Raw genomic sequence first — 72089 nt, 5'->3', positions numbered from 1 at the left:
TATGTGACATGAATTTTGGAATTGCTTTTTCTATTTCTATGATGAATTGATTTGGAATTTGGAGGGGAATTGTATTGAATCAGTAGATTACTTTTGGCAAGTTAGCCACATTTATTATGTTAATCATACCGATCCATGAGCATAGTAGGTCTTTCCATCTTCTGAAGTCATCTTTGATTTCTTTCTTAAGAGACTTGAAGTTCTTATCATACCAATCTTTCACTTGCTTGGTTAGAGTTACACAAATATATTTAACATTATTTGCGCTTATTCTTTGCCTAATTTCTTTCTCAGCCTATTTATCCTCTGAGTAGAGGAAGGCTACTGATTTGTTTGAGCTAATTTACTTTTCAAGGAGAAGACATGAAAACACTTTATTATTAGTTCTGAGCTAATGATCATTAACTGAGCAGAAGGCCATTGGATTCTTTCACTGTAATAGGTACTATCCAAAAAAGAATAAATGGGAAAAATAAGAGTGAAGTACAGACCACTGGAATGAAGAAAGCTACTGGTAGCATGAACCTTCTTGTTAGTAATCTATCCCTCATGCCTAAGAACATCACTGAACCATCATTTAGTTGCACTACTGTTACCCAAGGCAAATGCTGGTCATGTATTATAAGTGAACAATCATGAAGACAAAAGGTCATTTCCAAGGAATTTATATTAATCTAATGTATGTTGTCAACAATCTGTAAGCCCGTACCTAATTCCTTAGTCTGTAGGGAGCCATACTGGATTTGGGCCTAGCTGCTTTTTGACTGCATGGTTCAAAGTAGCTAGGTGACTCTGGGCTGTTTGGCCACAGATGTTCACCCCTAAGATGACTGTCATAAGTCTTAAGATTGTTGGACAGAGGCCTCTCCCATGAATTTACGGCACAGGAAGATAACATTCAAGGGATGCCTCAGCTCAAGCAGATACCACTTATCTCCTGAGTCAACACCTGGTGTCTACCACCTGACTTCATCGTCTACCACCTGACCTCTTTGCCTCCAGCTATCACTGCCTATATCCTCATCTCCCCCTCCTCTGTGTTTCACAAAGGACACTCCCCCTACCTGAAAGGCTTAAAACCTGTAACATTCACCCCAATAAACGAGACCTTGACAACAGAACTTTTGCTTGGTCTCCTCTTCATCCGCATTTGGCCCACAGATACAAAGCCTCTTTGGGACCCTGAATAACTGGGTCCCCGCTGGCAGGGACAGTAGTCCATCATTTAGATTAGGAACTTTGCATGCAGTGGCACACTGTTTTTGGAAGTATAAAGAACAACACCACAGTCTTCAGGAAAGTGGTCATATAGACAAAATGTGACAAGATGAACTACAGAGAAAACTGGCTTTCCTGAGGAAGCATTAGCAATGTAGTTTTCTGCTGTGAGAATAAGTCTACCTTTTGCCCCACCACCTATAGTGTAGACTCTGAGGACCACTGTATCAAAGGCAGTTCTAGAGATGATAAGCAATGTCTAAGATCCAAAAACTACTGTAATTGAATTTTGTACTAAAACTACCTGTTGAGCTAATTTTATATTCAGCCACATTGCTGAAGTTGTTTATCAGCTGATGTAGTTCTCTGGTAGAATGTTTGGGGTCACTTAAGTATACTATCTTATCATCCACAAATAGTGATACCTTGAATTCTGCCTTTCCAGTTTGTATCACTTTGATCTCATTTTCTTGTCTAACTTCTTTGGCTAGACCTTTGAGTACTATACTGAATAAACATGGAGAATGTGGGCAGCATTGTCTTGTCACTGAATCTAATAGAAGAGAAGTGGAAAAGAATCTCAAATACATTGACAAAGGAGAAAGTTTCCTGAACAGAACACCAATGGCTTAGGTTCTAATATTCAAATTCCTTAATCATCAGAAAACTGCAAATCAAAACAATTCTGAGATTTTACATCATGCCAGTCACAATGGCTATGATCAAAATGGCAGGGAACAGGAGATGCTAGCAAGGATGTGGAGAAAGAATAGCACTCCTCCATTGCTGTGTGGGATTGCAAGCTGGTTCAAAACTCTAGAAATCAGTCTAAGGATTCTTCAGAAAATTGAAATTAGTTGCACCTGAGAACCTAGCTATACCACTTCTGTGCATATCCCCAAAAGATGCTCTAATATATAACAAGAATACATGCTCCTCTACATTTATATCAGTATTATTTATAATTGCCAGAAAGAAGAAATAACCCAGATGTCCCACAAAAGAGGAATGGTTATAGAAAATGCGGTATATTTATACAATGGTGTAATACTCGAATATTAAAAAAAAATGACTTCACGAAATTCTTAGGCAAATGGGTGGAAATAGAAAATAATATCCTGAGTGAGGTACTCCAGTCACAAAAGAATTCACATAATATGTATTCTATGATAAATGAATATTAGTCAAAAGCTCAGAATACAATACAATTCATAGACCACATGAAGCTCAAGATCAAGGATGACCAAAGTCTTAGATGGTTCAGTCCTACTTAGAAGGAGGAACGAAATAATTATAGTAGGTAGGAGCAGGGAAGGAAATAAGAGGGAAAGAAGAAGGGAAAAACATGGCTGGGAAAGGGAAGACCAGGAAGAAGTGCAGAAGACCAGGTCATTGAAAGTAGGTGTATAGCATTGATGGGTGGGGAAATGGCTAGAAAGTCCCAAATGCCAGAGAAAAAGGAGGTTCCCAGGACCCAACAGGATGAAAATAGCAGAAATAACCAACAAATGGGAGATAGAACCTGTAAAGACCATATCTAGTGGATAGATATGACCTCTGATTTAGGGATATGGCTACACACTTACCTCAAAAATTTTAACCAAGAATTGTTCCTGTCTAAAGAAAATGTGGGGCCAAAGATTGGAACAGAAACTGAAGAACAGGTCATCCAGAGACCACCCCACCTAGCAAACCATCCCATCTGCATACACGTGTCCAGACACTATTGCTGATGCCAAGAAGGTTTTACTGACAGGGGCCTGGTATAGCTGTCTCCTGAAAGGCTATGCCAATGCCTGACTTACAGAGATGCATATACTTGAAGCCAACCATCAGATTGAGCACTGGGACAACAATGGGAGAGTTAGGGGAAGGAATGAAGGAGCTGAAGGTAATTGAAACTCCATTGGAAGAACAATATCAACAAACTGGACCCCCAGAGCTCCCAAGGACTAAACAAACAACCAAAGTGTATGCATGGAGGGAACCATGACTCAAGCTTCATATTTAGCAGACCATTGCCTTATCTGGCATCAATGCAAGGGGAAGATCTTGTTCCTAATGAATCTCAAATTTGCCAGAGTAGGCAAATACTTAAATGATGACTCACGAGTGGGAGGATAGGTGTGGGAGCACCCTCATAGAGACAGAAGGGAGGAGGATGTGATGGAAATTTTGCAAAGGGGAAATGGGAAAGAGTGGACAACATTTGAAATGTAAATAAGTAAAGTAACCAAGAAAATAAATAAATAAAAGTGTTGGTAATTAGCCAAATTAACCAAAAGGAAGAGAAGGCACAAATAAAATAAATGAACAAGAGGGAGAAATTATAATAGACCCTAAGAAAGTTCAGAGAATCTGAGACCTATGTCTATATACTCTTAAGGTTTCCTCAAATTAGAAAATATAAAAGTGAATGGGTAAATTTCCAGATGAACCAGACCACTCTAAATTAAACCATACATATACAAGTTAAAAAATCTCCCAGTACCATCATGGTTATTAAATCAGTAATAAAGTCTGCCATCAAAATAAAAGATTATAGAACTAGAAAAGTAAGCATAATTTGACTAGACTGTCAACGAAGAGGTCATATTAGTTTTACTCAAATTTTTCCATAAAATAGAAAAGGAAGGAGTGCTTCTCCACTCTTTTTATCAAACTACGATTATGCTGGGGGAGTGTGAAAGCAAACAAAATAAATAAAAATAGAAAAGCAAATTATATGCATACATGTACATATATACATAGAGTTCTTGGACTTTATAACATTTCCTCACAGTACCAAATGCAAGAATAACACAAAAACTGGATATCTATCTGATATATCAATGACAACTGTGTTTTAAAAGGTACCAGAAAAAGAACTGCATTCATAGTAGTTACTGAAACAAAACATATATTTCTCCAAGGAGATGAGAGTCATTCTCAACAAAATGATTAAGAGACTAAAGAAAGTCATTGAGAAGGACACTGGAAGATAGGCAGACAATATTTCTCTGTGTTTTTAGATGCCTCCACACTGATTTCAAAATAGCTAAATAGCTAAGCTTACTGCCAAGAATGGACTAATTTTTTCCTTTCCAGAAATCCTTATCTGTAATATTTGCAATCCTGATGATAGCTGTTCTGAATGGTGTGATATAGAATCTCAAAATAGGTTTAGTTTTTGTTTGTGTAATGAACAAGAGTTTTAAAAACCTTTAATATATGTTTATTATTATTTTTCTATTTTCTGTTTATCACTTCCATTGTAAATTAACAATTTGATTGTTTCTGTTTATACTTTTTAATGTTTATATGTATTCTTGATATTAACTCACTATGTGAAGTACAGCTGGCAAAATTTTCTTCAAGGACATAGTGTGTATTTTTACTCTGCTGGCAGATTGTCTGTGTGTGTGTGTGTGTGTGTGTGTGTGTGTGTGTGTGTGTGTTTCTGTGCATGTGTGTGTATGTGTGTATGTTTTAATTAATTAATTGCATGTAATATTTTTTGAGGAGTTATAAAATTTTCCGGTTTTTTTTGTCTGTTTGTGTGTTTGGTTTTTTGTTTTGCTTTGTTTTGTTTTGTTTTGTTTTGTTGCAGTGGATACTGTTGACTGTCACAATCTATGCTGCTTGTTGAATTTGCAATGTAAAGAGTAAAAGTTATGAGATTGATAGGTCTACCCTTTCGATGTTTACTATTCCAATTGTGCCATTTATTAATGAGAAATTTCTTCTTTCTGTGCTTTGACTGGCCAGACAGATAAAAAGTATTATTGTGTTAAGATTATTATACACAATTTGTATTTATAATAAGGAATATATGTAAAAAAAAGGCCAAACTCTAACATAGGACAGCTTATAATAAATGTCAAATGTTTGCTTGATTTGAGCCTTTGGTTGACCGTGAACTGACAAAATAAAAATATTACAGTTGCCATTTTTATAATACTCTAAATTTTCTTTAAAAATTTACAACTAGCATATAACCCAACTATTTCATCACTGATCATATACCCAGAGGACAATATGCCCTATAGTAAATTTATTTACGACCCAGAAGTGTGGACCATCCTAAGACCACAGAACAGACTGTCACTTCTGCCCACATTTGCCCCCATCCCTGCCCCAAGAGGAAACTGCGTAGTGCCTCTGGACACAGGAATATAGGAGCAGACAGCAGCAGGTATGTGTGGTTCTGGTCTGTTCCTGGAACTGAACTGAACTGGTCTAACAGCTCCCTGCTCCCAAATCACATGGAGGAGAAAGCTGGACCCTCAGAAATGTGGACAGTCCTGAGAAATCTGAGGAGACTATAATCTGCCCACAATCCCAATCCAAGGACAAATTGCCTAGTGCTATCTGGGCCTCCTGGGCTCAGGGACATGGGATTAGTCAGGGGCAGGATGCTTTCTTTCTTTCTTTCTTTCTTTCTTTCTTTCTTTCTTTCTTTTTTTTTCTGATATTTGTGATTTTCGTCATTCTTTTCTTTTTAATCTTTATTACATTTCGATTGTTATTCCCCTTCCTGGTTTCTGGGCCAACATCCCATTAACCACTTCCCCTCCCCTTCTATTTCGGTTTCCCCTCCACATCCTTCCCCCCCCCCATTACCACCCTCCCCCCAACAATCACGTTCACTAGGTGTTCAGTCTTGGCAGGACCAAGGGCTTCCCCTTCCACTGGTGCTCTTACTAGGCTATTCATTATTACCTATGAGGTTGGAGCCCAGGGTCAGTCCATGTATAGTCTTTGGGTAGTGGCTTAGTCCCTGGAAGCTCTGGTTACTTGGCATTGTTGTTCATATAGGGTTTCAAGCCCCTCAAAGCTCTTCCAGTCCTTTCTCTGACTCCTTCAACTGGGGTCCCGTTCTCAGTTCAGTGGTTTGCTGCTGGCATTCGCCTCTGTATTTGCTGTATTCTGGCTTTGTCTCTCAGGAGAGATCTACATCCGGTTCCTGTCGGCATGCACCTTTTTGCTTCATCTATCTTATCTAGTTTGGTGGCTGTATATGTATGGGCTACATGTGGGGCAGGCTCTGAATGGGTGTTCCTTCTGCCTCTGTTCTATACTTTGCCTCCCTACTCCCTGCCAAAGGTATTCTTGTTCCCCTTTTAAAGAAGGAGTGAAGAATTCACATTTTGGTCATCCATCTTGAGTTTCGATTCCTGCCACACCTAGAGCTGAAAGAAAGTCAGCAGGAATGCCTACAATACTTGAGAGCAGAGCACTCTGTTACAAGAAATGGCTGAAAGAAAACAGGAAAACAGGAGTGCTGACACTAAGGCCTACAGGAGGATCAAGCCACTGTCAGAAAGTGAAAGACAAGCTAACACCAAGACAACCTGATAATGAGAGGCAAGCACAGGAAACTAAGCAAAAGAAACTAAGACTGCTTGGTATCATCAGAGCCCAGTTCTCCCAATGAAGCAAATACTGGATATCCAAACACACCAGAAAAACAAGAATTAGATTTGAAATCTCAATTTATGATGATGATGGAGGACTTTAAAAGGATATAAATAACTCCCTTAAAGAAATGCAAACCAACACAAGGAAACAAAGTGAAGCTCTTAAAAAGGAAACACTAAAATCCGTTAAAGAATTACAGGAAAATACAAGCAAACAGACAAAGGAATTGAAAAATGCCATCCAGGATTTATTTAAAAATGGAAACAGGAAAAGTAAAGAAAGTACAAAGGGAGACAATAGTGGAGATAGGAAACCTAGGAAATTGATCAGGAGACATAGACACAAGCATCACCAACAGAATACAAGAGATAGAAGAGAAAACCTCAGGGGCAGAAGATACCAGAGGAAACATCAACAGAACCATCAAAGGAAATGTAAAACACAAAAAGCTCCTAGCCCAAATCATCCAGGAAATCTGGGACACAATGAAAAGATCAAACCTAAGGATAATAGTTATAGAAGAGAGGAAAGGTTCCCAACTTAAAGGGCCAGTAAATATCTTCAACAAAATTACACAGGAAAACTTGCCTAGCCTAAAGAAAGAAGTGCCCATAAACATACAAGAAGCCAAGAGAACTCCAAAGAGATTGGACCAGAAGAGAAATTCCTCCAGATACATAATAGTCAAAACACCAAATCCGCAAAACAAAGAAAGAATATTAAAAGCAGTAAGGGAAAAGAATTAAGTAACATAATAGCGGCAGAACTATAAGAATTACACCAGACTTCTTACCAGAGACTATGAAAACCAGAATATCCTGGGAAGATGTCATACAGATGCTAGGAGACACAAATGCCAGCCCAGGCCACTATACCCAGCAAAATACTCAATTAATGTCGATGAAGAAAACATATTCCATGATGAAATCAAATTTAAACAATATCTTTCTCCAAGTCCAGCCCTACAAAGGATAATAGATAGAAAACTCCAAAACAAGGAGGCAAACTATATCCTAGAAAAAGCAAGAAAATAGTCTCCTAGCAACGAAACCAAATGAAGAGAGACAAAAATAATTTCACTTCAAAATATGAAACAGGGAGCAACAATCACTATTCCTTAATATCTCTCAATATTAATGGAATCACTTCACCAATGAAAAGACATGGACTAACAGATTAGATACATAAAGAGGACCCAGAATTTTGCTCCATATAGCAAACATACCTCAGCAACAAAGACAATTACTACCTCAGAGTAAATGGCTGAAAACCAGTTTTCCAAACAAATCATCTGAAGAAACAAGATGGGGTAGCCATTCTAATATTGGATAAAATCATCTTTTAACCAAAAATTATCACAAAAGATAAGGAACTTAAGATAAGGAACACTACATATTCATCAAAATAAAAATCCACCAACATGAACTCTCAATCATAAATATCTATGCTCCAAATTCAAGGGAACTTACATTCATAAAAGAAACCTTACTAAAGCTCAAATCACACACTGTACCTCCCACAATAATAGTTAGAGATTTTAATACACCATTGTCATCAATTTACAGATAATAGAAAAATAAATTTAACAGAGATATAGGGAAACTAAAAGAAGTTAGGGACCAAATGGATTTAACAGATATTTAGAGAACTTTCCTTCCTAAAAAAAAAAAAAAAAAAAAAAGGATACACATACTTCTTACCACCTCATGGTACCTTCCTCAAAACTAATCATATAGTGAGCTGTAAAACAGGCTTCAATAGCTACAGAAAGATAGAAATAATCCCATTCATTCTATCTGATGGCCACAAAATAATGCTGTTCTTCAATAACAACAGTAATAACATAATGCCCATGTATATATGGAAATTGAACAACACAATAGTCAATGATAATTTGGTCAAGGAAGAAATAAAGAAAGAAATAAAATACTTCTTAGAATTTAAAGAAAATGAAGATACAACATACCCCAAATTATGGAACACTATAAAAGCAGTGCTAAGAGGAAAACTCATAGTTCTGAGCACCTGCAAAAAGAAACAGTAGAGAGCATAATCAGTAACCTAACAAAGTACCTAAAAGTTCTAGAACAAAAGTAAACAAATACACCCAAGAGGAGTAGAAGGCAGGAAATAATAAATCTCAGGGCTGAAATCAACCAAGTAGAAATAAAAAGGAATGTACAAAGAATCAAGAAAACCAGGAGCTGGTTCATTGAGAAAATCAACCAGATATATTACTGCTTATCAAGACTAACCAGAGGGCACAGAAAATGTATACAAATTAACAAAATCAGAAATTAAAAGGGACATGACAACAGAATCTGAGGAAATAAAAAAATCATCATATCCTACTGTAAAACCTATATGTAACAAAACTGGAAAGTCTGGAGGAAATATACAATTTTCTAGGCAAATACCAGGTAGCAGAGTTAAATCAGCAACAGACAAACCATCTAAACAACCCAATAACTCCTACATAAATAGAAGAAGTTATTAAATGTCTTCCAACCAAAAAGAGCTCAAAACCAGATGGGTTTAGAGCAGAGTTCTGTCAGACCATCATAGAAGAACTCATAATAATACTTTCCAGACTATTCCACATAATAGAAACATAAGGAGATCTACCAAATGTCTTTGATGAAGTACCCAATTACTCTTTTATCTATACCACACAAAGAAACAAAGAAAGAGGTCTTCAGACAAATTTCCCTATGAATGTAGATGCAAAATTACTGAATAAATTTCTTGCAAACTAAATCCAAGACAATATCAAAACCATCATCCACAATTATCAAGTAGGCTTCATCCCAGGGGTGCAGGGATGGTTCAATATATGGAAATCAATCAATGTAATTCACTATGTAAACAAACTCAAAGATTAAAAAAGAAACACATGATCATCCTATTAGATGCTGAGAAATCATTTGACAAAATTCAACGCCGCTTAATGATAAAAGTCCTGGAAAGCTCAGGAATACAAGGCCCATATGTAAAAAAAATAAAAACAATATTTAGCAAACCAGTAGCTAACAGCAAACTAAATGGAGAGCAAATTGAAGCAATCCTACTAAAATCAGGTACTAGTCGAGACTGCCTACTCTCTCCGTACTTATTAAATATAGTAATCACAGTCCTAGCCAGAGCAATCAGACGATCAAAGGAGGTCAAAGGGATACAAATTGGAAAGGAAAAAGTGTAAATATCACTATTTGCAGATGATATGATAGTGTACATAAGTGACCCCAAAAGTACCACCAGAGAACTACTAAATCTGATAAACAACTTCAGCAAAGTCGCTAGATATAAAAGTAACTCAAACAAATCAGTAGCCTTCCTCTATGCAAAATATAAACAGGGCGAGAAGGAAATTAGGGAAATGACATCATTTACAATAGTCGCAAATAATATAAAACATCTTGGTGTGACTTTAACCAAGCATTTGAAAGATCTTTGCGAGAACTTCAAGTCTATGAAGAAAGAAATTGAGGAAGATCGCAGAAAATGGGAAGATCTTCCATGGTTACAGATTGGTAGGATTAATATAGTAAAGATGGCCATTTGTCAAAAGCAATCTAAAGATTCAATGCAATCCCCATCAAAATTTCTACTCAATTATTTATAGAGATAGAAAGAGAAATTTGCAAATTCATTTGGAAGCACAAAAAACCCAGGGTAGCAAAAACTATACTCAACAATAGAAGAACTTCTGGGGGAATGCCATCCCTGACTTCAAGCTGTATTACAGAGCAATAATCATAAAAACTGTATGGTACTGGTACAGAGCCAGGCAGATAGATCAGTGGAACAGAATTGAAGTCCCAGAAATGAACCTACACACCTATGGTCCCTTATCTTTGACAAAGGAGCTAAGATCATCTAATGGAAGAAAGACAGGATGTTCAACATATGGTGCTGTTTCAACTGTAGGTCAGCATTTAGAAGAATGCAAGTCGATCCATTCTTATCACCATGTACAAAGTTTATGTCCAAGTTGACCAAGGACCTCCACATCAAACCAGTTACACTGAAATTAATAGAAAAGTTTGGGAAGAGTCTCAAACACATGGGCACTGGGGAAAATTTCCTGAACAAAACAGAAATGGCTTATGTTCTAAGATCAAGAATCGACAAAGGGGATCTCATAAAACTGCAAAGCTTCTGTAAGGCAAAAGGCGTCATTAAGATAAAATGGAAACCAACAGATTAGGAAAAGATCTTTACCAATCCTACATCTGATAGAGGGCTAATATCCAAAATAAGTAATGAACTCAAGTTAAACTCCAGAGAGGCAAATAACTCTATTAAAAATGGGGTACAGAGATAAACAAAACATTCTCAGCTGAGGATTACTGAATGGCCAAAAAGCACCTAAAGAAATGTTCAACATCCTGAGTCATCAGGGAAATGCAAATCAAAACAAGTCTGAGATTTTAAGAATGGTTAAGATAAAAAAAAGAAAAAGAAACCTCAGGCGGCAGTGACAGTAGATGCTTACAAGGATGTGGAGAAAGAGGAACACTCCTCCATTGGTTGTGGGATTGCAAATTTGTACAACCACTGTGGAAATCAATCTGGATGTTCCTCAGAATATTGGACATTACACTACCTGAGGACCCAGCTATACCTCTCCTGGGCATATATCCAAAAACATGTTCCAATATACAATAGAGTCACATGCTCCACTATGTTCTCAGCAGCCTTATTCATAATAGCTAGAAGCTGGAAAGAACCCAGATGCCCTTCCACAGAGGAATTCATTCAGCAAATGTGCTACATCTACACAATCGAGTACTTCTCAGCTATTAAAAACAATGACTTCATGAAATTCTCAGGAAAATGGATGGAACTAGAAAATATCATCCTGAGTGAGGTAACCCAATCACAGAAAAACACACTCATTGACAAGTGGATATTAGCCCAAAAACTCGAATTACCCAAGATGCAACCGATAGACCACATGAAGTTCAAAAAGAAGGAATACCAAAATGTGAATGCTTCACACTTTGTTTAAACACTGAACAAAAATATCCATAGGAGTTGATGTGGGAGCCAAGTTTCACGTAGATACTGATGGAGTGACCATTCAGAGCCTGCCCCACATGTGCCCCATGTGTATATAGCCACCAAAACTAGTTAAGATTGATGAAGCTAACGATTGCATGCTGACAGGAACTGGATGCAGATCTTTCCTATGAGATACCACCAGAGCATGTCAAATACTGAGGGGAACACTAGCAGCAAACCCCTGAACTGAGAAAAGGACCCCAGTTGCAGGAATTAAAGAAAGGATTGAAGGAGCGGAAGGCTTTGCAGCCCCATAAGAACAACAATCCCAGCCAACCAGAACTTCCAGGGACTAAACAATTACTGCAAGGCTACACATGTACTGACCCATGGCTCCCACTGCATATGTAGCATAGGATGGCCTTGTTGGGCACCAGTAGAAGGAGAAATATCAGCGTGGTGTGGTGGTAAAGGGGGTACATGGGGGTTACAGCCTTATGGGGGAGGGAGAGGGAATATGAGGAAAAAATAGATATTCACACCAAGAAATTGTAGGTGATATTTTATTCATTGTAACAAAGAATTAAAAATCAACTTAGTTATTCATAAACAGTTAAAAGTAAAATTATGTAAAATTTTATGTCTTGCCTAAGTAATATTAGATATATTAAATATTAAATATATGTATATATAAATTTACATATTTATATATATATATATATATTTATATTTATATAAATTGTTTCCCTAAGGAAAAACTAAATTATAAGTTTTAAATGAAAATAGATAGACTTAGGATTTAAGTTGTTAGGGTTTTAGTCAATTTTATGTAAGTGGAATAGTAGAACTTCTTAATCTTCACTCATAAAACTTGTACTGTTAAACCCATTCTGACATATTTATTATCTATATATGTTTAGGGTGGATGCCCTTTACCTCCACATACTGAATCAAAAAACTACTTATATATGTTCCTATATTTTCAATTGTTAATTGCGATGAAGTCGGTGCCATGTGTGGAAAGATATTTGGTATTGCCATTTCTATGTCCCAGTACATGTAAATTTTTTTCACCTGCCCCAAAACAGGAAACAATAAGCTGGAGTGGTAGAAGTCCAAGAAGGAAATGTTAAATTTTATCTAGCCAAAACGCAATACTAAGACTGAGACATGGCCCTGCTGCTAACTGCCTCAAAATAAGTAAGCTGTGGAATTGCTTCCATTATGCCAATAGTTTTTTTGGATGAGAAAGGAATACAAGTTTGGTAAAGGACTGGAAGCTGGTACTTGAGTAGAAAACAGTAGCAGAACAACCAGGCAGACAGACACAGGACAAAGGCAGGAGATCCTGAAAGTCCTACAATGTATGCTCACTATTAAGTTATTTAAAGTTACAGTATTAGATACATTTTGACTCTTTTGGCAGTTATGCTTTAAATATGAATGTCTTAAGAACTGAACATGACCATCTGACCAATCTAAATGTATTTATACAATAAATGAAGTTTTCTTAATTTAATTCAATAAAACATATTTAATTAACAGTAGTCTTTATGAAGTAAGCAAACTAGGTCTTGTTTTCCACACACAATGGTTGAAATTAGTAGGTTGCTTGTAAGCACAAAATGAAGCAAAAATTATGAACAACAGAGTGCATACATTTCTTAAGCCTTTTCATATTTACATGTCATTTAAAATATCCTATAGATAATTAAGAAAACTTACCACCTTAATAAGTATATCAATATTTAATACTATAAATCTGAAGCATAGCATATAGATTTATGTAAATTAGAATTGAACTGGACAACTTTCTAAATTTTTAATTTTCCCTATTTACAGAAACCTTAATAGAAACTAAGATTCAATGATACAAACCTGCAGTGAGTGTCAGATACAAATATCAAAAGAGTATTAAATCACAGTGTTTCATTAGCTGTGTATTATGGTGAAATTGAAAACAATAATGAAATATTTTTTATTAAAAGTTTGGAAATAAAAATAAAGATATAAGTAGCTTTACTCTGTAAAAGGGAGCTAATAAGATTGTTTAGAAGAATAAAAATGTTTATTTGTTTTTTGTAATTATAAACAAAAACAATTTCCTGAGTCAGTACATATACAAATAATTTCTAAAATCAATATAGCTACTCTCACAATGTGATGTCAATTATTAGAATTCAACATACGGGTAATGACCACCTATTTTATGTGAATGAGATACAATTCTTGTATACAAATTATTCTATGTTCTACATATTTTTAATTTTAAGGTTCACATATCTTTCAGAACAAAATTATTCTCAAAGTATTTGTAATGTTTCAAAACCAACCTCATATATCTCCTGTTTATATTTAGTAACACATTAATATAAAACAGCATGGTAAATACAAGTGAAAGGTAGAAGTTTTAAGCTTGCCCTCCTAGATAAAAGTCTAGAGCAGAAGAAAGAAACTGGTTGGGCCCTGGAGCTTCAAGTACACTAGCTGGTTTGACAACTCTCTCCCAGGAACTGACAATAAAGTTAGTTTAAAATCTTAAAGAACAATCTTGAGAAACAGGAAGCTTCTCCAGGAACTAGCTGACCATAAAGTTAAACAATCTTGAGAAACAGGATGCTCCTCATTATGATTTTTCACTGGTACTCTTGACATTTTCCAATGACACCCTCTCTACACCCTTGGGCTGTAGTTTCTGCCTTTAAATACCTCTTCTTCCAGCTACTCATCGTTGAACTCCTCTGCCCTTGTGTGGGATACAAGTCTCGACCCCAGTGCACTGGTTCCTATCAATAAATCTTACATGAGTTCATGGGGGGCCACATCATCACGAGACCTGAGTGAGGGTCTCCCGACTCCGGAGTCTTTCACAAGTCTGGTATAAGAACTATCAGAGGTATTCTTAAGTGTTAAAATGTATAAAGATGAGCAAGTAATAAGGAACACAAATTGGCATATATGATACTTTCCTCTTAAAGATTGGTGAAAGCAAACTTTCAGAAACTCACTGATCATATCAAGAGATATTAAAGAAAAAGACATGAGTTAGTCCTGTAAATTTGAGTATCAAGACATATGAAACTTGAATTCAAGGCCACTATGACCTAAGAAGAGATGTAACATCATAACTGCAAGAACAATAACAAGTGATAAAAAAGTTTGAAAACAAAGCTTTGGCATTTCACTACAATAAAGCATGTCAAAATATGTAATTTGTAAAAATTCTATACAATACATTTGAGTTCTCTGGATAGATAATGAAGAATGAATATTGTTAAAATAAAATTTCATGTTTGGATGATATTAAGATAACCTTCAATAGTACTGAAATAGTGCTTTGTTCTGTATCCGAGTTAGAATACCAATACAAATATTATCAAGTAATTTTTAATCCTTTATCCATACAAAAAAATTCAACATCCAGAAAAAAAATTATATTAAACAGAAACAGAATGTGATGTATCTGATAGTATACATGTAGACAGTAATTGAAAGAACCTTCTTTCATTTTATAGCATAAAACATGCTTACTCCATGACAGTCTTCAAATTGGCAGTTCAGCAGAGTAGTTTTAAATCTGTTTCCAAGAATTGGGCAAGTCCGGGCAAGTCCAGGTCATAGAAGCTGCCCCAACACCTGGCTTAAGGCAAAGATAATGGGTCAGTAGCCATATTCAGACAATCTCAGCAATATTTTTCAAACTTCCACACCAACAGGTTCCTGCCCCTAACACATCAGCAACAGTTCTGGAATGTCTCTAGAGACAGAGCCAATGGATTAAAATACAGTTCACCTATCTCTCCAATATTCCCCCAAACAATGTGTTAAATGAGGCCTGTTTCTTGAAAGAAACTCCAACATGCTGGGCATCTAAAGAATAAAAGGTCCTTGCTTTTGTATGGTACCTGAGTCCAGGATATCATTCTTGGGAGAATCATGGACCTAAACAATCACAAAATAGAGAAAATGCTGTGTAAAGAGGAAAAATAGCCATTCATTAATAATGGGAAAACTGCTCTGATGAACAGTAGTTATTTTTAAGAACAGGAATAGAATAACTATGACAATAATAAAATTCCAGCATCAAAACATTTTTTAAAAACTCAAGGAATTTAGTTTTAAAATCATTTTATTTTGAGGATCAAGAAATGAGAATTATTGATTTTTCACAAGCAACACATTGTTACTACTTTGGTATTAAATAAATATTTATAACATGTAAATAAACATATCAGATAACATTTCATTTATTCTGGAAAATATATTTTTACTATGTAGAGAGCCATATTGGATTTGGGCCTAGCCACTTTTTGACTGCATGGCCCAAAGTGGCTAGGTGACTCTGGGCTGTTTGGCCACAGATATTAACCCCTAAGATGACTGCCATAAGTCTTAAGATTGTTGAACAGAGGCCTCTCCAATGAATTTACGGCACAGGAAGATAACATTCAAGGGATGCCTCAGCTCGAGCAGATACCACTTATCTCCTGAGTCAACACCTGGTGTCTATGCCTGACCTCATCCTCTACCGCCTGACCTCTTTGCCTCCAGCTATCACTGCCTATATCCTCATCTCCCCCTCCTCTGTGTTTCACAAAGGACACTCCCCCTACCTGAAAGTCTTTTTTTTTTTACATTTTATTATTTTTTTATTAATTTGAGTATTTCTTATATACATTTCAAGTGTTATTCCCTTTCCCGGTATGCGGGCAAACATCCCCCTTCCCCCCTCCCCTTCCTTATGGTGTTCCCCTCAACCCTCCCCCCATTGCCGCCCTCCCCCCAACATTCTAGTTCACTGGGGGTTCAGTCTTAGCAGGACCCAGGGCTTCCCCTTCCACTGGTGCTCTTACTAGGATATTCATTGCTACCTATGAGGTCAGAGTCCAGGTTCAGTCCATGTATAGTCTTTAGGTAGGGGCTTAGTCCCTGGAAGCTCTGGTTGCTTGGCATTGTTGTACATATGGGGTCTCGAGCCCCTTCAAGCTCTTCCAGTTCTTTCTCTGATTCCTTCAACGGGGGTCCTATTCTCAGTTCAGTGGTTTGCTGCTGGCATTCGCCTCTGTATTTGCTGTATTCTGGCTGTGTCTCTCAGGAGCGATCTACATCCGGCTCCTGTCGGTCTGCACTTCTTTGCTTCATCCATCTTGCCTAATTGGGTGGCTGTATATGTATGGGCCACATGTGGGGCAGGCTCTGAATGGGTGTTCCTTCAGTCTCTGTTTTAATCTTTGCCTCTCTCTTCCCTGCCAAGGTTATTCTTGTTCCCCTTTTAAAGAAGGAGTGAAGCATTCACATTTTGATCATCCATCTTGAGTTTCATTTGTTCTAAGCATCTAGGGTAATTCAAGCATTTGGGCTAATAGCCACTTATCAATGAGTGCATACCATGTATGTCTTTCTGTGATTGGGTTAGCTCACTCAGGATGATATTTTCCAGTTCCAACCATTTGCCTACGAATTTCATAAAGTCGTTGTTTTTGATAGCTGAGTAATATTCCATTGTGTAGATGTACCACATTTTCTGTATCCATTCCTGAAAGTCTTAAAAGCTGTAATGTTCATCCCAATAAACGAGACCTTGACAACAGAATCTTGCTTGGTCTCCTTCTTCTCTTCACCCTCATTTGGCCCACAGGTAGAAAGCCTCTTTGGGACCCTGAATAACTAGGTCCCCGCTGGCGGGGACATGTGGCACCCGCGAACAGGGATCCAGAAGCAAGGCCGACTACAGGACGACAGAGATAAGAGAGCAGCAGTGGGAATCGAGGACTCTTCAGGCCATATCGCTCATGTGTCACTGGAGAAGGAGGTAAGGACCAGTCGAATAATTGTTGTCTAATTGCCATGGGGAAGGGATTGTCTAAGGAGGCTTGTTTCTTAAGAGAAATCAAGCGTTAACTCAGAGGAATAAGAGTTAAGAAAAAGGATTTAATCAAATTTTTTTCTTTCATAGATGAAAATGTCCTTGGTTAATTTTAAGTTAGCCCCGATATTCACCCGCATACTTGGAATAAGGTTGGTTAGGAGATTAATAGGCTTTTTAAAGCCGGCGACCCAGTATCCACAGCTTTTTTTCAGTTACTGGGGTATCACTAGAGACATTATAATAGATGCTGAGGAAGGAGGCGAGAGTGCCCACCTCCTAGCTGTCACAGAGGACTTCTTACAAGCCTCAAGGCAGGCTTCACATAACAATGAAAAAGAAAACTGGGAGCTGAATTCTCCTTGCCCTTCCATTGTTATTGATATGCCTGGGGATGAGGGAAATCCCTCATCCAAAGCCTTACACTCTCTAGAAAACGCCAAGATGTCCAAAAATTCAAAAACCATTTATCTTTCTCTTAAAGAAATAGATGCTGAGAAATCATTTGACAAAATTCAACACCCCTTCATGATAAAAGTCCTGGAAAGAATAGGAATTCAAGGCCCATACCTAAACATAGTAAAAGCCGTATACAGCAAACCAGTTGCTAACATTAAACTAAATGGAGAGAAACTTGAAGCAATCCCACTAAAATCAGGGACTAGACAAGGCTGCCCACTCTCTCCCTACTTATTCAATATAATTCTTGAAGTTCTAGCCAGAGCAATCAGACAACAAAAGGAGGTCAAGGGGATACAGATCGGAAAAGAAGAAGTCAAAATATCACTATTTGCAGATGATATGATAGTATATTTAAGTGATCCCAAAAGTTCCACCAGAGAACTACTAAAGCTGATAAACAACTTCAGCAAAGTGGCTGGGTATAAAATTAACTCAAATAAATCAGTAGCCTTCCTCTACACAAAAGAGAAACAAGCCGAGAAAGAAATTAGGGAAACGACACCCTTCATAATAGTCCCAAATAATATAAAGTACCTCGGTGTGACTTTAACCAAGCAAGTAAAAGATCTGTACAATAAGAACTTCAAGACTGAAGAAAGAAATTGAAGAAGACCTCAGAAAATGGAAAGATCTCCCATGCTCATGGATTGGCAGGATTAATATAGTGAAAATGGCCATTTTACCAAAAGCGATCTACAGATTCAATGCAATCCCCATCAAAATACCAATCCAATTCTTCAAAGAGTTAGACAGAACAATTTGCAAATTCATCTGGAATAACAAAAAACCCAGGATAGCTAAAACTATCCTCAACAATAAAAGGACTTCAGGGGGAATCACTATCCCTGAACTCAAGCAGTATTACAGAGCAATAGTGATAAAAACTGCATGGTATTGGTACAGAGACAGACAGATAGACCAAGGGAATAGAATTGAAGACCCAGAAATGAACCCAAACACCTATGGTCACTTGATTTTTGACAAAGGAGCCAAAACCATCCAATGGAAAAAAGATAGCATTTTCAGCAAATGGTACTGGTTCAACTGGAGGTCAATATGTAGAAGAATGCAAATCGATCCATGCTTATCACCCTGTACAAAGCTTAAGTCCAAGTGGATCAAGGACCTCCACATCAAACCAGACACACTCAAACTAATAGAAGAAAAACTAGGGAAGCATCTGGAACACATGGGCACTGGAAAAAATTTCCTGAACAAAACACCAATGGCTTATGCTCTAAGATCAAGAGTCGACAAATGGGATCTCATAAAACTGCAAAGCTTCTGTAAGGCAAAGGACACTGTGGTTAGGACAAAACGGCAACCAACAGATTGGGAAAAGATCTTTACCAATCCTAAAACAGATAGAGGCCTTATATCCAAAATATACAAAGAACTCAAGAAGTTAGACCGCAGGGAGACAAATAACCTTATTAAAAAATGGGGTTCAGAGCTAAACAAACAATTCACAGCTGAGGACTGAGAAACACCTAAAGAAATGTTCAACATCTTTAGTCAAAGGGAAATGCAAATCAAAACAAGCCTGAGATTTCACCTCACACCAGTGAGAATGGCTAAGATCAAAAACTCAGGTGACAGCAGATGCTGGCAAGGATGCACAGTAAGAGGAACACTCCTTCATTGTTGGTGGGATTGCAGACTGGTACAACCATTCTGGAAATCAGTCTCGAGGTTCCTCAGAAAATTGGACATTGAACTGCCTGAGGATCCAACTATACCTCTCTTGGGCATATACCCAAATGATGCCCCAACATATAAAAAAGACACGTGCTCCACTATGTTCATCGCAGCCTTATTTATAATAGCCAGAAGCTGGAAAGAACCCAGATGCCCTTCAACAGAGGAATGGATACAGAAAATGTGGTACATCTACACAATGGAATATTACTCAGCTATCAAAAACAACGACTTTATGAAATTTGTAGGCAAATGGTTGGAACTGGAAAACATCATCCTGAGTGAGCTAACCCAATCACAGAAAGACATACATGGTATGCACTCATTGATAAGTGGCTATTAGCCCAAATGCTTGAATTACCCTAGATGCCTAGAACAAATGAAACTCAAGACGGATGATCAAAATGTGAATGCTTCACTCCTTCTTTAAAAGGGGAACAAGAATAACCTTGGCAGGGAAGAGAGAGGCAAAGATTAAAACAGAGACTGAAGGAACACCCATTCAGAGCCTGCCCCACATGTGGCCCATACATATACAGCCACCCAATTAGCCAAGATGGATGAAGCAAAGAAGTGCAGACCGACAGGAGCCGGATGTAGATCGCTCCTGAGAGACACAGCCAGAATACAGCAAATACAGAGGCGAATGCCAGCAGCAAACCACTGAACTGAGAATAGGACCCCCGTTGAAGGAATCAGAGAAAGAACTGGAAGAGCTTGAAGGGGCTCGAGACCCCATATGTACAACAATGCCAAGCAACCAGAGCTTCCAGGGACTAAGCCACTACCTAAAGACTATACATGGACTGACCCTGGACTCTGACCTCATAGGTAGCAATGAATATCCTAGTAAGAGCACCAGTGGAAGGGGAAGCCCTGGGTCCTGCTAAGACTGAACCGCCAGTGAACTAGACTTTTGGGGGGAGGGCGGCAATGGGGGGAGGGTTGGGAGGGGAACACCTATTAGGAAGGGGAGGGTGGAGGGGATGTTTGCCCGGAAACCGGGAAAGGGAATAACACTTGAAATGTATATAAGAAATACTCAATTTAATAAAAGAATAAATAAATAAAAAGGTCAAAATTAGGAAATTGACAAAAAAAAAAAGAATTTTTTGGGAAATACAAATGCTCTGAGTCAGGTCTAGATCCCGCCTCTGAGGCCGAATTAGAGGAGGAAGCTGCCAGGTATGAGAAAGAGAGATATGGTCCTGAGCCACAGGAGACTTGGATCTTCTTCACTCAGATGTCTGGACCTGTCCGCCACCCACCTTATCTACCCCCTATATCATCAGCCCCACCTGCACCTCTACCGGTCGAAGTAGTGTAGGAACTGACTCAGACTAAGACTGCACTTCAAGCACAAATTACTGGGCTTAAACAGATCTTACACCTACAGCAGGAATTGGCGATCTTAAATTAGAAATCCAGAATTTACAAGAGACCATGACTACGGGACAGTATGCCCAAAACGGGCCAGCTGAGGCCAGTAGAAAACCCCAACCAAAACTAACTTTCCCAGTTATGACTAGGGCACGCTCCAGACAGGCCAGGGATGAGTCTGAATTAAACAGTACTAGAACACTAAATAGGTTGGCCAGAGATGAGCGCGAGCCAGACAGTACTAATCGTTACCATAATGAGGAACAAGAAAGTGAAGAAGAAAATGACTATGAGGAAGGACCCTCAGATTCATAAGAGGAAAGCCCTGATCAGGATGAGGGTGGGACCTCGTGTCCGTATACAAGAAACTTAAACTCAAACACATAAAGGAATTACATTCAGCTGTTAATAATTATGGTATGAAAGCCCCTTTTACCTTGGCTATCCTAGAAGGAATTGCGGGGTCTGGGTATTTGACCCCTAGTGAATGGACCAAGGTGGTACAATCTGTCCTCACTAGAGGACATTATTTGACTTGGAAATCTGAATTTATAGATAGAGCAGAGAGCCTTGCTGCTAGAAACAGAAACAATCCTCTAAGTAAAACTGCTTCCTGGACATCGGATAAGCTATTTGGGAGGGGCTCATTCGCCTCTGAGGAAAAACAGCTGGGGCTGTCTCCGGGTGTGCTCGCACAAACAGCTAAGGAGAACCAGAGAGACAACGAACAAAATGAGGTGCCCATTACTTATCAGGAGAGGCTCAATTTCCACAATCTCTTATATTAATGCCATCTGGCCCCTACTCTTTTTCCCCTGGGCTCAAATAAGAGGAATGAGAAGATGACCCAATGTAGCTATCTTCAGCCATGGGCAACTTCCTCTGACCCTTGACCAATCTAAGACTTGGAACCTTGGGGGCAACAAGGTGATCCTATGACAGATAAGGCTGGGGTTCGAGAGGTCGATCCTAAGACAGAGGTGGCTACACCCCGTTAAAATGTATGGGCCGGTTGAATGCTCCTCTGCCCACTTTTCCCCCAATAACACACACGTATAGCCCAGAACTGTGTGTTACAGCATAAGTTCATTCCTAGCCATTGGGGTGCAGTCCTAACTGCAAGAGTGGCTCGCCATGGCCGAGCTGGGCACTCTGTGAGGCATGTCTGATCTCTCTCAGACCACTACTTCCACCTAATGGTCTTTTTTAAAAAAGAATTACTATGTCCTTGAAGTCTCACCTAAATGTGGCTTATGTATCTATGCTTCCAGTTTTTTGAGCAACTAAGCGCCTTTACTTTCATTCTGAAAAGCATCTATGTGGGCTATAGATACATCCTCTGCCTGACTAGCATGTTCTGTCTGCTAGAATGTACACAATAGTGCCCCACACTGCTTTAGTTAACTCTTGTTTGACTAGTGTGTTTTTATATTTGAACACTTTAAAGTTGCTGTGTGTCACTGACTTCTATTTCAAACAGCTTTAGAGAAGAAAACTGTTCTACTCATTTCACTGAGTAATGTTTTCTCCTGCATCCATCCAAAGTGTTGAGGTCTGTCATGCACAACATGATTATTAATTCTCCTGCTGTACCTTATTAATTGTTTCCTTGGAGCTTATTTACCTTTTTGGATGTGATTGGAAAAATACCATTTTTTTTTGCCAAATACATTTCATTCCTATCAGCATCAATACTGCATGTTATATTACTTGATATTCTCCAACATGTCAGAATTTTTTTTTTGATTTGTTTTCTGGCTTGGGGTTGACTCTCATAGTATATATACAAAATCCTTGAACTTGCAATCCACATTTTAGCCTCATGAGTTCTAAAATCACAGGGTTTTTCAACACCACACATATCTTTATATTATAACAGCATTTTAGAGTATGTAACATCTTTATTCCTTTTTGTCTTACTTTTCTTAATATTTGAATATATTCTTATGGTTTACAATAGCTATATTAAGCATTTTGGTGGCTAATTCTATACTTATGAACATTCTATGCAACTTTAAAATATTTATTAACCATATTTTTGCTATCAGTTTTACAAAATGCTAAAATATGAATTACCTTGTTACATACTGGGTTTGTTTTATTGCTTTTAATACTACTTATCTTTTAATATTCAGTTTAATAATTGACAAGTAGATTTGATTCTTGCAGGTCTTAATGTATGCTTTGTTCAATTAAGTACAGAAAAGAATTTGCTATATGACTTTGTTAATCCATGTCTCCATTTCTTCTCCATGAAATAATCTTATCTCTGTCCATTTGCCTTATAAACTCTAGTCACTCTGACTCCTTTTAAAATGTATCAGTTTTCTTCCCTCAGATTACTATGTATTGTGGATCATGCCACTCTAAAGCTAGGACACTTGCAACCATCAGAAACATGAATAGTAATTTTCTTATTTTCTTTATCCCAACATAATGTGATATATACTTTAGAAAACCTCTGTCCAGTTCTCTGGTTGTGTTAAATAAAAGGACAGTGCTCAAAGCAGTAGCAGTTAGGTTTTAATGCTTGTGAGTGAAAGTTTTCTGTAAGCTTTACTGTCTTTCTATATACATTAGCGACAACCCTGGTCTTAACTGCTACAAATGCAAATGAAAATTTATAACTGTATATTTTTGCATGATATTATTTTTTATTAAAAAATATCGAGTTATTTGTGTATAGTCCAATCAACTCCATTTTTGAAGAAACTCCATTTTGTCAGAGAACAAAATGGAAGTAAAATACAAAGTCCACTTTAACAAACACACAAATAGCAGGGTCAAGGATCGTATAGATACCTTAAGACTTCCTAAAGAGGACAGATACTTAGCCATGCTGTTTGTCAGGTGGTTTTGCCACCATGTTAATTTCCTTCAGATTATGATGTAGATAGCGCAAATTTAAGTATGGTTCTACATACATATTCAGAAAAGTCAGTATGCATAATGTTACATCTTCACATGTTTTTTATATTTGGGACTTGATTTGAAGAAGAGTGAAATAATAATTTAACCTTCCATACAAACATTACCACTCATAAAGGAAAATGTACAGGGAAATTATGTAAAGATCTTACTTTTTTTTCAATTTCTGTAATAAAACTACCCAAAACTAACTTAAGGTGGAAGGATGGTATTTATTTCTTACAATTCGCTGGTAAGAGTTTATTATTGTGTAATACAGAGCCTAAACTCAAGGTAGGAACCTTCAGTTAGAAGTGAAACTGAGGACATGAAGGAGCTCTGTAGTCACTGATTCCTCATGACTGTCTCTGTTTGCTTTATTACATAATTTAGCAACATCTGGCTATGGTCCCTCCTTCCATACAATCTTAGGCTGAATTCTCCCACACTATCATTAATCCTGTAAAGATATCTCATAAACTTGTCTACAAACCAAATTGATAAAAGAATTTTCTTTACTGCTGTTCCTTCTTCCCAGATGTTCTCAGTATGTGCAAAGTTCATAAACAAACAAACAAACAGCAAAATAAAAAACTAACAAGCACAGAAACAAATAATTTTCTCATGTTTTACATGTTCTAATTTAGTTTTATACATTATCATGTATAATAACCTTCTAATAGTCTCTTGTATTTAAATACACACTGAATTCCAGACGAGATTACTTATGTGATCTTAGGTGAGTAAAAACTTCCTGGTTTATAATTTGACAATCAAATGTCATATTTAACTAGATATAAGTATTTAGGACAAATTTTAATGAAACTTTATCTTTTGTCTATTTCATGCTTATTCAACCTTGAAATCTTCTCTATTTATTTTATAATATATGATATATGTAGGAAATACACAAATTAGGAGGATATATCAGACAGTGATTGTAACAGCAGAGAAGTCTACGTATGTACCATTCTAAAACTGTTAAGCACATATTATTCCAAGCTCTAATTTGGTCTTTTCCTGATTCCACTACAAACATTACACTGTATGGAAAAAAGTTACAATCTTGAGTATACATCTTTATTTTTCAACCTTACAGTGTATATTGGATAATTCTGAGGAAGCAAAGCAAAAACTACAGGTACAATGGTACAAAGCTATAGCTCTACAATACATAGCCTGAGGGAAGATTATTTGAAGCCATACTGGACTCCAAAGGTAGCCTAGTCTATGTGAACAGGATATTGTTTCAAATATAACAGATAAAGAGAAAATGAATAAAATGTGTAGTGAGGTATTTTCTGAGTAAAAACAAGTTATTTTTCTGGAAGGATTCACTTATCATCCCCCTACCAATGAATTAATTAAAAGTCACATTCTGCTTTAAGATGGCTTTCTTGCTAACCTCCAAATAAAGTTCAATGCCATACTATTCCTTATCATAATTAATTTTTAGCACAAGGTAAGAATTTGAAAAAAGAGAATGTTTTGGTTTCAGAAAATTTTCAAAGTAAATTGAGTTCTTATTCTCCTAAGACTCAAATTAGATTTTAATATGATTTTTTTCAAAAGTAAAAATCACATAAATACTTGAAAAAACAGAGTAATATCTGTGATCTAGTATCACACATGCAATAGACGGTTTAATAAATTGATTTTCTATATGTCTAAAACTCAGAAGCTTAAACACATTGATATTGAAAATTTCGAAGTTATGTGAACAGATTCTTTGTTGCAGTGTATAGTAGCATGCTTTTGAAAACATTACAAACGCAGTAAATACTACTTACTCTACTCTTCTGATTCCTGTATCTCATAAGCCATTTCCTTTAACTATTTTCCTTTTATTGTTTAGAATTTGATAAATGCATACTATGAAGTAACACACACCTCTTTCCTGTTTTCCCTCCTTGTCTCTTGATATTTCTCTGCATCTCCTTCTCTCATCTCCATGGTCATTTTCATTAAGTTAAGGCAGCTAGTTTCCAGCATAGGACTTGAACAATTAATTTTTATAAATCTAGTTTGCTTGTCTTCTGCTCCTCTCCTGGTTTCTGTGCTAATAATTTCTGTTTCTACCACCCATGATGGTCAGTGTTTAGTTAGCCATGGCTTTAAAAAGCAAATGACTACCGGCTATAGTTGTATATTAAATTAATCTGGACAAGGATATATTCAGTGCTGGAGATGTATATATATATATATATATATATATATATATATATATATATATATATACATATATATATATACTCTCACTTTAATTATTAACAATTAAGAGGATATTTACCATGGTTAAGAATCTCTAGATCTTGCTGCAATTGTTTTTCTTTCAGGTGATACTGATTTCAACAGTATCTTTTCCATTTAGGATTTTATTGTTTAAAATAGAAAAAATAAATTATTAAAGCTAAATATGGTATTAACAGAGTGACCTGATCAAGAAAGAAATATCTGAAAATAGGACTTGCAGACAGGAACAATTAAAACAGACTATAGATATAGATATAGATATAGATATAGATATAGATGCTCTGACAAACTCTTTTTAAGAGTAGTATATGTCAATAAGACAAATCAGCATCCTACATGCTGGAAAAAGTTCTGCACTAACTCCATGTATGGATAGAGAACCAATATACAAAATATATAAAGAACTCAAGAAGCTTACCACACCAATCAAAAAAGTGGGATATAGAATTAAACCATAAATTCACAATAGAGGAATCTTTGTTGGCTGAGAAGAACCTAAAGTAATGTCCAAAGTCCTTAGTGATCAGAAAATTGCAAATCAAAACGACCCTGAGATTCTACCTTACACCAGTCAGAATGGCTGAGATCAAAGCATAAGATGACAACACATGTTAGCAAGGATGTAGAGAAAGAGAAACACTCCTTCATTGCTGGTGAGATTGCAAACTGGTACAACCCCTCTGCAAATCAATTTAGAGGTTCCTCAGAAGAGTGGAAATAGACCTACCTAAAGACCCAGCAATACTACTCTTGGGAATATATCCAAACGATGCCCTACCATGCCACATGGGCATATGTTCAACTATGTTCATAGAAGCCTTATTAGTGATAGCCAGAAACTGGAAGCAACCCAGATGTCCCAAAGAAGAATGGATAGAGAAAACGTGGTTCATTTACACAATAAAATACTACTCAGCTATTAAGAATGAGGACATCCTGAGTGACTCTGAAGACTCAAAGGTGGGGAGGACCTAAATGAAAGGTCCTACAGTGGGGAGAGGTAACTTATTTAATCCAACCCCAGCAGAAAGACAGGGCATCTAGTGAGGGATGAGGTTGTTTTTTTTTCTTTTTTTTTTTCTTTTTTTTTCGGAGCTGGGGACCGAACCCAGGGCCTTATGCTTGCTAGGCAAGCACTCTACCACTGAGCTAAATTCCTAACCCCAGAGGTATGGGTTTGGTATCCCACAGCCAAATCTGTAGAAATGGGGAAGAGTCTGAGGAAAAGAAGGTCCAGTGACAGGATCAAAGTGGGATCCAGCTCAAGGGGAGGCCCAAAACCTGACACCATTACTGAAGCTATGGGGCTTTCACAAAAAGGGACCTGCCATGACGGTTCTCCAAAACACCCATCAAGCAGCTGAAAGAGTAAGATGCAGCTTTGTGCACCCAACCAATGAACAGAAGCTGCTGACCCCTGTGGTTGATTTAGGTAAAAGCTGGAGGAAGTTAAGGAGGTCCAGTAGTCTCAATTAACCTGGACCCCTGAGATCTCTTAGATACTGAATCACAAACCAGGAAGCATACACCAGCTGAGATGAAGCCCCCAAAGCATATTCAGCAGCTGACTTCCAGGTCTGTCTTCAGTCAGAGAAAATGTACCTAACCCTCAATAGACTGGAGGCTCCAGGAAGTATAGAGGTCTGGTGGGGTGGGTGGAGTGGGGACATTCTTGTGGAGATGGGGGAGAGGAGCAGTGTGGGGGGTGCTAGGAGAAGGTATGTGATGTGTAACTCTCTGAGAGGAGGTGGACAAGGAGAGGAATAAAATCTGGAGGCAAAAAATCTAAATATCCTATCTCATGAAGATGAGAACTATGCAGAACACAAGTAAGCAAGTAGGAGCCTTAAGAGGAAACATATACTATATATATATAAAAACACAAACAGGTGAGCAAACTGAAGAGAGCCTTCCAAGATCTAAAAATGGAAATAGAAACATTAATGAAAACACAAGCGAGACAACACTGGAGATCAAAAAGTGAGCAGGAGTGACAGATGCAAGCATCACCAATAGAATATAAGAGATAGAAGATAGAATCCAAGGCATATAACATACCACAGCAAATATTGACACAACAGTCAAAGACTTACAAAAACAAAAAGCTCATAACTCAAAATATTCAAGAAATCCAGGACACAATGAAAAGACCAAACCTAAGAATAATACATACAGAAGAAAGTGAAGAGGCCCAACTCAAAGGGACAGTAAATATCTTCAACAAAATTATAGAAGAAAACTTCCCTAGCCATAAGAGAAAGATAACCATAAATGTTCAGGAAGCCTAGAGCACAGCAAATAGATTGGGACAAAGAAAAATTGTTTTTTCCTCCCATCACATAATGATAAAAACACCAACTGCACAGAACAAAGAAAGAATACTGAAAGTGATAATGGAAAAAGGTCAGTTAAATATAAAGGCAATTTATATATTATATTGATACCAGATTTTGGAACAGGGAGTCTGAAAGATAGATCTTCGGTAGATTTCATACTGTCCCTAAGAGAACAAAAATAACATCTAGGCTAATATACTCAGTAAAAACTACAATATACTCCCTGGCAAAACAAAATTTGAACAATCTTTCCATTAATCCAGCCCTACAGAAGATAAAAGAAGGAAAACTCCAACAAAAGGGAAAAAAACTACACCAAACATAAAACAAGATATTAATCTCTAAACATTTCACAACAAAACCAAAAGCTGAGAGCCAGAAGAACATAATTCTACATCTAACAATAAAAACAACAGGAAGAAACAATTATTGGTCCTTAATATCTCTCAATGTCAAAGGACTCAATTCTTTAATAAAAAGACAAAGGCTCACATACTTAAGCAGGACCATCATGCTACATGCTGGAAACACACCTCAGTAATAAAGACAGACACTACATCAGAGTAAAAGGCTGGAAAAGTATTTCCAAGCAAATGGTCCCAAGAAACAAGATAAAATAGTCATTCTAATACAAAATAAAATTGACTTTCAAATAAAAGTTATCAAAAAGATGGGGAAGTTCACTAAATATTCACCAAAACAGAATTCACCAAAATGAACTCTCAATCCTGAACATCAATGCCACAAATGTAAGGGCAAACCCACATGGAAAAGAAATTTTACAGTAGTTCAAACTACAAACTGAATGTCAAACAATATTAGTAGGAGACTTCAATACACTACTCTCACCAATGGACAGATCATGGAATCAGAAACTAAGCAGAGACACAGTGAAACTTACAGAAGTTATGAACCAAATGGATGTAACAAGTAACTATAGAACATCTCACCTGAAAACAAAAGAATATACCTTCTTCTTAGCAGCTCATGGTACCTTCTACAAAACTGACCATATAATTGGACACAAGACAACTCAGAAGATATATGAACAGTGAATTAATCCTATAAATTCTATGGGATTACAACACAGTAAGGCTCACCCTTAATACCAATAAAACAATGGAAAGCTCACATACTCATGGAACAGATCAATGCTCTAATCTATAGTAACGTGATCAAAGAAGAAATAAAGAAAGAAATTAAAGACTTTTAAGAATTTAATGAAAATGAAGACAAAACATACCAAAACTTATGAGACACAATGAAAGCAGTGATAAGAGGATAGAAAAATCATACCTCTGAGTGCCTCCAAAAAGAAATTCCATGTGGGTTTGCCCAAACACTAGCAGCTTAACAGTACATCTGAAATTTCAAGAACAAAAACAAGCAAATATACGGAACATGAGAATATAGCAGGAAATAATCAAAATCAGGGTTGAAAATAACCATGTAGAAACAAATAAAACTATACAAAGTATCAGTAAAACTAGAAGCTGGTTCTTTGAGAATAACAAGACAAATAAACACTCAGCCAAACTAACCAGAGGGCACAGAGGCATTTTTAAAATTAATAATATCAAAAGCGAAAAGGGAGATATATGAACAGAAACTGAGGAAACTCCAAAAATTATCAGATACTACTGCAAAAATCGAAGTTCAACAAAACTGGAAAATCAAAAAGAAATTGATGATTTTCTAGATAGATAGTAGGTACCAGAGCTAAAGCAGGATCAGACAAAACATCTAAACAGTCCCATAAGCCATAAGAAACAGAGGCAGTCATTACATTCTTCCAATAAAAACACGCACATGACACTATGGTTTTAGTGTATAATTCTATCAGTAATTCAAAGAATACTAGTACTCTTCAAAGTTACTTCCAGGGACAGCCAGGAGCTGTAGGGACTGGATCAACAGTTCTCTGCACCCAAATCCTGTGGAAGGGAGAGCTAAACCCTCAGAGGGGCAGATACTCCTGGAAAGCCAGAAAAGACTACACTCTGCCCAAATTTCTGACTCCAGAGGAAAACACTTAACGCCATATGGGACCCCAGTACACGGGGGCTCCCGGAAAAAGCAGTGAAGGCCCTCCAGGTTGCCGCCCTCACGGAGTGCTGAAAAGCAACACCCCATGAGCAAACGTGAACCTTGGGACCACAGGTAGACCAACTTTTCTGCTCCAAGTGACCTGCCTGGTGAACTCAGGACACAGGCCCAAAGGAAGAGCTGAAGACCAGTAGATAGGAAAAACTACAGGTCCGAAAGCAGAACATTCTGTATAAATAAACAAGTAGAAGTCTACAGAGAGGAATCACAAAAATCCCTGAAAGAATTCCAGGAAAACACAAACAAACAGTTGAAGGAATTAAAAATGGAAATAGGAGCAATCAAGAAAGAAAACAGGGAAACAACCCTGGATATAGAAAACCAAAGGAAGAGAAAAGGAGCCGTAGATACAAGCATCACCAACAGAATACAAGAGATAGAAGAGAGAATCTCAGGAGCAGAAGATTCCATAGAAATCATCGACACAACTGTCAAAGATAATGTAAAACGGAAAAAGCTACTGGTCCAAAACATACAGCAAAGCAGTCGCTAACAATAAACTAAGTGGAGAGAAACTTGAAGTAATCCCACGAAAATCAGGAACTGGACAATGATGCCCACTCTCTCCCTAGTTATTCAATATATTCTTTAAGTTCTAGCAAGAGCAATCAGACAACAAAAGGAGATCAAGGGGATACAGATTGGAAAAGAAGAAGTCAAAATATCACTATTTGCAGATGATACAATAGCATATTTAAGTGATCCCAAAAGTTGCACCAGAGAACTACTAAACCTGATAAATAACTTTGGCAATGTGGCTGGGTATAAAATTAACTCAAATAAATCACTAGCCTTCCTCTACACAAAAGAGAAACAAGACGAGAAAGAAATTAGGGAAACGACACCCTTCATAATAGACCCAAATAATATAAAGTACCTCAGTGTGACTTTAACCAAGCAGGTAAAATATCTGTACAATAAGAACTTCAAGCCTCTGAAGAAAGAAATTGAAGAGGACCTCAGAAGATGGAAAGATCTCCCATGCTCATGGATTGGCAGGATTAACATAGTAAAAATCGCCATTTTACCAAAAGCGATCTACAGATTCAATGCAATCCCCATCAAAATACCAATCCAATTCTTCAAAGAGTAAGACAGAACAATTTGCAAATTCATCTGGAATAACAAAAAACCCAGGATAGCTAAAGCTGTCCTAAACAATAAAAGGACTTCTGGGGGAATCACTATTCCTGAATTCAAGCAGTATTACAGAGCAATAGTGGTAAAAACTGCATGGTATTGGTACATAGACAAACAGATAGACCAATGCAATAGAATTGTACACCCAGAACTGAACCCACACATATGGTCACTTGATTTTTTACAAAGGAGACAAAACCATCCAATGGAAAAACGATAGCATTTTCAGCAAATGGTGCTGGTTCAACTGGAGGTCAACATGTAGAAGAATGCAGATCGATCCATGCTTATCACCCTGTACAAAGCTTAAGTCCAAGAAGATCAAGGACCTCCACATCAAACCAGACACACTCAAACTAATAGAAGAAAGTGTGTGGGGAAGCATCTCATACACATGGGCACTGGAGAAAATTTCCTGAACAAAACACCATTGGTTTATGCTCTAAGATCAAGAATCGACAAATGGGATCTCATAAAACTGCAAAGCTTCTGTAAGGCAAAGGGCACTGTGGTTAGGACAAAATAGCAACCAACAGATTGGGAAAAGTTCTTTACCAATCCTACAACAGATAGAGGGTTTATATCCAAAATATACAAAGAACTCAAGAAGTTAGACTGCAGGGAGACAAATAACCCTATTAAAAAATGGGGTTCAGAGCTAAACAAACAATTCACAGCTGAGGAATGCTGAATGGCTGAGAAACACCTAAAGAAATGTTCAACATCTTTAGTCAAAGGGAAATGCAAATCAAAACAACCCTGAGATTTCACTTCACACCAGTGAGAATGGCTAAGATCAAAAACTTAGATGAGAGCAAATGCTGGCGAGGATGTGGAGAAAGAGGAACACTCCTCCATTTTTGATGGATTGCAGACTAGTACAATCATTCTGGAAATCAGTCTGAAGTTTTCTCAGAAAATTGGACATTGAACTACCTGAGGATCCAGCTACAGCTCTCTTGGGCATATACCGAAAAGATGCCCCAACATATAACAAAAACACATGCACCACTATGGTCATAGCAGTCTTATTTATAATAGCCAGAAGCTGGAAAGAACCCAGATGCCCTTCAACAGAGGAATGGATACAGAGAATGTGGTACATCTACACAAAGGAATATTACTCAGCTATATAAAACATTGACTTTATGAAATTCATAGGCAAATTGAGGGAACTGGAAAATATCATCCTGAGTGAGGTAACCCAATCACAGGAAAACACACACGGTATGCACTCATTGATAAGTGCCTATTTGCACAAATGCTTGACTTGCCCTAGATGCACAGAACACATGAAACTCAAGACTCAAGACGGATGATCAAAAGCTTCACTCCTTTAAAAATCGAACAAGAATACCGTTAGCAGGGAATAGGGATGCAAAGATTAAAACAGAGGCAGAAGGAACACCCATTCAGAGTCTGCCCTACATGTGGCCCATTCATATACAGCCACCCAATTATACAAGATGGATGAAGCAAAGAAGTGCAGGCCGACAGGAACCGGATGTAGATCTCTCCTGAGAGACACACCCAGAATACCGCAAATACATAGGCGAATGCCACCAGCAAACCACTGAACTGAGACCAGGACCCCCGTTGAAGGAATAAGAGAAAGGACTGGAAGAGTTTGAAGGGGCTCAAGACCCCATATGAACAACAATGCCAAGCAACCAGAGCTTCTACGGACTAAGGCACTACCCAAAGACTATACATGGACTGACCCTAGTCTCCAACCACATAGGTAATAATGAATATCCTAGTAAGATCACCAATGGAAGGGGAAGCCCTTGGTCCTGCTATGACTGAACCCCCAGTGAATGTGATTGGTGGGGGGAGGGTGGTAATGTGGGGAGGATCGGGATTGGAACACCCATATAGAATGGGAGGGGGAGGGGTTAGGGGTATGTTGGCCTGGTAACCAGTAAAGGGAATAACAATCGAAATGCAAATAAGAAACACTCAAGTTCCCCAGCTCCGAAAAAAAGAACCAAAAAAAAAAAAAAAGAAATACTCAAGTTAATAAAGAAAAAAGAATAATAAAGATGGAAAAGAAAAAAATGAAAAACCAAAAAGAAGAAAGAAAAAAATATATAGAAGGAATACTATCTAATTCCTTCTAAAAAGCTGCAGTTGTTCTGACCTAAACCATAAAAAGACTGAACAAAGAAAAGATAAAACTTCAGACTACTTTCTATTATGGATATTGATACAAATTACTCAAATTCTCACAAACTCAATCTAACATCATATCAAAATGATTGTGTGGGTTACCACACTCAGCATGATATTTTCCACTTCCATCGATTTGCCTATGAATTTCACAAATTCTACGTTCTGATAGCTGTGTAGTACTCCATGTATTGAAGGGCATCCTGGTTCTTTCTAGCTCCTGTCTTTTACAAATAAGGCTGCTATGAACATAGTGGAGCATCTGTCTTTGTTGTATTTTGAAGCATATTTTACCCAAAGATATGCCCAGGAGATTTAGAGCTGGATCTTCAGGTAGTGCAATGTACAATTTTATGAGGAACCTCCAACTGATTTCCAGAGTGATAGTACCAGTTTACGATCCCACCAACAATGGAAGAGAATTCCTCAATATCCTCATCCTTGACATAATCCGTTGCCACCTGAAGTTTTGATCTTAGCCATTCTAATGGTGGAATCTCAGTGTTCCTTTAATTTGCATTTCCCTGATGACTAAGGATTTTGAGCATTTATTTACGTGCTTGTCAGACATTCGATATTGTTCAGCTAAGAATTCTTTCTGTAGCTCTATACCCCATGTTTTAATATGAATATTTGGCTCTCTGGATTCAAACTTTTTGAGTTCTTTATTTAAATTGAATATTAGCCTTCTATGGGATGTAGGATTGGTAAAGGTCTTTTACCAATCTGTTGGTTGCTGTTTTGCCCTAATAAAAGTGTTCTTTGCCTTATAGAAGCTTTGAAATTTTATGAGGTCCCATTTGTCATTTCTTCATCTTAGAGCACAAGCCATTGATGTTTTGTTCAGAAAATTTTCCCCAGTGCCCATGTGATCTAGAGTCTTCTCCATTTTTTATTCTATTGTTTTGAGTGTATCTGGATTGATATGGAGGTCCTTGATCCACTTGGACTGAAGCTTTTACAAGGCAATAAAAGTGGATCAATTTGCATTCTTCTGCCTGCTGACCTCCAGATGAACCAGGACAATTTGCTGAAAATGCTATGTTTTTCAATTGAAAGGTTTTATTTCCTTTGTCAAAGATCAATCGACCATAGGTATTTGGGTTAATTTCTGGATCTTCAATTCTATTCCACTGATCTACCTTCCTGTCTCTGTACCAATACCATAAAAGTTTTAACATTATTGCTCTGTAATACTGCTTGAGGTCAGGAATAGTGATTACACCAGAAGCCCTTTTATTGTTGACAATAGTGTTCACTATCCTGTTTTTTTATTATTATTCCAAATGAATTTGCAAATTGCTCTTTTTAACTCTACGAAGAATTGTGTTTGAATTTTGATGGGGATTGCATTGAATCTGAAGGTTCTTTTTGGAAAATAATGGCCATCTTTACTATATTAATCCTATCAATCCATGAGCATGGGAGGTCTTTCCATCTTCTGAGATATTCTTCATTTTCTTTCTTCACAGACATGAACTTCTTGCCATATAGATCTTTCACTTGCTTGGTTATAGTTACACTGAGATATTTTATGTTATTTGAACTATTTTGAAGGGTTTCATTTCCTTAATTTCTTCCTCAGCCTGTTTATCCTTTGAGTAGAAGAAGGCTGTGGATTTACTTGAGTTAATTTTTTACCCAGAAACTTTGCTGAAATAGTTCCCTGGTAGAACTTTTGGGTTCATTTAAGTATACTATCATATCCTTTGCAAATAGTGATATTTTGATTTCTGTATTTCAAATTTGTATCCCTTTGACCTCCTTTTGTTTTCTGACTGCTATACGTAGGACTACAGTACTATAGTACTATATTGTATATGTAGGGAGAGAGTGGGAAGCCTTGTCCAGTCCCTGATTTCAGTAGGATTGCTTCAACTTTCTCTCATTGAGTTTAATGTTGGTTATTGGTTTGCTACATATTGCTTGTACTATGTTTAGTTATGGGCCTTGGATTCCTGATCTTCCCAGAAATTTTATCGTGAAGTGGTGTTGAATTTTTCAAATGCTTTTTCAGCATCTAATGAAATGATTATGTGAGATTCTTTTGGTTTTTTGTGTGTTTGTTTATGCAGTGGATTACATTGTTGGATTTCCATATATTGAACCGTGCCTGCATCCCTGGGAAGAAGACTGTATGATCATGATAGATGGTCATTTTGATATATTGTTGGATTCAGTTTGCAAGAACTTCATTGAATATTTCTGCATTTCATGAGAGAAGTTGATCTGAAGTTCTCTTTCTTTGTTGGGTCTTTGTGTGGTTTTGGTGTAAGTGCAACTGTGGCATTATAGAAGGAATTGGGTAGTGCTTCATCTGATTCTTTTGGGAATAGTTTGGACAGTATTGGTATGAGGTTTTCTATAAAGTTCTGATTGAATTCTGCACTAAAGATATCTGGACCTCAGCAGTTTTTGGTTGGAAGATATTTAATACCAGCTTATATTTCTTTAGGAGTTATTGGATTGGTTTATCTGATCCTGATTTAACTTTGGTACCTGGTATTTGGTCTAGGAAACTGTCCATTTTCTCCAGATTTTCCAGTTTTGTTGAATAGAGGGTTCTGTAGTAGCATCTGAAGATTTTTTTTTAATTTTCCCAGATCCTGTTGTTAGGTCTCCCTTTTCATTTCTGATTTTGTTAATTTGGATACACTCTCTGTACCCTCTGGTTATTCTGGCTAAGGGTTTATCAATCTTGGTGATTTTTCTCAAAGAACCAGCTCTGGCTTTGGTTGATTCTTTGTATAGTCCTTCTTTTTTTCTCCTTGGCTAATTTCAGCACTGAGTTTGATTATTTCCTGGCTTCTACTCCTCTTGGGTGTACTTGCTTCTTTTTGTTCTAGAGCTTTTATGTGTGCTGTCAAGCTGCTAATAATTCATGCTCCCTGTTTCTATTTGGAGGCACTCACACTATGAGTTTCCCTCTTATTATTTATTTCATTGTGTCCCATAAGTTTGGGTATGTTTTGCATTCATTTTCATTAAATTTTCAAAAGTCTTTAATTTCTGTATTTCTTCCTTGACCAAGTTGTCTTTGCTTAGAGCATTGTTTAATTTCCAAATATATGTGGTCTGTCTGTCATTTTTGATGTTATTGAAGGCCAGCCTTAGTTTGTAGTGATCTGATACGATGCATGGGATTATTTCAGTCTTCTTTGTCTGGTGAATCCTGTTTTCTGATGATTATATGGTCAATATTGGAGAACGTACCATGAGGCACAGAGAAGAATTTATATTATTTTCTTTTAGGATGAAATGCTCTATAAATATCTGTTAAATTCTTCTGGTTCAAAACTTAAGTTAGTTTCTTTATATCCCTGTTTCATTTCTGTTTCCATTATCTGTCCATTGATGAGAATGGGGTGTTGAAATCTCCTACTATTATTGTCTGATGTTCAGTATGTGCTTTGAGCTTTAATAAGGTTTCTTTTATGAATGTAGGTGCCCTTGCATTTGAAGCATAGCTGCTTAGGATTGAGAGTTCATCTTGGTGGAATTTTCCTTTAATGAATATGCAATGTACTTTTTTAATAACTTTTGGTTGAAAGTCAATTTTATTAGATATTGAAATGGCTACTCCAACTTGTTTCTTCTGACCATTTTCTTGGAAATTTGTTTTTCAGCCTTTTACTCTGAGGTAGTGGCTGCCTTTGTCTCTGTGGTGTAGTTCCTGTATGCATTAAAATGATGGGTCCTCTTTAAGTATCCGGTGTGTTAGTCCTGTCTTTTTCTTAGGCAATTGAGTCCATTGATGTTAAGAGATATTAAGTAATAGAGATTGTTGTTTCCTGTTACTTTTGTTGTTAGATGTGGAATTATGTTTGTGTGTCTCTTTTCTTTTGGTTTCATTGCAAGTAAATTTCTTTCTTATTGTCTATAAGATGTAGTTCTCTTCCTTATGTTGGAGTTTTACATCTCTTATCCTTTTTGGGCTGGATTTATGGAAAGATATTGTGTAAATTTGGTTTTGTCATGGAATATCTTGGTTTTTCTTCTATGTTAATTGAGAGTTTTGCAGATATAGTAGCCAGGGCTGGTATTTGTGTTCCTTCAGGGTCTATATGACATCTTCCCAGGATCTTCTGGGAGTCTTCACTCTCCTTTATATGTATTATCCTTAGGTTTGACTTTTCTCATTGTGTCCTGGATTTCCTGGATATTTTGGGCTAAGAGTCTTTTGTGCTTTGCATTATCTTTGTTGCTCGTTTTGATGCTTTCTATGGTATCTTCTTCTCCTGAGATCTCTCTTCTATCTATGACTCCTGGTCTCCTTCCTAGTATTTTTATCTCCAGGATTGTCTTCCCTTGTGCTTTCTTTATTGTTTCTATATCCATTTTTAAATCCTGGATGGTTTTGTTCAATTCCTTCACCTGTTTGGTTGTGTTTTCCCATAATTCTTTAAAGGATTTCTGTGTTTCTTCTTTTAGTTCTTCTACCTGTTTACTTGTGTTGTCCTGTATTTCTTTAAGGGAGTTATTTATGTCCTTCTTAAAGTCCTCTTTAATCACCCTAAGCTGTTATTTTAAACCTGAATTTTTGTTTTCTTGTGTGTTTGGATATCCAGTATTTGCTTTGGTGGTAGAACTGACTCTGATGGTGCCAAGTAGTCTTGCTTTCTGTTGCTTAGGTCCCTGTGCTTGCCTCTTGTCATCAGGTAGTCTCTTGTGTTAGCTCGTCTTGCTGTCTCTCACAGTGGCTTGACCCTTCTGTAGGCCTGTGTGTCAGCACTCCTGTAGACCTGATTTCCTTCAGCCAAATCTGGGAACAGAGAGCTGCTCTGGCTTTGTGTTACCTGAAACCCCCCAGAGTGTTGGTCTTACCTCTGCTCTCATGAGTGTAGGCATTCCTGGCAACCGGCTTTCAGCTCTCAGTGCAGGCAGAAACAGGAAGTTTCCTGCCCCTAACTGCTCCAAGATCCCTGTGCCTAGAAGGCACACATAATATTAAGCAGTTTTCTTTTGATTCAGGAATGTGGGAAGAAAGTGGGCAGAAACTCTTTTGAGTTTTTAGGATTGTCCACATTTCCGAGAATCCTGTTGTCTCCCCCATGGGATTTGGGTCCAGGGAGCTGGGGAACTGGTTCAATTCAGTCCTGGGAAAAGGCAGAAATCAGTAGTTTCCTGTTTGCTGACTACTCCTATGTTTCTGTATCCAGAGTCCATTATGCAAGTTTTTCTCGGGCCAGGAATGTGACTAGAAGCAGCAGCCTCCCCTCGACAAAAAATATTTGTAATAGTTTTAATGATCATAATAAATATTTTAACTTGGCAAGATCAGTGTGTGGACATGTTGTTTAATTCTTTGACTTAAGAGGTTTGTGTTTTAGTGGGTGACCCATTTAGCTATTTGACCTCCTTGTTATCACTGTAGGAGCTGCTTTGGAGCTTATTTCCGCAGGCACAATAATTGGCTTTTGTCTTTTACTGAACAAACTCCAGTACCTAATATTGGAATGTAGGTTTCAAGGCTAGACCTGTTTCCCTTACTGGGAAAGTTTAATATGGGAAAGGGCATGTACTTGTCCATAAAATGGGACAGCACAGAACTTATACTTGTACTGGTAGATGTGATATATAGATTTGTTTGGAGAGTAGAGAAACAATGGAAATCTGAAGCCCTTAATTCCATTTTCCTGCATTGATTAGACTGATTTGATCAGGGGTCATGCCTAATCCTGCATCTATTGTACTCATCACGAAGATTTAGTCAACAAGCATATAAGCTGGGCATTAGAGAATACAGTAAAATTTACTATTTTAAGTTCTGTAGCAAAGATAGTTACTTAAGTCTCTGATTACAAATGATATCTCTCTGTCTTGTTGGTTTTAATTCTGATTTCATCCTCTCCCTCCCCATATGATTCATAAAACATGATGACAGAGATTCATGTTGCTCTCAATTAGGTTTCATGTGTTGTCTTTTGAAAAGAGGTATGTATATGTAGCATTGAACTCATTCTTCTGCTCTCTCAGTGCTAGTATCGCAGACATGCCATAAGCCAAAATACTAGGGCCAGCTTGCCACGGTTCTTAATTGAAAACGATTAGAACTCTATATTATTAATAAATACAATTTACATTCCATTTGAAACAAAATATTTTTGTGGTCAAAAATTACTTTAATAATAGTTTAAATGCCAACTAATTCTTTCTACCTTCCTTTATTGGCTGACAACTGGCTTGAAAGCTATGAGGAAAACAGGAACATGGTTCTATTTTCCTATTTTCTTTATATAATTTTCCTCTTAATATACCAACAGTGATTTTAATTTTGATATAACTTTTTTTGGTTCTTTTTTTCGGAGCTGGTTGATATAACATTTTATCATTCATAATTGATTAATTTTATCAATGCCATGTGCATTGCCTATACTCTGAAGAATAGGCTTCAACTTTTCTGGAAATCTATAAGGTCATATCTTATTACATTAAGTGTAGAAGGATCACTAGGGGCAGGTGTCATTGACATTGTGGTATCCACTTCTGCATAAGTGTCAGTAGACAGGGAATAGAACCTGCTGGGCTGTGGGGGCAAATTCTTCATAAGAGCCAAACTGAAGCTTGCCTGAGAGCCTAGAGATTGATGACACAGACAATGATAGTCATTTGGCCACTGCAACTTTGAGGAAACACTTGCCTAGGACCAATAGGACATGGGTGGAAGGTATAAATTGCACTTCACAAGAATTATGAAACAAATTTGCTGCTGCATTCTCACCTGGTTTTGGCGTGTGAGCCATTGATTCCATGCCTTCTCCCCGACTGCCTCCAAAAGGAGACTCAGGGCAGGATGGAGAATCCAGACAACAATTATATATTTTTTGACTCATTTTACACATTGATTTTACTAAGCAGTGATTTTTCTTTATAAGTAACAGTACATCATCAATAAAGTCTAAATAAATAGTTCTTTTATTATCTGGTCCAACAAAAGCTTGTATTTATAAATATTTCATTATGTTGCTGGCAAGCTGGGATTTCAAGTATTAAACAATACTCCAGTATAAAATAAATGGGGTATTCATTAAAGTGAGCATAAGGATGAAGGAAGAAAAGTACTTCTTTAGAGAAGTAAATTATGGTGAATGATTTTTATAACCAAGTGGATCCCAGTCTTATTCAGAACTCAAACCAGAAGCAGGCATTATTTTTGTACATACTTAGTTTAATGAATTAGTTTTGAACTCTAAGTAGAAAGTTTAATTAGATGTCTCATTTTTTGTGAGGCAAGAGTTTAGATATTTATATCTTCCTTAGTGTAGTCTTTATGATGTTATCTTATATTATATCATTCAACTGAATGGTTTTTGAGCTTATCCATTAAAGATTTATCCATGTCATTGTTACAATGTTTAAAGAATGTTGTATAATATAAAAGACAAATGATTTGAATGAAAGGCAAAGAGAGAAAATAGTCACATTCCCACTATATTCGTAGTCTCCCCTTCTCAACTATTTTGAGATATTTGCATATTCAAACTTGCTTTACATGGTATATATCAACATTTCATTTTTTTCCTTGTTAAAGTTGTTTTACTGATTCAGTTATTCACTAAATTAATTTCAGTGTATCTGCCAGAAAATTTTAATATACAAACTTCGATTTCTGAAAAATTAAGCTTTAAAATAAGTTATCATAAATTTAGTACCGTATAATATTCGGTTAATACGTATATTTACAAAATTGTTTTATTTTTGAAAGATATGTAATATTCAGAGAGATTGTTAGAGGCAATGTTGCTTAGCCCCCTATGCTAAAAAGTCAAAAGCTCAATTAATTTTCTTATTCACATTCTAGTTAAATTTATCATACATTGATTGCAGCTAGTAGCTGACAGGGCTAATTTTTCTTCTGCTGCAATTCCTTATTACCTTTCCCTAAAGACCAACATCACTGTTCTAGTGTTATCAAAGACATTAATCTAAAAATATCTGAAATAATCCTAACAATTGAGTTGCTGGTGTGATAGTTTTCTCAGCTGACTGATCATGTTAATTAGATTGGTAAACTATAGGAAATATTCTCAGTTTTATTACAATACTCTCAATTTGTTCAGGAACCTCTAGACAATCAATTTATGTTGTGGGTAGATGAGGATATCTTTCGTATAAATGTAAAAAGAATTAATGAAAAACGAACAGATAATGGAATAGATTGTTCTTGCCTACTGACATCTTGAATAACCATGCTAGGAAGCTCTTAAATGCACTGTCATATAACTGGAAAGCACAGTCAAAGACTTAGGACATATTTAAGTAGCATGACTTCTACTCTGCCTTTTGGTGGGTGGAAAATAACGAGAAAAATAAAAATATGTATGAGTTTTGCTTTACAAAAAGAAAGAAGTATTTTATTTTCCATCCATTTTGATTGTTATGGTCTTTTACATTCCTGACGTTAAAGCTGGAGAGGGAGGAAAGAAAGAGAGAGAGAGAGAGAGAGAGAGAGAGAGAGAGAGAGAGAGAGAGAGAGAGACAGAGAGACAGAGAGACAGAGAGACAGAGAGACAGAGACAGAGAGACAGAGACAGAGAGATAGAGATTGGAAGAGGGGAGTTCCATGTTTACTTCTTGTGTTATATGTTCTCAATGAAGATTAGTAGGAACCTGAAATGACCATTTTTTAAGGCTCTGAATTTCAATATAGGAAAGATCAGATTAAGGTGCAAGTTTCTGGATATGACAAGTCATACTGAGTCTCATAGTGTTTTGCTTAGGCAGACTCATATGGTGTTTTGCTCAGGCAACACTCATGAAACGACACATGATGTTTAGACAGCACATAAACAGAACTCAATGAACAGTGATGGTGTGCATACATAATTGACTTGGCAAGGCTTCCCTTAGTCATACATTCTTGTTGTCCCCACTTCTCATCCAGATTAGGTAAAGCCCTAGTTGTTTCTTCTGGATAGTACAAGCACTGGTGATTTACCACTGTTTAGTGTCCTGATATTACTGAACTGGACTACAGGTATTCTGATACACTGAGATTTGAATCACCCTGAAAGTACTGCTTCTGAAGTAATCCACATCCCCTTGTCCTGTTTATATCTATTTTTCCTATGTTTGGATGGTAGGCTAAAAGCGGGATAAAAGCATTTGAAAATCCTTATTAAAAGTAGGTTTTAAAAAAAATCTAAGTCTACAGTAGGCACTTAATCTAAATTGGCATAGCAATATCCATCTGTGATACCAGGGACTTCAGGCAAACTCCTGAAAGATGAAAGCCCATATGATATATGTAGATGTCTTTAGGAATGACTGGATGAAGCATTTTGATGTTAAATTCTCTTCATTTATTTAGTTTATATTTTTTGATGTTTTACTATAGTTCCATTATTTTGCCCTTCCCTTTCCTTCCTTTGAATTTTCACATTTACCACTTACATTGCTTCTTGTTCTCTTTAAAATTATAGCCTACTTTTCAATTGTTGTCTCCCCTGCCTCTCTTCCTCTCTCTTTCTCTCTCTCTCTCTCTCTCTCTCTCTCTCTCTCTCTCTCTCTCTCTCTCTCTCTCCACATGTTTGTTTGGTTTCTCTGTGTGTGTGTGTGTGTGTGTGTGTGTATACATATATCTGTATTCTTTCATAATTTTCCAAGGATTTTAAAACACTGGTGTCTTCAAGTGTGCCTTTTTTGTATATTAAATGTATATCGGTATAATAGTTGTATGGGTTTTTCTTGATTATTTGTATTTTACCTCCTTCCCTATTTCTTTGTTTAATTTTAAAAATTTATTTCTTACATCCAGATCTGACATACTTGGAAAATGTATTCTAATTGTTTTTTTTTACTTTCATGTTTAGTCAAGAAATATTCTGTAGTCTGAGAGCTCATTATGTAGTAGTAATAATATCACATTGTTTCTCTGCCTCTTATTGTCATGATGTATACATACAAAAAGTGTATCTGACCTGCAACTATCCTCATACTTCATCAGATTGATTATCTAATATACTTCTTCTTTCTGCTATAGAAACTCTATATACCATGGTCCTAGCATCCTAACAATTGCTCATTAAATGCCACTTTAAACTTGCTTCCTCAAGCTATAAATAGCTTTAACAACTATTTATACCTAAGTAGTTGTCTTTAGTTATTGATGTCATCTTTTCTAAATTTAAATGCACAAAATAGAAAGAGGTTGCAAAATTTACATTTTCTGTATGTACTGTGTTATAGTCTCTGAAGAAATAAAAGTCAAATTGGTAAGTTAATATAAAAATAACAGGCCACATTTTATATAAATTTTGAGTATCTCAAAAATTTTCCACATAAAATTGTTTCTCTTTAATTATCATTTTATTTGTTTATATTTTCAATGATGTTACCATTCCCAATTACCTCAAACACACGCATATACACACACCCTCAGAGACTGTCCCACCATCCCCCCTCCCCTTTGCCTCTATGAAGTTTCTCCTCTAACCAGTCTTCCACTCCTGCCTTACAGCTCTAGCATCTTACACCTACACAGGGTCAACAAATCTCCATAGTACCAGGGTCTCCCGTCCCATTAATGTAAGATAAGAGAATACTCTAGGATGTATGCATCTAGAGCCATGGATCCATGTACGTATACACTTTGGTTTGTGGTTTATTCTATGGGAGTTATGGTTAATCCAGTTAGATAATATTTTCTTACTATGGGGTTGCAATCCTCTTCGGCTCCTTAAATCCTTCCCCTAGCTCTACAATTGGGGTTCTCAGGATCAGTACAATGGTTGGCTGTGAGTAACTGTGTCTGTGTTGGTCAGGTGCTGGGAGAAACTCTCAGGAACAGGCTCCTGTCAGCAAGTGCTTCTAGGCATGAGCAATAGTTCCTGGGATTGGTGTCTGCAGATAGGATGGGTTGATAGATGGGGAGGTCTCTGGAAGGTCTTTTCTTCGATCTCTGTTCCATTGGTTTTTTTTTTTTTTTAATCTCTGTTTTTCCTTTGTACAGGAACATTTCTGGGTTAACGATTTTAAGATTGTTGGGTGGCCCCATCCATCAACTAAGGGACACTCTTATCTACAGAAGGTGATCTCTACCGATTCTATCTTTCCTTTCTTGCCCATTTCAACTGAAGTAATTCCCATGGGACCCTGGGAGCCTTTCACTTGATTGGCTTCTGGGTCTTTATAGTGGCTACCCCGAGTACTTCCTGCCCCACTACTATCCATTTTTAATTTTATTTCCTGTCTTCTGTACTTCTCTCCTGTCCTTGCCTGTTCTTGCCTTCATTTTTCCCTCCCCATCCCTCCCTCTTCATCCTGTACTTATTTTGTTCCCTATTCTATGTAGGACTTAAGTATCTACCCTTTGGTCTTCCTTCTTCTTAATCTCTATTTGGTTTGTTGGTTGCTTCGTGTGTATTCTGAACTTTTGGGCTAATATTCAATTATCAGTGAGTAGATACCATGTGTGATTTCTTTCTTTCTTTCTTTCTTTCTTTCTTTCTTTCTTTCTTTCTTATTGTTTGTCTGTCTGTCTGTCTGTGTTACCTCACACAGGATGACAGCTTCTACCTCTATCCACTTGCCTGCCAATTTCATGAAGTCATTGTTTCTAATAGCTGAGTAGTCCTCCATTGTGTAAATGTAGCATATTTTCTGTATTCATTCCTCTGTTGTTCCCAGCTTCTGGCTGTTATAAAGAAGGCTGCTGTAAAGAAAGTGAAGCATGTGTGCTTGCTGTATGTTAGACATCTTTTGGGTATATGCCCAGTGGTGGCATACTTGGGTCATCAAATAGAACTCGGTCTCATTTTCTTAGAAACCACCATATTGATTTCCAAAGTTGTTCTACTAGCTTTCAGCCCCACAAACTATGGAGGAATATTCCTCTTTCTGCACATCCTCACCATTATCTGCTGTCACCTGATTTTTTGTTCTTAGTCATTCTGATTGGAGTGAGATAGAATCTCAGAGTCATTTTGGTTTGCATTTCCCTGATGATTAAGGATGTGGAACATTTATTTTTTTTAAATATTATTATAGTAACAGTGCATGTAATTTTCTTTAAATGCATATTAAAATTGTTGTAAAGGTTTATTGGTAATTGTTTTTCTATACCACAGTCCATTCTTGGCTGAGTTAGTAGATTGTATATTGATCTTCCATATTTGCGTATGTTACCTATCATTTAAAATTTGCTTACTTCTGGGAAGGACATTTAAAACATAGATTGAAGAACACTATGTATTAACTGTAACTGCCTATTGTGCATTAGCCCAAGTCATTCTGTCTGGCCATAGTTTGTACTCCTTAACCATCCATTCTTTAAGTACTTCTCAGCCATTAGAAAATCCTCAGTTGATAATTCATTGTTTAGCTCTTTACCTCATTTTTAATAGAGTTATTTCATTCTCTGGAGTTGAACTTATTAAGTTCTTTGTAGATGTTTGATATTAGCCGACTATTGGATATAAGGTTGGTAAAGATCTTTTCCCAATCTTTGGGTTGCCATTTCACCCTACTGAGAGAGTCCTTTACATTACACAAGTTTTTCAATTTTATGACGTCCCATTTGTCAATTATTGATCTTCGAGCCTGAGCCATTGGTGTTCGGCAAAGGAAATGTATTTGAAGTTCATCCCTATTTTCTCTTTCATTAGATTCATGATATCTAGTTTCATGGGTGATGTTCTGGATCCATTTGGATTTTAGCATTGTACAAGGAGATAATAGATCAATTTGCATTTTTCTATATGCGGACTGCCAGTTGAATGAACACAATTTTTGAAAAGGCTGTCTTTTTTCCACTGGATGATTTTAGGTTCTTTGTCAAATATCAAGTAACCATTGGTAGGTGGTTTTGTTTGTGAGACTCCAATTCTATTCCATTGATCTACCTGCCTATCTTAGTACAAGTACCATTTGATTTTTATCACAATTGCTCTGATGTATAGCTTGTGGTCAGGGATGATAATTCCGCTATATGTTTTGTTGTTGGGCATATTTTTTGCTCTCATGGGTTTTTTTTTTTTGTTATTCCAAGTGAACTTGAGAATTGCTCTTTCTATTTTTGTGAAGAATTGAGTTGGGATTTTGATGGGTAATGCATTGAATCTGTAGATTACTCTTAGTAAGATGGTCACTTTTACTATCTTAATCTTGCCAATTCATGAGCATGGGAAAACTTTTCAACTTCTGAGGTCTTCTTTAATTTCTTTCTTGAGAGACTTGAAGTTCTTGCCATACAGATTTTTAACTTACTGGGTGGCATTACACCAATATATTTTATATTATGTGTGCCTATAATGAAGGGTGTTCTTTCCCTAATTTCTTTCTCAGCCCATATAGCCTTTGAGTAATGGAAAGCTACTGATTTGATTGAGTTAAATTTTTATATAGCCACTTTGCTGAAGTTGTTTATCAGCTGTAGGAGTTCTTTGGTGGATTTTTCTGTGCCACTATCTATACTATCATATCATCTGAAAATAGTAATATCTTGACATCCTCCATTCCATTTTGTATCCATTAGACTTCCTTTTGTTGTATAATATCTCTGGCTATTTTTGATTACAATATTGAATGAATATGGAAATGTTGTGATGGTATGATGGGATGCTGCCTTGTCTTGCCCCTTTTAGTGGGATTATTTCAAGTTTCTCTCCACTTATTTGATGTTGGCCATTTGTTTACTCTATTTCTTTTATTATATTTAGGTAAAGACGTCAAATAACTGACCTCTCCAATTCCTTGATTGTGAAGAGGTACTGTAGATTGTCAAATGGTTAGTTTTAGCAGCTAAAGAAATGACCAGTCACAGCTCAGTTCCACCCAAATCCCATGAGGGAAAGAAAACTGAACTCCCAGAAGTGCATGCAATCCTGAGATCACAAGGGAGATCACCACTTCTGCCCAGTTCTACTCACATTCCTGGCCCAAGAGGAACTTGCATAGTGGACTCTCAATACAGGAATATAGGAGCAGTCAGCATAAGGAACCTGCTGGCTTCGGCCTGCACCCAGAACTGAACTGAATCAGTTCCACAGTTCTCTGCACCCAAATCATGTTGGGGAGAGATCTGGACTCTCAGAAGTGCAGACAATCATAAGAATTCAAAAGAGACAACTACTTTCTTCCCATATCCCTGACTCAAGAAGTAACTGCCTAGTGCCATCTGTACCCTCTGGGCAAAGAGACCAAGGAGTAGATAGGGGCAGGATGCTTCTGCTTTCTGCTGGCACCAAGAGCTAGTAGCCTGTCACCAGGAGCACCTATACACCTAAAAGCAGAGGCAAGACCAACTCTTCTTCTCCAACCTACCTGCCTGGGACCTTCAGGACATATAAACCCAGGAGCAGCTCAGTTCCCAGATCCAAGTGAAAAAAGAAAAGAAAAAGAAAAGAAAAGAAAAGAAAAGAAAAGAAAAGAAAAGAAAAAACAGGACTAAAGAAGTCCAGACACAGAGGTCACCAGAGGCAACTTGACGGTGAGAGGCAAGCAAATGAACCTAAGTGACAGAAGCCAAGAATGCTTGGCATCTTCAAACCCAGTTACGCCACCAAAAAGCTCCAAGCCCAATGCATCCTAGAAATCCAGGACATAATGAGAAAATCAAATCTAAGAATAATAGCTATAGAAGAGAGTGAAGACTCCCAACTTAGATAGCCAGTAAATATCTTCAAAAAAATTACAGAAGAAAACTTCCTTAATCTAAAGAAAGAGATCCCCATAAATTTACAAGAAGCCTACAAAACTCAAAACATTGGAGCAGAAACGAAAATCCTTCTGTCACATAACAGTCAAAACACCAAAAGCAAAAATCAAGAAAGAATATTAAAAGCAGGAAGGGAAAAAGGTCCAGTAACATATAAAGCAGACCTATGAGAATTATCCCACATTTCTGACTAGAGACTATGAAAGCCAGAAGATCCTGGGCAGATGTCATACATAATATTGACCATATAATCAGTCACAAAACTGGCCTCACCAGTTACAAGAAGATGGAAATAATACCATGCACCCTATCAGATCACCACAGGCTAAGGGTGGTCTTCAATAACATCAAAAATTAAAGAAAGCTAACATACAGTTGAAAGTTGAACATTGCTCTAAGCTATGATAACTTGGTCAAGAAAGAAATAAAGTCAGAAATTAAAGACAATTGAGAGTTTAATGAAAATGAATGCACAACATACTCAAACTTATGGGACACAATGATATCAATAATAAGAGGGAACTCATAGTGTGTGTGTCTTCAAAAACAAACAGGGAAGAGCATGCATTAGCTGCCTGACAGCACACATAAAAGCTCTAGAACAAAAAGAAGCAAGTACACTCAAGAGGAATAGAAGGCAGGAAATAATCAAACTCTGGGCTGAAATCTGTCAAGGAGAAACAGAAAGGACTGTACAGAGAATCAATCAAAGCAGGAGCTGGTTCTTTGACAAAATCAACAAGATTGATAAATCCTTAGCCAGACTAACCAGAGGGCACAGAGTGTGTATCCAAATTAACAAAATCAGAAATGAAAAGGGAGACCTAACAACAGGATCTGAGGAAATTCAAAAAATCTTCAGATGCTAACACAGAAACCTCTATTCAACAAAACTGGAAAATCTGGAGGAAATAGACAGTTTCCTTGAAAAATACCAGGTACCAAAGTTAAAACAAGATCAGATAAACCATCTAAACAATCCAATAATTCCTAAAGAAATAGAAGCATTTATTAAATATCTCCCAACCAAAAAGAGGCCAGGATCAGATGGGTTTAGTGCAAAATTTTATCAGATCTTCATAGAAGACTTCATACCAATACTGTATAAACTAGTCTACAAAATGGAAACAAATCATGGACTACCCAATTCCTTCAATGAAGTCACAATTGCACTTATACTGAAACCACACAAAGACTCAACAAAGAAAGAGAGGTTCAGACAATCTTCTCTTATGAATATCAATGCAAAAATACTCAATAAAATTCTCGCAAACAGAATCCAAGGAAACATCAAATAAATCATCCATCATGATCAAATAGTCTTCATTCCTTGGATGCAGAGATGGTGCAATACATGGAAATCAATCAATGTAATCAATCTCATAGGAAAAAAACACGTAATCATTTCATTAGATGTTCAGAAAACATTTGACAAGACGTAAAACCCCTTCATGATAAAAGCTCTGTGAAGATCAAAAATTCAAGGCCCGCACATAAACATTGTAAAAACAATATACAGCAAAGCAGTAGCCAACATTAAACTAAATGAGAGAAAATTGAAGCAATGCCAATCAAATCAGGGACTAGATAAGGCTGCCAACTCTCCCCCTACTTATTCAATACAATACTATAGTACTATAGTCCTAGCTTGAGGAATCAGACAACAGAAGGATGTCAAAAGGATACAAATTGCAAAGGAAGATGTCAAAATATCACTATTTGCAGATGATAAGATAGTATACTTAAGTGACCACAAAAGTTCCATCAGAGAACTCCTAAGCCTGATAAACAATTTCAGAAAAGTGGCAGGATATACAAGTAACTCAAACAAATTCATATCTTTCCTCTATTCAAAGAATAAACAGCGCGAGGAAATAATTAGGGAATGGACACCTTTCACAACAGTTACAAATAATATAAAATATCTTGGCGTGACTCTAACCAAGCAAGTGAAAGATCTATGAGACAAGAACTTCATGTCTCTGAAGAAAGAAATTAAAGATCTCAGAAGTAAAAATGACCATTAAAAAAAAAAAAAACAATGTACAGATTCCTTTCAATCCCCATCAATAATCAAACTCAGTTCTTCATAAATTTTGAAAGAGCAATTTGCAAATTCATTTGTAATAACAAAAAAATGAGGAAAGTGAGCAATATCAATAACAATAAAAGAGCTTCTGAGGGAATCACCATCCTCACTTCCAGCAGTATAACAGAGCAATAGTGCTAAAAACTGTATGGTATTGGTACAGAGACAGGCATATAGATCAGTAGAATAGAATTGAAGACCCAGAAATGAATCCAAATACCTACAGTCATTTCATATTTGACAAAGGAGATAAAACCTTCCAATAAAAAAAAAAAGATAGCATTTTCAACAAATAGTGCTGGTCCAATTGGAAGTCGGCATGCAGAAAAATGAAAATCAATCCATACTTATTATCCTGTATAAAGCTTCAGTCCAAGTAGATCAAGCACCCCCCACATCAATCCAGATACACTCAAAATAATAGAAGAAAAATGTGGGGAAGATTCTCAATCACATGGGCACTGGGGAAAATTTCCTGAACAAAACACCAATGTCTAGGTCATCTAAGATCAGAAGTTGACGAATGAGACCTCCTAAAACTGCAAAGCTTCTGTAAGGCAAAATACACTGTCATTAGGACAAACAGCAACCAACAGATTAGGAAAAGATCTTTACTAATGCTGCATCTGATAGAGTGCTAATATCCAAAATATACAAAGAACTCAACAAGTTATACTCCAGAGTCAAATAACCCTATTTCAAAATGGGATATAGAGCTAAACAAAGAATTCTTAGCTGAGGTATATTGAATGTCTGAGAAGTACCTAAATAAATGTCCAACATCCTTGCTCATCAGGAAAATGCAAATAAAAACAACCCTGAGATTCCATCTCACTCCAGTCAGAATGTCTAAGATCAAAATCTCAGGTGACCCCAGATATTGTCAAGAATGTGGAGAAAGAGGAATACTCCTCCATTTTTTGTGGAATTGCAAACTTGTATTATCCCTCTGGAAATCAGTAGGGGGTTCCTCAGAAATTTGGAGATTGCACTACCTGAGGAAGCAGCTATAACTTTCCTGGGCATTTACCCAAAAGATGCTCCAACATACAATAACGATCCATGTTCTAAAATGTTCATAGCAGCCTTATTTGTAATAGCCAGAAGCTGGAAAGATCCCAGATGCCCTTCAACAGAGGAATGGATATAGAAAATATGGTACATCTACACCATGGAGTACTACACAGCTTCCAAAAGAATGACTTTGTGAAATTCATAGGCAAATTAAATGATCTAGAAAATATCATGCTGAGTGTCGTAACCCAATTGCAGAAAAACATACATGGTATGTACTCACTGATAAGTGGATATTAGCCCAAAAGCTCGAATTACCCAAGATATAATCCACAGACTACATGAAGCTCAAGGAAAAGGATGACCAAAGTGTGGATGCTTCACTCCTTCTTAAATGGGGGAACAAAAATACCCATAGGAAGGGATATTGAGGCATAGTTTGGAGCAGATACTGAAGGAATGGCAATTCAGGGCCTGTTCCACACATGTATACAGCCCATATATAAAAGCTACCAAAACTAGATAAGATTGATGTAGCTAAATAGTGTAAGCTGACAGGAGTCTGATATAGCTCTCTCCTGAGAGGCACAGTCAGAGCCTGGCAAATAGAGAGGTGAATGCTAGCAGAAAACCGCTGAACTGTGAACAGAACCCACATTGTAGTAACTAGAGAAAGGATTGAAAGAGCTGAAGTGCCTGGGAACCCCATAAGAAACTCAAAGTCAACCAGCCAGAGCTCCCAGGGACTAAACCACTACCCAAAGACTATACATGACCCATGGTTCCAGCTGAATATGTAGCAGAGGATGTTCTTGTTGGTCACAAATCCAAAGTGAAGGCCTTGGTCCTGCCATGGCTGTATAACCAGGTATACCAAAATGTCTGGGGTGCTAGAAGGAGAATGGTTGGGGAGAGGAGCACCTGCATAGAAAGAGGGGTGGGGTATGGTATAGGGGTCTTATGTCTGAGAAACTGGGAAAGGGAATAACATTTGAAATGTAAATAAAAAAGGTCAAGTAAAAATTTTAAAAAAAGAAAATTATTTTCTTGTTATTAGCACCCTGTAAAACTTGAAAAAGTATTGTTAAAGGGAAAGACTCCAAAGAAACACGACCAGATGCACAAATAATTATTGAAACTTGACACTGGACAAATATATCAAAATAATAATCTGTAACTTAGTCAAACTAGCCTTCCACCTAAGATCCCTTTTTTATCTGATCCTCCTGAGTCCCATGATGATAGCTGTGGCTTACCAAAGAAAATAATCAACTTAAAGAAAGTTGGGTAGGCACACAAATATACATATAATTCTGAGAGTAAACTAACAGCTTTAAAGCAATATTTTTCTATTTTCTACTCAAATGGGCCAACTAATCAACAACATCCATTCAAAATTGCATGTGTGTAGCATCCACAGTTTCTGTGCATGAATTTCTTTTCCTAGTAAAAGAAATACTCTTTAAATTTAGACTCTTCTGATTCCAAGTTAAATATAAAGTACAAGGAAATCTTGAAATACTACATTGGGTGTACTCATAATTAAAAGCAAGAACACCAGGGTGTCAATCTACAAGAGGTAAGAATGCAGTTTGTTTCAACATGATTCAATAAACCGTGTGTGTTCAAATTTTATAAGTCTGATGTTTTTTTGTAACCTTATATTTTTCAAAACCTAATTTAATATGGGTATTTAAATGCTTTACTCTCTGTTTTGCCCTCCTAACCAACAGAGGTAGTGGAAAGCAAAGCTTAATGGGGCAAAAGGAGATGGGCACATGTTTAGAAATAGTTCTTTTGGGCAATTCCAACATTTGTTGTCAGTATATCAACAGTTCAGGCCGCATGAATCAGCAGGGATAGTTCTGGAAACTAAATTAATGAATTAGCAACAGCAGTTTGATCAAGCAAAGATTACAAGGTGCTGCCAATTAGTTCCAGTCTGCAAATGTAACAAGAGGCTGTTGGAATATCACAAAAAGTAGTGTTATGTTTCTCTCTGTAAAGTCATAACAGATGATGATCAACAAAGCAGGCAAGCAAACCAATGCCATACAGTTTCATTCACTGTCTGTTGGTTTATATTTATACCCTTTCCAAACATCATGTTTTCTCACTAGAATCTGCTCTATTAAAACATAATATGACCCTTTTCTAGGAAACTTTCAGAAAAAAACACATCTGTTCGTATCAAAACATCTACTCATAAGACATTTTCCAGATAAACATCACATAACACAACTGAGGTTCCTAAGATATCAGAAATTTCCACTCCATAATGTAGTTATTCAGGCATAAAAAACACAATTTGGAAAACATTTTCTTGTGATAATTAACACAATTATATGAGCATAATAAAGCTTATATCTGGATTATATCAAAACTTTATAAAATACATGTGATTCATTTTATACATTGACTACATTTGACTTATTCCACAAGCATAGATGCTATGGGTTGACTGAGAGCACATGATAAAGACGTGGGGGACAGATCTGGTTAGCTTTCAGCCACAGATATAGCACAAAGATCACCAGGCTATAAAAACAAACACACTCTCCCAGTCTTACAGGCAGAAAACAGGTTAAGCCTCCCTCCCTTTGAAGAAACAACCTGTGTTTAACATTCCTAGTTCCCCTAGTGCTCCCACACCTAAATAAATAATTTTAAAATCACTTATTATAATAATGCAAATTAATATTTGAGATTTAGGCAGGATTGTATATGACAAAAGATCATTTAGAGTACTGCCCAAAGGACTAGTACAACATGTACATAGGTTCTGCTAGCCACTTGTGAAACAGAAGAACCATCAAACATAATTACTGAACATGTTTAAGAACATAAAGTTGAGAAAATATATTCAAAGGGCCTCATCACATTCTTTAAAATTAAACTAATGATGTGGAAGCAATAATTCAGAATATCACCATTTTACAAATATTGAAGATATAGTTGATGGTTAGATAATAAATATAAATTATAAGGCATAACTGAAGAAGAGAAATACTGAAAGAGAAGTAGAATGAAGAGATTAAAAACTACCGAGGATGATTGACAATATATAAATAAACATTAGTTTATGTTTACATAAAATACACCTGTAATGTATGTAATTGAATGTGTATACATATGTAAATAGTTTAAATTAAATTATGCCACTTGAAGTGATAATGTTCACCCCAAGAACCATAGACTACCAAACAAAACCTCTGGTGCTATGCAAGGGAAATATCCCTTTGATGTGTTGTTTAAAGGAATCTCACGATCAACAAAATCAACAAATTTGAAGAAAAGCCCCAATTGCTGAAGACATAGTAACTGGAAAACTAAAGTGAAACTCACTTGGAAATTTTCTCCCTTGGGACTGGCTTTCTTAACATCAGAAAATTCTGTACAATCCATCAAGGTAGAGTGATCCTACCAAACTCTAAAGTTTATGGACTGTAACAATTAATGGATTGATGAAATATCCCTAATGGTGCAATAGTAGCCTTTTAATTCAGGCAAAGGACAGCCATGAAATAGCAAGAAATTCCTACTTCTAACTAGAACCTCAGACAAGTATCTGCTACTAAAGAGGTAATAGACCAAAAACTACTGCTAAAGCTAAAATAATTACTGAATATAAACTAAATATGAGTCTTTATAGATAAAGTGTAGATCTTATCTCACCCCATCAAGGAAGCTTCTTTTCACAACAGTAAAAAGTACTACAGAAACAACAATTGGACAAAATCCATAGTGGCTGACTGTTACTCAACCTGAACTGCTATATTTGTAATAAGAAACTTGCATACCAAGGAAAAATCACAAAAGTGTGGAGGGAAGAGGATTACATGATCCAGAAACTCATATATCTACTATGAGATAGTGTCATGTACATAAGAAAGAGATGTACATCAATAAACTCTAAATATGGTTGCCTAAATAAGACCAGTATAATGGGAACACCAAATGAAATACAAGTATGTGCTGTCAGAGTTCTGCATGGTCCCAGCACTGGATGAAGACCAATAGTTGGTTGATGGCTACTGAACGAGACACAATCAGTCTCTTCCAGGAAATATAGGCTAGACAAACCCAAATAGTCAACTTTGACAACCGCAATAAGCAAACAAATCTAAATGATTTAACATGCTATACATATATACATATGTACACATGCATTAATAATAATTAAGAAATGAATTTGGATGGGGCATAGAAGGAGCTTTTAGAGTGATGTAGATGCCATGGTAGTATATGAAATTCTAAAAGATTTATAAATTAAAAATCCATTACCCTCCTGCATACAATATTTAAATAAACATAAGACCGCAAACACTAAAAGTAAATGTCGCCAATTTCTAATTCAAATTTTGTGCATGTTAAATTATTGATGAGTTGGTTCTTGGTAACATAAATTGCCTATCTTTAAAAATGAGTATGAACATACTCATATTCAGATATAAAATATATAAATGCATACACACACACACAAACACACATGGACATGCATATATGCACACACACACAAACACACACACACACACACTCACACACACACACACACACACACACACACACATATATTTTCCCCCTGTAAACTTCTACTGGGATAGAAGAACCCAGGAGAGGAGATTACACTTTACAGATAGATTTTACAATTCATCATTGACCTATCAGTAAAGACTAACCTTATAAGAGAGGAAAAAAATGATTTCTTGGTGGGTAGGGTACAACAAATTGGTTTGACTTTTGAGTTACACATATCTCTTCCTTTCTTTAAATTGTATTCCAAGTTTAGAAATTCAAAGTTGAAGTTGGGGCATTCTACTTGACATTATTTCTAATATTGCCAAATTGAATAAATAAGTACATTTTTTCTGCTTTGTACTCTTGCTTTTTCAATACATTTATTGATGATGGTTGACCAAATCTGACTTGATGGAACACACTAGTGAATCATAAATCCAATAAGATTGTGTTTAAAAGACTATTTAGAGTGCCAAGTCTACATTTAGTGCCCTGCAAATTTGGTAGAAATTAGTAAAGCTGGAAAAACAAAACAAAAACAAACAACAACAACAAAAAAGCCAAACTCCATTGCAGTAGTTTTCAATTTATCTCTACTTAAATGAATTCGGGTGGCAGCAGCAGCACATTGCTCGCTACCCACCCTAATATTCTGGATTCCTGAATGAAAAAACAAACATACACAGATTTATAGTTTAATATGTCTTAAACAGCTTGATGGCTGGACCATTCCATAACCTCTAGGCAGCTAACACACTCTCACTCATACTCCGACATTCTGGACTCATCTCTTACTAAAACCTATATTCCAACTTGGCTGCCCTATACCCAGATCTGCAGCCCTCCTGGGCACAATCCATGAGACTTAACTGCTGGATGTGCTCTCTCTTCTGCACCTATCTGACCAGGCCTTTACTATTTTCCTGGCATGCCATCTCTCTCCTTCCTCCTCCTTCTGTCCTTTGCCTCAGAATCCTAAATGTTCTGCCTCTGTCTCCCTGCCCAGCCATTGGCTGCAACTTTATTTACCAATTAAAATTAAACAGGGCAGGGACCCTTGGTGTCTTATGTGCAGATTCTAATGCAATTTTGCAGGCTCATTTAACATAATTCAAGTGTTAGACAGAATCCACAAGACTACATAAATGGAATTTCTCTATGATACCACCAGGACAGCCAGGGAGAGGAGTTTAAGACGATTATAATAGTACAGCAGTAGGAATGATGGGCACGGGTTGAATGGGTATACATCTCCTATAAAAACCTCTAATAATACTGACTGCTTTAAAGTTCATGAATTTGTTGCATGACTTAACTGCAATTCTGACTGCATAGATGTGTCATAGATTTTTCCTACTCTTTAATTTTGTTTTATATTTAATATTCTGTTTTCAGGATAATCTGTTTTGCTTAATTTAATTTCTCATTTTGGAAGAACATACAATTAAATAGCCGCATCAGAGAAACTATCTGATTAAGTATATTATGAAAAACCTGTGTCTAGAGTTCACATGTTCTATAAATTCTCCTCGAAATTATCATCCATAAGAAATTCAAGGGCATTTTTGCTGATCTCTAAATCCTTGTAGTAACATTGAGACATAAAACACATTCTGATCCTCACTCACTAATCCTATTTTCATCTTTAAGTATTTTCCAAGAAAAAATTAATTTTATGTTAATTAAAATTAGTTTTATCACTGTGGAATAATTCTTTCAGAATGCAATGTCTTGTGAGGAAATCGTGTCCCATTTCTGTAGGTTAAAGAAAAAAGTACTCCATCTTGTGCTAAAATCTCTGATATTCCAGAGTCTACATGCCTAATTTGAACATTCTGCCTATATAAACAAGATATATCACACCATCTGTATTTTAGAGGAGTGACTGTCCTAGAGATATCTACATACTATTTTAAAAGTTTTGTTAAAGACCATAAGTTTTAGTTTAACTTTCAAATTTATCTGGAAACCTACAAATAAGTGCAAATTATTTTACTTTGCCATTGATCTACAATGTGTATCAAAGAGCTTCTTAGTTTCTTTTTATTGTGTTTTCATCTTCTCTTAGTCTGTTTTCTGTGGACATAACTGAAAGCAGCAGATTTATTAATTTATAAAATTTAATGTTTATTCATATCATAGGTAAATGACATAAAAACCAATAAGATATAAGTTTTGCTGATGACAAATTTCTGTATGAAAGGGTCATGGATACAAGAGGCACAATCAAATTTACTTTTACAAAAGAACAATCATTGATATAATTTACTTTGTATCAAGAGCTGTACCCTCAAGACAAAAACTCAATGCACAGAAAACTTTTCTGAGATACTACTTTTTAAAAGTGATTCAGGTACATTTCCAACAAAGGGAACCATTCCAAAACAGAACATAGATTCTCTAAAGCAATTATTATTAGTTCTTAGAATAGGTTCACAGATTTGACTGTAAGGTTCTTTCTAACTCAATCTGCAATTACATGTTTTGACTTCAAAAATATATCTTCCTCATTGGGCATGGTTTAATCTCAGCAATACAGAGGCTGCAGCAAAGACATCTATAAGTTCTAGGCAAGCACGGGCTAGAAAAAAATTTTTTATAAATCTACTGATTTTTTTTGTAAAACAGTATGAGTTCTGAAAAAATTATGTCTAGGTAGTCATACTGACGGCATGTGAAAAAAACATATGGCAATTATTATTAATTATCAAGCTAGTTTGTTGAAAGACAGATATAGAAGGCAAAGTTTGTTATGTATAGAAAAACTGAGTCATAATTTTTTTATCCTCTAATCATAGTTTCTCTGATTTATAATCATCACATAGAAGGAAATATATTCAATTAGAACAATGGGAATTTAAAATTTTATAAATCACTCTCCATTATTTCTAGTTGATAGCTAGAAAATAGACAATAAGCACTTAAAATTATCATGAAATTTGTATTCTGTTAAATAAGATCTCTGCTTTATGTATATAAGTACTCATCGGTCTTTAAAACCCAATATTCTTATAATGCATTATACTCTTTTAATATTCATTCCATTTTGAGTTCTCAACATTTGCTGGCAGGCTCATGATTAACCAAAGACCTCCACACATATTAGACAAGTGCATTACCACATATACATAGCTACATGCCTTAAGTCACTGTCCTTAGACATAAGCTGATATTAGTGAATGCATTTTCTTCTATATGAAGGAGACACTATAATAAAGTGAATGGACTAAACCAACAGATATTTCCTTACAATGAGTTCAAAAGCTTGAAACAGACCTCACAGGGAAAATTCTTCCTGCGAGAATGTTTAGGGTCACGTTTAAACCACTTTTCATTTTTCTTAGGCCCTTAGATTTGTCCCTTGAGTAATATATTCTACAGGTGGACACACTACTGATAATTATCTCTATGTGTCCTATATTTATTTGTGTTTAGCTCTTATTATGAGGAATCCAGTTATATTGGATTTTTTCCAATATTGGAAATGTCCAAGATTGGACATTTTCATCTCATTAGATGCTGAAAAAGCATTTGGAAGAATTCAATACCCCTTCGTGATAGAAGTATTAGAAATATCAGAATTCAAACCACATATCTAAAGATAGTAAAAGCAACATAGAGCAACACAGTAGCCAACATCAAGCTAAATCCAGAGAAGCAAGAAGCAAACACACTAAAATCAGGGAGTAGACAAGCATGCCCACTCTCTCTCTACCTATTCAATATAGTAATTGAAATCCTAGCCAGAGAATTTAGATGTCAAAGGAGAAAAAGAAAGAGGTCAAAGGGGTATATCTTGGAAAGGAAGAAGTCAAAATATCATTGCTTGCAAATGATATGATAATATACTTAAGTGACCACAAAAATTCCTCTAGAGGATTCCTCCTACCTGATAAACAACTTCAGAAAACTGGCAGGATATAAAATTAATTCAAATCCATAACCTTCCTCTCTTCAAAGGATAAACACACTGAGAACAAAGTTAAGGAAATGTCACCTTCCACAATAGTCACAAATAGTATACAATATCTTGGTGTGACTCTAACCAAACAAGTAAAAGATCAGTGTGACAAGAACTTCAAGTCTCTGAAGAAAGAAATTGAGGAAGATGTCAGAAGATGGAAAGACCTCCTTTGCTCATGGATTGGCAGGACTAACATAGTAAAAATGGCCATTTTTTTTCCAAAAGAAATCTACAAATTCAATGCAATTCCCATCAAAATCACTACTCAGTTCTTCATAGAATTAGAAAGAGCAATTTGCACATTCATTTGGAATAACAAAAATCACAGGTTAATTTAAACCATCCTTAACAGTAAGAGAACTTCTGTGAGAATCACCATTCCTGACCTCAAGATGTATTACAGAGCAATAGTGCTAAAAAAAACTGTATGTTATTGGTACAGAGACAGGCAGCTAGATCAATGGAATAGAATTGAAGACCCAGAAATTAACTCACATGTCGCGCCCACCTCGGCCGGCTTTGTTTTACTGAGCCGTTCCCTACACTCACACACCTATGGTCACTTGATCTTTGACAAAGGAGCTAAAACCATTCAGTGGAGTAAAAATAGCAAAGAAAAAAAAACAGGAATGAAAAGTCAGCATTTTCAACTATGGTGCTTGTTCAAGTGGCAGTCTGCATGTACCACAATGCAAATTGATCCATTCTTATCTTCTTGTACAAAGCTGAAGTCCAAGTGGATCAAGGACCTCCACATAAAACCAGATATACTGAAGCTAATAGAAGAATTAGTGGAGAATTGTCTCAAACACATGGGCACACTGGAACAGAACACCAATGGCTTATGCTCTAAGATTAAAAATTGACAATTAGGACCTTGTAAAACTGCAAACCTTCTGTGAGGCAAAGGACACTGTCAATAGGATAAAATAGTAACCATTAGATTGAGAAATGATTTTTGTAAATCCTACATCTGATAGAGGGCTAATATCCAAAACATACAAGAACTCAAGAAGTTAGAATCAAGAGAACCAAATAATCCTATTAAAAATGAGTTACACAGCTATATAAGGAATTCTCACCAAAGGAATGGCTGTGAAGTACCTAAAGAAATGTTCAGCATCCTTAGGCATCTGGGAAATGCAAATCAAAACAACCTTGAAATACCATTTCATACCAGTCAGAGTGGCTAGATGAAAAACTTAAGTGACAACAGATGCTGGCAAATATGTGAAGAAAGAGGAATACTCCTATATTGTTGGTGGGATTACACGCTGGTACAGCCACTGTGGAAATCAGTAAGGCAGTTTCTTAGAAAATTGTACATGGCACTATTTGAGGACCCAGCTATCAACATATAACAAGGACACCTACTCTACGATATTCATAGCAGCCTTATTTATTATAGTGAGAAACTCTAAAGAACCCAAATGTTCCTCAACAGAGAAATGGATAAAAAAAAGTGGTATATTTACTCAGCTATTAAAAACAAAGACTTGGGTTGGGTATTTAGCTCAGTGGTAGAGCGCTTGCCTAGAAAGCACAAGGCCCTGGGTTCGGTCCTGAGCTCAAGCAAAAATAAAATAAAAGAAAGGAAGGAAGGAAGGAAGGAAGGAAGGAAGGAAGGAAGGAAGGAAGAAAGAAAGAAAGAAAGAAAGAAAGAAAGAAAGAAAGAAAGAAAGAAAGAAAGAGAGAAAGAAAGAAAGAAAGAGCGGAAGGAAGAAAAAGGCAAAGACTTTATGAAATTCTTAGGCAAATGGATGGAACTAGAAAATATCATCCTGAGTGAAGCAATGCAATCACAAAAAAATACCCATGATATACACTCACTGATAAGTGGATATTAGCCCAAAGTCTCTGAATATCCAATATACTATTTACGGGTCAGATGAAACGCTAGAAGAAGAAAGACCAAAGTGTGAAAGCTTTAGTACTTCGTAGAAGGGGGAACACATTACTCACATGAGGAAATATGGAGACAATGTGTGAAGCAGACACTGAAGGAAAGGTCATCCAGAGACCACTGCACACATGGTCCATCCCACATACAGTAGCAAAGTCAGTAACTATTGGGGTTGCCAAGAGTTGCATGCTGACAGGAGCCTGATATAGCTATTTCTTGAGATGTTCTGCCAGAGCCTGAATACAGAAGTGGATAATTGCAGCCAACCATTGAACTGGGAATGGGGTCCCCAATGGAATATTTAAAGACTGAAGGAGCTGAAGGAGTTTGTAACCCCATTTAAAGAACAACAATATCAATCAGCCAGATAACCCAGAGCTCCAAAGGACTAAACTACCAACCAAAGAATACACATGGAGCAAACCATAGCTGCACCCTGCAACATGTAGGCCTTGATGATGGCCTTGACAGGCAGCAATAGGATAGGCCCTTGGTCCTGTGAAGCCTTGATGCACCAGTGTAGGGGAATGCCAGAGCGGGGAGGCAGGAGGGATTTGATGGGTGAGTCAGGGAGCACCCTCACAGAGTCAAGGGTTGTCATGGATGGGATAAGGTGTTACCCAAGGTGAAACTGGTAAAGGGGATACAATTTGAAATGTAGATAAAGAAAATATCCAATAAAAAATAAAACAAAAAGAAATACAATGCAACCCATTTGAGTCCATACCATTGACTAATGGTATCATTCCTTTCCAACATGCCAAATATATTTACTCTACTGCCAGTACCCAAATATACATCAGACAAATGAATGCATGCTACAAACTCATTTATTATGGGGATAAGAAAATAGCTGGTTCCCTACGGCAAGAGGTGATGCTATAATCTTGAGTCTAGTTTTAGTGCAATCCAGAAATAAAACTCAGATAGTATTTGATGTTTTAGTAAATAGTTTGAAATTTGAAGTTAAGATTTTGAGTCTGAAAGCAAAAAATATTTTGGTACTGTTATGCTAGAGGATTTTTCTCAATCATAAATGTGAGCATTAGTAAAAATAATATTAGCTGAAAGTATAATAAGCATGTATATCAATCACACCTACAAAATATCTTCACAGCAATGTTTTGTGTATGTCTAAACTACTGGCACATAATTAGCTATAATTTATCCTAATGACTAACATTAATGTTTTAAGAGTCAGCTTAGTAAGTGTAGCTAAATGTAGTTAAAAATCTATCAAATGCTAAAAGTACATGATATGAAATGGTAGACTGTTAAATTACCTTAAGTTTAATATAATTTATTCTACTTAACTGCTGAGACCATGTTACAAATTAGATTTTTCTAAAATAAGTAAAAAATTTATTGCAAAGTAGTGGTGTGAATAATAAGCATACAAAAATGTATCAATGCATTGTATACTAGAAGATTAAAATCTGTCACTTAATACCAAATAATAGATGATTATAGTAATTATATATGTGAGTACATGCATAAAACACATTAAACACTCATACATTATTTGTGAGAAAGTTAAATGCTATATCAGCTTTGGAAAAATTCCCTGAAACACACAAACACACACACACACACACACACACACACACACACACACTAGGTTCTAGTGACTAGACTCAGATTGACAGTTTTTCAGGGCAACTCTGTTGATGCACTCAATGGTGTTACAAAGTATAGAAAAAAAATAAGCTCTCGTAAAGTTGTCTTCTGTCATTACCTATAATATGTGTGAGCAACATAATAAAAACCCATATACATAAAATATATAGCAATTTTTCTCACATTTATGTGTTATAGAAGTTCAAGATCAAGATGTGCACTGGGTCATGTTCTCCTCAGGTGTAGAGAGAAGACTCTCACCGCAATTCAGGTGGATAGCTGGTTATTATTTTCACATCTTGTCTTTGAAGTCGTAATTATAAATTCTGACTCTACTTTTGAATGACATACCTTTTTTTAATAAGGACATGAGTTATACTGCATTACATTATTCAATGATGATCTAATGTAATATTGACCAATTTCATCTGCACTGTATTAAACGTGATCCTTAGGGAAACTACTCAATACAAAACACATAAAATTAAGGCAAAGCAGAGTGATCTGCAGTTCCAGAGACTGTGCAAATAGTAGAGGAGTTTTTAGGCACCAGAGTGCATCTGATGATGATATAGCAGATGATTGTCCCTGCTCTAGGTACCGTGTCTGGTTAGGATGGGTATGGGTCATTTGCAACAATGCATTAATTGATAAGTGCTTATCTAGAATCTTACCAAGTAACACAAAAGGATGTGTACAATAATCTTAATACTTCAGGGTCTTTCTTTTTTTGCATCACTGTTTTCTATCCCAATCCAATTGACAGGGTAATATACCTGTTGATGAATATATTTCTATTATATAGGGACAGTTTCTATATATTCATTTATCAGAGATACCTAACAAAAACCCATAAGTTCTATCAGAATTTCTTTATTTAAATATATTAGAAAAATTTAAATGTGAAATTTTAAGTTCAGATTTAGCACAATTGCAAGTAATGACATATATTTGTTATATTTATGCTTTACAAATACTTACCTATGTTGTATTTGAACTCAATGTTTGATTTCTAGTTAAGTTCCAAACCATAAAAACCTCAGTCTTCAGGCATAATGCTTCTATAATTCATTCTATTTTAAAACATAATATTTCTATATTACTGTTGGTCCTCCTGCTGTTATTGAAGATGATGATGGTGACAAGGGTTTATTACATGGCTCAGGCTATCTTTAAAAAAGCTACATAACAAAATCTGCTGACTGTTGGGATTCCAGATATGTGACAGGAGAAACACAAGCAAAACAGAAATAAAGGAAAACTGAAGTAGGGATACTGCCTCTTCTCTGTCCCTCTTCTGTTTTTGTCCCTTTGTTTGTGGTTTGTTTTAAAGCCCTGTCATAGAGACTTTTCAGGTTCATAAACGGCCAGACCTCCTAAAAGATACCTAGAGCACCATTAGTCCTTGATATCTTCTAGTCAGTGGTCTACTATTTTTGGCTTTTTGCCTGTCCTGAATTTTTTTTATCTGTATTAACTTGAATATTTCTTATTTACATTTCAATTGTTATTCCCCTTCCTGGTTTCCCGGCCAACATCCTCCTAACCCCTCCCTTTCCCCTTCTATTTGGAATTCCCCTCCACTTCCTCCCCCCATTACCACCCTCACCTCAACAATCACATTCACTGGGAGTTCAGTCTTAGCAGGGCCAAGGGTTTCCCCTTCCACTGGTGCTCTTACTAGGCTATGCATTGCTACCTACGAGGTTGGAGCCCAGGTCAGTCCACGCATATACTCTTTAGGTAGTGGTTTAGTGCCTGGAAGCTCTGGTTGCTTGGCATTGTTGTTCATATGGGGTCTCGAGCCCCTTCAAGCTCTGCCAGTTCTTTCTCTGATTCATTCAACGGGGGTCCTGGTCTCAGTTCAGTGGTTTGCTGCTGGCATTCACCTCTGTATTTGCTGTATTCTGGCTGTGTCTCTCAGGAGAGATCTACATCCAGCTCCTGTCTGTCTGTACTTCTTTGCTTCATCCATCTTGTCTAATTGGGTGGCTGTATATGTATGGGTCTCATGTGGGGCAGGCTCTGAATGGGTGTTCCTTCTGTGTCTGTTTTAATCTTTGCCTCTCTATTCCCTGCCAAGGGTATTCTTGTTCCCTTTTAAAGAAGGAGTGAAGCATTCACATTTTAATCATCCGTCTTGAGTTTCATGTGTTCTAGGCATCTAGGGTAATTCAAGCATTTGGGCTAATAGCCACTTATCAATGAGTGCATACCATGTGTGTTTATCTGTAATTGGGTTACCTCACTCAGGATGATATTTTCCAGTTCCAACCATTTGCCTACAAATTTCATAAAGTCATTGTTTTTGATAGCTGAGTAATACTCCATTGTGTAGATGTACCACATTTTCTGTATGCATTCCTCTGTTGAAGGACATCTGGGTTCCTTCCACCTTCTGGCTATTATAAATAAGGCTGCTATGAACATAGTGGAACATGTGTCTTTTTTATATGTTGGGGCACCTTTTGGGTATAGCTGGGTCCTCAGGTAGTTCAATGTCCAATTTTCTGAGGAATCTCCAGACTGATTATCAGAACGGTTTTACCAGTCTGCAATCCCACCAACAATGGAGGAGTGTTCCTTTTTCTCCGCATCCTCACCAGCATTTGCTGTCACCTGAGTTGTTGATCTTAGCCATTCTCACTGGTGTGAGGTGAAATCTCAATGTTGTTTTGATATGCATTTCCCTTATAACTAAAGATGTTGAACCTTTCTTTCAGTGTTTCTCAGCCATTCAGCATTCCTCAGCTGTGAATTCTTTTTTAGCTCTGAACCCCATTTTTAATAGGGTTATTTGTCTCCCTGTGGTCTAACTTCTGAGTTCTTTGTATATTTTGGATATAAGCCCTCTCTCTGTTGGAGAATTGGTAAAGATCATTTCCCAATGTGTTGGTTGCCATTTTGTCCTAACAACAGTGCCCTTTGCCTTACGGAAGCTTTGCAGTTTTATGAGATCCCATTTGTTGATTCTTGATCTTAGAGCATAAGCCATTGGTGTTTTGTTCAGGGAATTTTCTCCAGTGCCCATGTGTTTGAGATGTTTCCCCAATTTTTATTCTATTAGTTTGAGTGTATCTGGTTTGATGTGGATTTCCTTGATCCAGTTGGATTTAAGCTTTGTACAGGGTGATAAGCATGGATAGATCTGCATTCTTCTACATGCAGCTCTCCAGTTGAACCAGCTCCATTTGCTTAATATGCTATCTTTATTTACATTTGACTCCTTTGTCAAAAGTCAAGTGACCATAGGTGTGTGGGTCCATTTCTGGGTCTTCAATTCTATTCTACTGGGCTATCTGTCTGTCTCTGTACCAATACCATGCAGTTTTTATCACTATTGCTCTGTAATACTGCTTTGAGTTCAGGGATAGTGGTTCCCCCTGAAGTCCTTTTATTGTTGAGGATAGTTTTAGCTATCCTGGGTTTTCTGGTATTCCATATGAATTTGCAAATTGTTCTGTCTTACTCTTGGAAGAATTGGATTGGTATTTTGATGGGGATTGCATTGAACCTGTAGTTCACTTTTGGTAAAATGGCCATTTTTACTATGTTAATCCTGCCAATCCATGAGCATGGGAGATCTTTCCATCTTCTGAGGTCTTCTTTGATTTCTTTCTTCCGAGGCTTGAAGTTCTTATCGTACAGATCTTTTACTTGCTTGGTTAAAGTCACACCGAGGTATTTTATACTATTTGGGACTGTTATAAAGGGTGTCGTTTCCCTAATTTCTTTCTCGGCTTCTTTCTCTTTTGTGTGGAGGAAGGCTACTGATTTATTTGAGTTAATGTTATACCCAGCCACTTTGCTGAAGGTGTTCATCAGGTTTAGTAGTTCTCTGGTGGAACTTTTGGGATCACTGAAATATACTATCATATCATCTGCAAATAGTGATGTTATGACTTCTGCTTTTCCAATCTTTATCCCCTTGATCTCCTTCTGTTGTCTGATTGCTCTGGCTAGAACTTCAAGAACTGTATTGAATAAGTAGGGAGAGAGTAGGCAATCTTTTCTAGTCCCTTATTTTAATAGGATTGCTTCAAGTTTCTCTCCATTTAGTTTAATGTTAGCGACTAGTTTGCTGTATATGGCTTTTCCTATGCTTAGGTGTGGGCCTTAAATTCCTATTCTTTCCAGGACTTTTATCATGAAGGGCTGTTGAATTTTGTCAAATGCTTTTCAGCATCTAATGAAATGATCATGTGTTTTTGTTCTTTCTGTTTGTTTATATAATTGATTGCATTGATGGTTTTCTGTATATTAAGCCATCCCTACATTCCTGGGATTTTTAACTCACTAATTTTTGTTTCCCTTTGCTTTGTAAACATTCTTTACTCCAAGGCTTTCAAAACTACACATTTTAAAAAATGCATTGGCAAGCTTTAGAGATTGTGTGTCCTGGACTGTCATGAAAATTTTATTTTGTTTCTATGGTAATGATATATATTAAATAAAAATAGGGATACATTTGTATATTAAGTTGATGACATTTATTAACAGGACAATATGGGACTTTATCATTCTTATACCATTCACTGATTTTACTTTTACCTATTTGTCTATGTAGCATCACTACAAGTTCCTACATCTTCATAGGTCTGCAGAATCCTGCTGAAAGAGTGCGAGTGTGCCAATACCTACTGATTGTTTTCTATTTAATAATAAGAAAAGCATATTAATAGCAGGAATTTTCCTCAGAAGTAATCTCCTTGGACTTGAATAAAAGAGCATACCCATTATAGATTTACAGTCCATGGCAGAACCATCTCAAGCAGATGACTTGCTAGTTTCTCCTAGATGGCTCCTGTCTTGCATAAATATATATGAAAGACCATCCTTCTGGCAAAAGTGGAAATCCACATACAAAAGAAAAAAATCAATTCCTTTCGCTTACTCCATATGAAAATTACATTAAAAACAAAACAGTAATAACAAAAAAAGCTAATATGGTAAATTAAGTGGTAAAATCCTAAAATATATAGAGAAAAAATAACATTTTAAACTTTGTGTATATGCCAATATCTTCAAAATGTGATTCCATTTGCTCAGGAAATATTGCCAAAAATCGAAAAGAGAAAATTTATAATATTAAACATTGTTTCTATGGCAAAACAAACAGCTGAGAGAAGGAATAGCTCAGTAAATGAGAGAAAATCTTTGCTAGCTATACTGTGACATATAGAATATACAAACAACTTACAAAACCATAGAATAATAAGAACTGAACTCATGAAATGAGTGTATACTTCCTTCAAAAGATGAAATAGAAAAAGATAATAAACACAAAAATGTTCAAGTTCACATAAAATAAGAAAAACTCAAGCAAATTAAATTGAAATTTTATCAACCCTGATGAAAACTCTATCAGCAAGGAAAGAAGTAATGCCATTTGTTCTTGAGGATGCAAAATAGAAAGGACCCTACTTCACAGCATGTGCAAATGTAAACTAGTCCAATCACTGTGGAAGACAGTAGGAGAAATCAGGAGGGAATGGGGGAAGGAGGGAGAGCAAGAGGGAAAGCCAAAGGGAGAGCCAGAGGTAGAAAGAGAGAGAGAGAGAGAGAGAGAGAGAGAGAGAGAGAGAGAGATTAGAAGAAGGGGCAGTAACTATACCCAGCTATACCATGTGTCAATGTTTATTCAAAAACTCCATTTCAACATATTAGAGCTACCTGCACATCAGTGTGCAGTACAGAACTAGTTATTGCATCTAAGTCAATTTACATAACAAAACAGGAGGAATGTAGAAAAATATGGGCTACATACAAGTGTAAATTTTTCAGCCAAGGGAAGTAAATTAATTTACACATAATTGACACATTCTGAGAAAACTAAATAGAATAATCAGTGACAGAATGACAGACATTCTTTTTCTAATTTTTTTATCCTGTACATTACAGGCAGACAATATTATACATGTACTGATGTGTGCAAAAACGCTTCAAACTAGGAAGCATAGGGACAAGGAGGAACACATAGAGTGGAGCAATGAAGTATGAGAGATTATGCACATAGTGCAAATATGCGTACATTAATATGGTTCTACTTAATATAAAATGAAAATATTAATTTCTATGTGTTGAGGACTTGGTCTAATACTACATATATTAATTTGGTCCTCCAAATTACACTGGAATCTCAACATCTACACGTAAGACACTGAGGGTCCCTGTCCACACTTGGTTTTGATTGGTAAATAAAATTGCCAGAAGCTAATGGCCAGACAGCAAGACAGAGGGAGGAATATTAGGATTCCCAGGGGCAAGGCATCAAGAGAGAGAGAGGTGGGAGGGGTGGGGGTGGGGTACCATGCTGGGGCAGGAGTAGTTGTCAAGCCTGAGAATTCTGGACACGGAGACAGCCAACTTGGAAGAGCTAGAGAAGAACAGCCCTAGGGAGTCTCCCAGAGTGTATCTAGGGCAGCAATGATGGAATATAGATTTTATTAAGTGATAACTCAGGAATATCAGAGAGGAATTTTGGGCCAGCCATCAAGCAGTTTAAGGTACATTATAATATAAGGATGCATATGTGTATCTTTCGTTTGGGAAACAAAAACATTGGGATAGGTACTGAAAAATGCACCAGCATCTCTGGGTAGATTAGAGAAGAGATTACTTGGCAACTACAAAAAAAATGGAGTCCAACATGGTAGGCTTGTATTCACTTTTAAAAGATAATCGGAGATTCCTGAATGGAACATATATGCCTTCCCTTTAAGATTATGAGACAGGGAAATTGGTTTGTCTCCTAAATTGAGCTGGGCCACAGGGTTCCTCTGCAAGCTGCAGAGTTTCAGAACCAAGAAAGAAGTTCATGCTAATTTGTTACCCATGGTTCTGTTTTTTGTGGCTTCAAGCTACAGGCCAACCTTGGGACATGGGTGCCAGGCGAATGATACATTCAGATAATCTATCTTGTTCTGGGCTGCTGCAGAGAGCTTAAGCCATGGATGCTCCTTCTGGGATAAGGTAGACTGAATAGAGCAGTACTGAATAAGATACAAATACATTAAAATTTTATTCTTTTAAGGATAGAAGGATAAGCCTGAGAAAACGCTCATACAGAAGGAGATTTAACTGAAGTTAAATACACAGGAAAGGCTCTTAATTGAAGTTATATAAAGAGAAAAAGAGACATATGTACCTAAATAATCTCCACAGAAGGGAAAGTAAATGAAAATTGATTTAATTGTTTTAAGGATAGAAATGAGAAATAATGGTAATTGTTTTAAGGAAATCTGAAAAGTATATGTTTTGCAAGAAGCTGTATCACTGAACATGGGCTCAACAGGAAATCTGGACTTGTGTTTCCTGGTATAAAAAATTGATAGGCTGGAAATAGGCTTATATAGTAATAAAAATGGAATTTAATTGAAGAAAACAAGAAAGGATATTAACTTAACTTATAATATACAGTGATATTAATTTCCACATACTAGAGAATTAAGTATGAATAGATGAATAAATAAATTGAGTCTTTTGATCTCATTTAGGTCAGGGCAGGAGATAGGGAGAAAAACCTTAGATAGTCAGTAGAAACTTAGGAATTGATCACATGTAAGAACAAGGCAGATGGTGAAGGAGCATTGTCTCAATGGATAATAGTTGTTTGCATTGTTTTAATTGCTTTGAATTGTTTTAATTGTCAAAATGCAGATGGTTATAAGTTTAGTGGTTATGATACTTAAAATCATCTGTGAGAGAGGTCAAATTAAAGCATGACTAAAGAGAAAGGACGCAACCAATATGAATTAATATATACTTCCAGGCTGCTCTCCCATATTTCCTTATACCATTCATCCTCAAGAGGATGTCCCCACACCCTCCCCTCTCCTACCAGGTGTCCCCACTCCCGGGGCCTCAAGTATATCAAGGGTTAGGAAGAACTTTTTCCACTGTGGCCAGACCAGGCAGTCCTCTACTGTATATGTGTTGGGATCTTCTGACCAGCTTGCATATGTTCCCTGGTTGGTGGCTCAGTGTGTTTGAGAGATGTCATGGTTCCAGGTTAATTGAGACCGCTGGTCTTCCTATGGGGCTGCCCTGCTCCTGAGTTTCTTCCAGCCTTTCCCTAATTCAACCACTAGGGTCTTGACTTCAGTCTATTGGCTCCCTGTAGATATCTGTCTTTCTCTGCTTTTTGGGCTTGTTGGAGAACCTCCATGCTTCGCTTCTGTCTGTATTCACACCAGAGAATCAGTAATAGTGTCAGGTCTTAGAATCTCTCCTTGAGATGAATCTCAAGTTTTGACAATCACTGGATTGCCTTTTCGTCAGTCTCTTCTCTGTTTTAGGCCTTGTAGTTCTTTTAGACAAGAAAATTCTGGGTCAGAGTTTTTGACTACAGGATGGCAACCCTATCCCTACACTTGATGCCCTGTCTTAC

This window comes from Rattus norvegicus, chromosome 6 (assembly GCF_021556685.1).
Source record: "Rattus norvegicus strain SHRSP/BbbUtx chromosome 6, alternate assembly SHRSP_T2T, whole genome shotgun sequence".
Lineage (NCBI taxonomy): Eukaryota > Metazoa > Chordata > Mammalia > Rodentia > Muridae > Rattus > Rattus norvegicus.
Note: the sequence above shows the minus strand (reverse complement) of the source record.